Consider the following 72,089-nt stretch of genomic DNA (forward strand, 5'->3'; position numbering starts at 1 on the left):
ATTAGGGTTAGGGTTGGGATTAGGGTTAGGGGTGTGTTGGATTTAGGGTTTTGATTAGGGTTATGGTTAGGGTTGAGATTAGGGCTGTTTTGGGGTTAGGGTTGTGATTATCGTTAGGGTTGTGATTAGGATTATGGATCGGGTTGAGATTAGGGTTAGGGCTGTGTTGGGGTTAGGGTTGGAGTTAGAATTGGGGGGTTTCCACTGTTTAGGTACATCAGGGGGTCTCCAAACACGACAGCCAATTTTGCGCTAAAAAAGTCAAATGGTACTCCCTCCCTTCTGAGCTCTGCCGTGCGCCCAAACAGTGGTTTACCCCCACATATGGGGCATCAGCGTACTCGGGATAAATTGGACAACAACTTTTGGGGTCCAATTTCTCCTGTTACCCTTGTGAAAATAAAAACTTGGGGGCTAAAAATCTTTTTTGTTGGAAAAAAATATATTTTTTTATTTTCACTACTCTGCATTATAAATTTCTGTGAAGCACTTGAGCTTTCAAAGTTCTCACCACATATCTAGATAAGTTCCTTAGGGGGTCTAGTTTCCAAAATTTGGTCACTTGTGGGGGTTTCTACTGTTTAGGTACATTAGGGGTCTGCAAACGCAACATAACGCCCGCAGACAATTCTATCAAAGTCTGCATTCCAAAATGGCGCTCCTTCCCTTCCGAGCTCTGCCGTGCGCCCAAACAGTGGTTTACCCCCACATATGGGGTACCAGCATACTCAGGACAAATTGGACAACAACTTTTGGGGTCCAATTTCTCTTGTTACCCTTGTGAAAATAAAAATTTGGGGGCTAAAAAAATCTTTTTTGTGGGGAAAAAAATATTTTTTATTTTCACTACTCTGCATTATAAACTTCTGTGAAGCACTTGGGCATTCAAAGTTCTCACCACATATCTAGATAAGTTCCTTGGGGGGTCTGTTTTCCAAAATGGGGTCACTTGTTGGGGGTTTCTACTGTTTAGGTACATTAGGGGTCTGCAAACGCAACATAACGCCCGCAGACAATTCTATCAAAGTCTGCATTCCAAAATGGCACTCCTTCCCTTCCGAGCTCTGCCGTGCGCCCAAACAGTGGTTTACCCCCACATATGGGGTACCAGCATACTCAGGACAAATTGGACAACAACTTTTGGGGTCCAATTTCTCTTGTTACCCTTGTGAAAATAAAAATTTGGGGGCTAAAAAAATCTTTTTTGTGGGAAAAAAAATATTTTTTATTTTCACTACTCTGCATTATAAACTTCTGTGAAGCACTTGGGCATTCAAAGTTCTCACCACATATCTAGATAAGTTCCTTGGGGGGTCTATTTTCCAAAATGGGGTCACTTGTGGGGGTTTCTACTGTTTAGGTACATTAGGGGTCTGCAAACGCAACATAACGCCCGCAGACAATTCTATCAAAGTCTGCATTCCAAAATGGCACTCCTTCCCTTCCGAGCTCTGCCGTGCGCCCAAACAGTGGTTTACCCCCACATATGGGGTACCAGCATACTCAGGACAAATTGGACAACAACTTTTGGGGTCCAATTTCTCTTGTTACCCTTGTGAAAATAAAAACTTGGGGGCTAAAAAATCTTTATTGTTAAAAAATATATATTTTTTATTTTCACGACTCTGCATTATAAACTTCTGTGATGCACTTGGGCATTCAAAGTTCTCACTACACATCTAGATAAGTTCCATGGGGGGTCTAGTTTCCAAAATGGGGTCACTTTTGGGGGGTTTCTGCTGTTTAGGCACATCAGGGGCTCTCCAAACGCGACATGGCGTCCGATCTCAATTCCAGTCAATTTTGCATTGAAAAGTCAAATGGCGCTCCTTTGCTTCCGAGCTCAGCCATGCGCCCAAACAGTGGTTTACCCCCACATATAGGGTGTCGGCGTACTCAAGACAAATTGTACAACAGCTTCTGGGGTCCATTTTCTCCTGTTACCCTTGGTAAAATAAAAATTTGGAGGCAAAAAGATCATTTTTGTAGAAAAAATGCGATTTTTTTATTTTCACGGCTCTACGTTATAAACTTCTGTGAAGCACCTGGGGGTTTAAAGTGCTCACCACACATCTAGATAAGTTCCTTAAGGGGTCTAGTTTCCAAAATGGTGTCATATGTGGGGGGTCTCTACTGTTTAGGCACATCAGCGGCTCTCCAAACGTGACATGGCGTCCGATCTCAATTCCAGCCAATTCTACATTGAAAAAGTAAAACGACACTCCTTCTCTTCCAAGCTCTGCGGTGCGCCCAAACAGTGGTTTACCCCCATATATGGGGTATCGACGTACTCAGGAGAAATTGCACAACAACTTTTGTGGTCTAATTTCTCCTGTTACCCTTGTGAAAATAAAAATTTGGGGGCAAAAAGATCATTTTTGTAGAAAAAATGAGATTTTTTATTTTCACGGCTCTACGTTATAAACTTCTGTGAAGCACTTGGGGGTTCAAAGTGCTCACCACACATCTAGATAAGTTCCTTAAGGGGTCTAGTTTCCAAAATGGTATCACTTGTGGGGGGTTTCCACTGTTTAGGCACATCAGGGACTCTCCAAACGCGACATGGCATCCGATCTCAATTCCAGCCAATTCTGCATTGAAAAAGTCAAACGGTGCTCCTTCAATTCCAAGCTCTGCGGTGCGCCCAAACAGTGGTTTACCTCCACATATGGGGTATCGACGTACTCAGGAGAAATTGCACAACAACTTTTGTGGTCTAATTTCTCCTGTTACCCTTGTGAAAATAAGAATTTGTGGGCGAAAAAATCATTTTTGTGAAAACAAATGCGATTTTTTATTTTCACGGCTCTACGTTATAAACTTCTGTGAAGCACTTGGGGGTTCAAAGTGCTCACCACACATCTAGATAAGTTCCTTGGGGGGTCTAGTTTCCAAAATGGTGTCACTTGTGGGCGGTTTCCACTGTTTAGGCACATTAGGGGCTCTCCAAACGCGACATGGCGCCCGATCTCAATTCCAGCCAATTCTGCATTGAAACAGTCAAACGGTGCTCCTTCACTTCCAAGCTCTGCGGTGCGCCCAAACAGTGGTTTACCTCCACATATGGGGTATCGGTGTACTCAGGAAAAATTGCACAACAAAATTTGTGGTTAAATTTCTGTTTTTACACTTGTGAAAATTAAAAAAAATGGTTCTGAAGTAAAATGTTTGCAAAAAAAAGTAAAATGTTCATTTTTTTCTTCCACATTGTTTTAGTTCCTGTGAAGTACGTAAAGGGTTAATAAACTTCTTGAATGTGGTTTTGAGCAGCTTGAGGGGTGCAGTTTTTAGAATGGTGTCACACTTGGTTATTTTCTATCATATAGACCCCTCAAAATCACTTCAAAGGTGATGTGGTCCCTAAAAAAAACATGGTGTTGTAAAAATGAGAAATTGCTGGTCAACTTTTAACCCTTATAACTCCCTAACAAAAAAAAAAATTGTTTCCAAAATTGTGCTGATGTAAAGTAGACATGTGAGAAATGTTATTTATTAACTATTTTTTGTGACATATCTCTCTGATTTAAGGGCATAAAAATACAAAGTTTGAAAATTGCAAAATTTTAAAAATTTTCGCCATATTTCCATTTTTTTCATAAATAATCGCAAGTAATATCGAAGAAATGTTACCACTAACTTGAAGTACAACATGTCACGAAAAAACAATCTCAGAATCAGCGGGATCCGATAAAGCGTTCCAGAGTTATAACCTCATAAAGTGACACTGGTCAGAATTGTAAAAATTGGCTCGGTCATTAAGTACCAAATTGGCTCTGTCACTAAGGGGTTAATATAGTAGAAATGTATATATCTGGGTTGGAAAAGATTGAAAAATCAGTTTTCTCCTTGTTTGTAAATAGTGGATTTTATAAACAGATTATGTCCTCTGCTGTAAATTATAAGAATGTAATGTTTTTCTTTATCATTTATTGTTGTGGGTGATACATTATTGCTAAACAATACACAACTCAGCAGCTGCCTACCGGACTGTCAGGGAAATGATTACCATAGGTTATAAATAAGTGAAAATAAAATAAATAATAGAGGCTAAAGCATACAAATAATTATAATAAAAAATTTTAAAAAAGACTTCCGTTTTTTTAGTTTTCTGTACCACCGTGGCCATATTACATGACATACATGTGTCCATGTCACTCAGTTATCTCACATCCACAAAAGTACAGTATGTATTACAACAGGACCAGGCAGGTTTCTTCCTATCTGGCAAATTCCCTGTGGACACCTCGGGTGGGCTGGTCAGTGGGACACATGCCTGATGCAGAGTTACAGAGGGAGATGGTGAAATTACCCTCCCAAAGATCTGAACTGATTTATCTTCTTAAAACCTCATTCAGACATCCGTGATTTTTCTCATGTATAAAACCATAGAGATTGAGGTTTTAGCAGAAGAAATGTTTAAATATTTATTTCTGCCATGATTTCCATTACTTACATTTTTCTTTTTTGCATTTTCAGTTTTCCCTTCCTTCCTAAAATCCACAACTTTTTATTTTTCAACAACTTTTTTAATTTTCCATCCACCTTCCATTTTACATAGCAACAAAGTAACAAGGCCGAAAAAAGACATTTGTCCATCCAGTTCAGCCTATATTCGGTCAGAATAAATCCCCAGATCTACGTCCTTCTAAAGAACCAAATAACTGTAAGATACAATATTGTTAACACTCTAGGAAGACATCCAGGCCTCTCTTGAACCACTCGATTGAGTTCACCATCACCACGTCCTCAGGCAAGGAATTCCAGATTCTCACTGCCCTAACAGTAAAGGATCCTCTATGTTGGTGGAAAAACCTTCTCTCCTCCAGACGCCGAGAATGCCCCCTTGTGACCGTCACATTCCTTGGTATAAACAGATCCTCGGAGAGATATTTGTATTGTCCCCTTATATACTTATACATGGTTATTAGATCGCCCCTCAGTCGTCTTTTTTCCAGACTAAATAACACAGGTCTGAGACAAAAAGCTGTTTGATTATTTTGATCTAATTTCCATGTATTTTGGTGTGCTGAAAACGAAAAAAATATTGCAAAAAATCCTGGACGTCATGATTTGCCACAAAATGCAAAATTCACTTCAAATTTAGTATATTTTTCTCAATTTTTGGTATTTATTTATCTTAGGGTTTTGAGAGTCAAAATTACGATTAATTAATTCACATCAATGCATTGAAGATAAACAATGCCAAAAAAAATATAACTTTCAAAGAAAAGAACTTTCAGAGTGAGCTATTGAAACCAGCATCAACATGTTGCTGAACGAACAGGCTCTGACATGCTCGGTCTTGATTCGATTGTTTTATCTTGGTTCTCGCCTGTTTACACTTTTTCATCTCAGTTCATGTTAGCTCGTCATATTCAACCATGTTTCCCAAAATTAGCATTATGGCTCAGTGAAAGTGTATTAATTCGCCTGACAGTTTCTGTTACATTTGTGGTGAATATACAGTGTTGAAGCAACAGCTGAATATTACAAACTTTGTGAAAAAAGTATACTTCGCTTATTTCGGACTAAAGCTTGGAGATCAAGATAAAGCTTGGGCGCCTCATAAAGTGTGCAAACGGTGTGTTGAGGACCTCCGAAATTGGTTCAAGGGTAAGAAAAAAGCTTTCCGTTATGGGATTCCTATGGTATGACGAGAGCAAAAGAACCATAGTGACGATTGTTACTTTTGTTCATGCGATGCGAAAAAGTATAATTCAAAATGGAAGCATTCCATTTCATACCCCAATATTCACTCAGCAATTCATCCCATCCCCCATGGCACAGATATACCAGGATGCAAGGCCCCTGCTACCTTGGAAGAGATAACTAGCTCCGATGAAGGTGGAGTCATACCTGAACCAGATGATGAATCAAGTTCTGACTTTGAAGATGATACAAGACCAAAATTGTTTTCCCAGGAGGAGATGAATGATTTGGTAAGAGACTTGAATCTTCTCAAAGATGCCGCTGAGTTATTTGGATCAAGGCTCAAAAGCAAGAATTTATTGTTGCCAGGAGTGCCTTTTTCATGGTTCAGACATCGTGAAAACGAGTTTGTTCCGTACTTTGCCCAGGAAGATAAGTTGGTTCGTTGCATCGATGTCGAAGGTTTGATGGTTCAATTCAAAATCCAATATGATTCAGCGCAATGGCGTCTTTTTATAGATTCTTCAAAAAGAAGTCTCAAATCAGTTTTACTCCACAACGGCGGTTTCAATGCTTCCATCCCTGTAGGTCATTCTGTACACCTCAATGAAACCTACGAGAACTTGGAATTGGCTCTTCGTAAACTTAAATATGAACACCACGGTTGGCAAGTGTGTGGGGATTTGAAAGTCTGTTGCATGCTGCTCGGGCAACAAGCTGGATATACCAAATACCCTTGTTTTCTGTGTCTATTGGACAGTCGAGACCGGCAAAATCACTGTATCAAGAAGAATTGGCAGCCGAGGGTGCTCACAGTTGGTGAAAAAAATGTCCTCCGAGAAACTTTGGTTCCTCCCCATAAAGTTCTTCTACCACCTCTCCACATAAAATTGGGATTGATGAAGCAATTCGTAAAATGACTTCCAAAAGATGGAGAATGCTTCAAATACTTGGTCACCAAGTTTCCAGACCTCTCGGAGGCAAAATTGAAGGAAGGTGTGTTCGTCGGACCAGACATTAGATAGAAGGCTTATAGCTGATCAAGAGTTTATCAATACCATGACGCATCCTCAAAAAGAAGGGTGGTTTGCATTTAAAGGGGTCGTAGAGAAATTTTTAGGCAATAACAAAGACCCTGACTACAAAACAATCGTCGAACGAATGCTGAAAGCATTTCAAGCTTTAGGTTGCCTGATGAGTTTGAAAGTGCATTTTCTCCATTCCCACCTTGACAGCTTTCCTGAAAATTTGGGAGCTGTGAGTGAAGAGCAAGGTGAACGATTCCACCAGGACATTAAAGAGATGGAAAGAAGATACCAGGGAAGATGGAGCATTATAATGATGGCAGACTAGTGTCGGACGCTTCAGAGAGACATTCCAGATGCTACTCACAAGCGTAAATGTACCAAGAGAAGCCTCACAGGGAAGAAGAATCGATTTTAGTGTGTGTTAGTGAGCTCATTGCAGTTAAAAAATGATTTTCATGAAACATTTGTAATAAAAAAATAATTTTATGAGTCTATTTTCATTTATTTTGAGGTATTGTTGTCTCATTTAACATAGTTACTTAAATTGTCAGAAAACGTGATGTCCTATGACAAAACGGAGGTCATTTTCAGATTCAGCACACTTAAAAACATGAAGATTACATGGAATAACCAAAACAGCTCTTGAAAAAAAATTTTTTGCAGACTAAAGCTCATGACCTTGTTGAAAATTGCCATATTTTGGAATCCTTTATTTCTTTGCTTGGCCAGTCAAACTATTTAAACCCATGAAGACATTTTTGATAAATATAGCATAAATGTATAACTCCTTTACAAGACTTTACAACATACCGTACTTTAAAAGAGTCATTTCTCTCTCGTTATCTCTGAGTATGACAGCACAGCGCTAAAGAATAAAGACCTGGTATCATCTGACCCAGAAGTCGTGTTTCGCACCAAGAAAGGTGTTTGCACAGGATACAGCGCACTCTTTGAGCACATGTGCAGGTGATGTTCATCATGGCCTTATATTAATCCTCTTTTAACCAAATCAATATCTATATATATCACAGGTTGCATGCAGGCAGCAGATTTTATAGGTTAAAGATTTTATCTTTATGAGAAAAAAGTCTAAATGCACAGCTTCTATGCAAATCTACATGTCTCAGCTTTCTTGGTACACAGCTCAACAACTGAGCTCTGCTAGATCTGCAGCAGAGAAACCTCATCCACACCACTGCTTTCAGTGTACAATGTGTAGCGACAGGGAGCCGCTAATTAGTGATGGGGGTGTAGTTGGACTAAGATGCACAAAGCCCATTTTCCTGTAGTGATGATCTCCTGCTGGTGAAACACTGTGTTACACAAAGTGAGCTCGCTATGGGAGGTGCATCCTCTACACCCAAGGTCTGGTTGAGCGCACGGTCCAATGGTGTTGGAAACAGCTAGTGGATTTACTGGAAGCCACAGGTGGACACTTAGAGATAAAATGAAAGTCTTGAAGGGGTCCTGGAAGCTGCAAGCAGACAAAAGATGTCCTCAAAGCGGCAGGCGGACACATTGAAGCAAATTGAAGGTTTTAAAGGGGTCCTTGAAGCTTCAAGCAGCGAGGAGACATCCTGAAAGCTGCAGGTGGACACATAGAGGCAAACTGAAAGTATTAAAGGGGTCCTGAAAGTCACAAAGAAGTAGGTGAAGTCCTGCACCCACAGGTAGCAAGGTTACTGGAAAGTGCAGACAAGCAGGTGAAGTCCTGAAGACCACTGGCAGATAGCAGGGTTACTGGAAACTACAGACAAATAACTCAGGGATGGGAAATCACAGACAGCCAGGAGACATCATGATGACTGTTGGCTGGAACTGTGCAAGACAACTATGAAAGTTACTAGCAAGTCTTAATACAATACCTTATACCAGTGGTCCCCAAACTTTCTGACCTTGAGAGCCACATTCAGCTCTGTAAGAGGGTCACGAGCCACATCAAGCTACTGCCCCCCTCACAGTAGTAGCAATCAAAGCCCCCATTATGGGTATAATGATAACCAAAGCTTTTCCACACAAATCACCCCGAAGCAGTATACCAAGATCCAGGGGTTCCCACTACACCCCATCACATTCAGTATTCTCCCATCACGCACTCCCAACACAGTCACATCCCTCTTCAAGCACCTCCTCTGACCAGTAGTATCATCCTCTCTCCAGCGTACCATACTTCAATTATCTCTAATCCTCCAAGACCAGTAGAAGTGTACCCAAATCTGCTCTTCTCTGCAGGTCCTCTCACAAAGTTCACCATTTTGTGATGTGCTCTTCATACCAATTTGCTAAATCTGGAGCTAATGCACCAAGCTGGCAGACAGCCACGAGCTACAAATCATGGGACCGCAAGCTACATGTGGCTCCCGAGCTGCAGGTTGGAGACCCCTGCCTTAGAGCAATAGCCCTTATATAAGCCTAGAAGTTACAACACATGGGACAGGTGCGTAACCTATTGATTGTATTGAATCCACAAAACAAGGCCCAGTAAGTGACACATCACTGTTATAAGGGTCTCTTCTCCTACCTCTTGCTCCTCTCCAATTATATAGCAAGAACCTGCTGATAGATTCCCCTTAATGGTAACACCACATGGAGGAGGAACTAAATCTTAATGGTTCAGACAGAAAAAGTGGCACTGTTGCCTAGAGATGCAGAACTTCACTAAAGAACTGGGACCCTGAAAAATAGTGTAACCCTCAACCCTCTCAGGTCCCCGTTCACTTTACACAAGCCAATTTGCAGGACTTTGTTATTTTACACAAACTTCAACAAACAGAATTTGAGATAGTCATTCCTTCTTGCCCAGGTCCTATTCTACCAACCAAGCTTCCCTTCTTGTCTACTTCTAACTGAGTCTAATGGAAGAACCGGGCAACTTCCTAAAGGATTAACCATAGTTCATGTATTGTGAATGGAGGGTGTAAAATCATCCCCTTACAAGTGCATCAATGCTTCTTCCACTCTCCTATACATAACCATCGAGAAGAAACCCCTTATAAAGTATAACTTTTAATAAATATATTCTGAAAGCTGTTACATGAAATTCTGGAACCTTACAATACCACAGGACAGCTAAGTATAGTGTTTGCAGAGCACTGCTTAACTTGACATTGTGTCTGGGTGTTTACTGAATATTAATATATATTGTTTATTCCTGTGTATATTGGCATACTGCAATGTGTTTGTTACTGTTAGCACTTATTGTGTAGTAGGGGTGCAGATTAGCAGATCTAGGGCCATTCGACGTTAAGCGGGAGCGCCACGGCGTATCATTCAGGTTGCCAACCTCCGTGGCTAGATAGGGTTAACGTAGGATTGTACTAGGGACCTCTAAATATATCGTTTTTTCATCAATTATGCATGGCCCTATCATTTATAAGCCCCTTCATTATTTTAATATATGAGTGACCTTGTAAGTTTTTAGAGTATATTTATTAAAAGTTATATTTTATAAGGGGTTTCTGGAGGTTATATGTTATATGGTCCCAATTGATACAATTTTCAGTTGTTTGTTTTGTCCTTCCATTCTACTACGCTTGTGTATTTCGTTTGTAAGTTGTAAGTCTAAAACTTTACTTGTGAACTGTTTTTGAATTGCAAGAATTAAACATTCATTATCAGCATCGTCTTTTGGAATGCCAAGTTCTTTCCTACAAGTTGCATTACAGAGCACAACCCTATTTGAGCAGCCTAAAAAGTATGAGTGATGTGTATTTTACTTATTATTACTTATTTTAACTGGACATTTCCTATAGTGTGCTTCTACTCTACCTCTTACCAGATAGCTACATGTAGAATATTTATGTAAAATATTACTAAAGAAATAACCTTATCCTCCAATAGACTTGCTGGTGTTCAGTGCCGCTCCGTTAGCGGCTACTGTAAAGGAACATCGTTCAAGCCGGGGCAGACAATATCTGGGGACTCAGATCACACTTGGAACATGGTATTTTTGGAGGGACATTGGCACCTGCTGGACTGCACATGGGGAGCTGGACAAGTCGATGAGCATATAAGCAAGTTTGTTTTCCAGTAAGTAGTCTGTTCTTTATATTTTCCAAGTTACAGTACTTAGTAAGTGTAAGTGTTGGTAAAAAGAAAGTAGAGCTCATGAGAGGAAAAAGTAAGTTCTCCTCGGGCATCCTCACTTCTAGATCTCCTGCACAGAGCAGAAATATAGAGATATACAAATGTAACACCCCAGGGTCCTAGTTGTTACAGTGGCATTGCTTTCCTCACGGGATGTCACGCTTGGAAGCGAGGGAAGATCTTCTTTATCAGGTAACCACAATATACATGTTCACACTCCAGGCCAGAAGGGGTTAGCTCTGATCCAGCTTGTGGGTGGCTCCCCTATATATACACCTATATACTGTATATATTCTGGTCTGGAGGGAAAGTAGTTAGTTCCTGACAGGGAGTGCCAGACAGCAGACTGGAGCAGTCTGAGGCACAGAGGAAAGCAGAGGGACCGTGGGACAAAAGGGGGTTCCACAGCTCCTGGACAGAGATAACACAGAAGGAAGAATGGCTTGTTGTGAGCATGCAGGAGAGCGAAGCACAGGAGAGTGACAATTGGGGAGGACAGCTCCAACTGGGCTACCTCCCTGCAGAGCGCAGACACCGGTAGCGGGAAGACGAGATTGTGAGGGATTCCAAGACTTACAGCAGAAGCCGGCAGGACAGCTGGACTACACGTCATCTGTCCACCCTAATACCCAGGAGACACAGTGGTGCATAAAGCCCGGGTCATGATAGAGACCCTGTAAAAAGGTTCGAGCCACCTGTCATACGGCTTAGTGTCCCACCTTTAAGGAGGACAGAGAGAACAGAAAGGACCTTGACGGAAGCCACAGGCAGCAAAGGACTACACCACAGCGCTAGTAGGAAGGTTTCTAACTCCACCTGGTAAAGAGGACTTTGAACTCGCTTCCAAGCTGGCCGGACCCTGCCTGTACCTGTGATCTGGTGCCCTGGACTGTGGCTGCCTGAAGTCTTTAGTAAACCAGGTAAAGAGACTGCAAACCTGTGTCCTCATTTTCTTTCTGCACTACCCACCATCTCCATCTACACACCGGTAGCCCTGGGGACCCAGCTTCACCTGTGGTAAGTTATACCATCTTAGGCTGCTTTCACACTAGCGTCAGTATGGGGCCGTCGCGCTGCGTCGGCCCGACGTACCGACGCATACTGTGAAGAAAATGCTCGACGTGGGCAGCGGAAGAAGTCTTAAGATGCTTCCGCTGCCCCATTGCAAGGTCCCGGGAGGAGGGGGCGGAGTTTCGGCCGCGCATGCGCTGTCGAAAATGGCGGACTAGATGCACAAAAAAAGTTACATGTAACTTTTTTTGTGCCGGCGGTGCGCCAAAACATGATGCAACCGTCGCACGACGGTTGCAACGTGTGGCACTGCATCGCAATGCGTCGCTAATAAAAGTCTATGGAGAAAAACGCATCCTGCAGACAACTTTGCAGGATGCGTTTTTTCTCCACAACGACGCATTGCGATGTGCAGTGCACGACGCTAGTGTGAAAGTAGCCTTAGCTGCCATAACATCACCCCAGTGGAGCCCTTTAAGCAGTGTCTATCACCTCTGACCGAGAACCACAGGTGGCGTCACGAAAACAAACTTTATTCAAAACCCCTTTATATACTTTTCCCTTAACATGGGTGCCCAGGGCCATGGACCGGGTCGCCGCCGCCGTGACACATCCCCTTAAATATCAGACCCGGTGCCAAGTACCCCATGGCCCTGGTGGGCGTTCCACAAACGTTTTATAGAGAAGCAGAAAGTCCTTTTTCTGTACTATGAAGCTGTAGGAACCAGGTATGCCTCTATGGCAGGGCTAAACATTTACCGTAGTTTTCCAAATGAGAAACCGTGACTGTTGAGGATGGTTGAACTAACAGGACAAAATTATTTTTTATTATTAGTATTATAATTATTTTATCACTTAATATTGAGCAGAACTAAATATCTTAACTAGCGGCTACTTTAAATAAATGTTTGATAGGGCTTATTGTAACATGTATTCATACCTGTAGCAGCTAATTGAAACCACATAATTTACTGCTTTTTACAAAGTTTAAACATTATATCACTACTGTTAAGTATAGATAATATTAATCTCTATTTTTATATAGCGCTAACATATTCGCAGCGCTTTACAATTTGCACACATTATCAGATGTACCATGATCAACATATCCCCCCAAACAGTATGATACCACCAGGGCCAGCGTTTGGCACAGGCAGACCAGGCAGACGCCTGGGGCCCCCACCTACAAAGGGGGCCCCCTGCATCTGCAACCCCTGTATGAAGTGCCCAGAGGGTGTACAGCAGTGAAGCAGCAGTCCCAAAGCGTCTCTCCCAAACCCCCCTTGAGACCCCCTTAGTGCAGTGATTTACTCATGTGGTCCCTGAGCTCTGTGCTGTAGGATCAGGTTTCACAGTCACATACAGCAGGGATCAGCATAGGCTCTGACCACAGTCACTGCTTGTAGTCTGACAGGGCGACCTCCTGTCACTACTGTCTGGATGACACAAGGCAGGAATTTTGTCTGCTGTATCAGGGTATTTATTATATAGAAATAAATAAATTCCCATGTGAAACAAGAAGGGTAAATCATACACATATATAGTACTGGTGTGCATAGGAATCAGCGTTTTTGGTGCATTTTTTTGCAGCCAAAGCCTGCTCTCTTGGCAGTAAAAACACTGCTTTCAAAGCACCCATTTGTTTAGGGTATGTGCAGACAATCCGGAAATGGCAGCCCTTTGGACACAGTAGACATGTGCTGCGTCCAAAGTGCTGCCATGTTTTGAACACAGGTGATTCCGCATGTGTTCATTGAACCGCATGGAATCACCGCGTTCTATACATTGCATGGGTGAGATTTCTCTGGTGGAGACTCGCGTCTACGCCACATAAATTGGCATGCTGGGGTCTGGAGAGTCGCGCCACATGTCCGTCTCCACAGGTGAGGTGCGGGTGTCAGTGCACGCATAGTAGAGATGGATTTTCTTTAAGTCCCATCCACTATACTGTAACATCTGCCCGCTGCGGGTTGGACGCTGTACAAGTGCACAGCAGCCGACCCGCAGCATTTACTGATTGTGGACACACGCCCTTAGAGCTTTTGCTGTTTGTTTTTTTACAGTATGCATTTTGTCTACAGTACATGTTTAATAAAGTTAGTGTTATTCACAAAAAAACACAGCGAAAAACAACATTGCAACATCTGCAGCATTTTTTAAACTTTTTCATTGCTTTCTACTGGTGAAAAAAATTGCTGAAAGCGACATGCTGCAGATTTAAAAAACGCTGCAGTTGTGAAATTCAGTCAGGGGAAAATAAAAGGGTGTGCAGGAGATTTCTGAAAATCTCAGTTTTTGCTTGTGCTGTAAAATGCTGCAAAACTTCTTATTTGCAGAAGAAAAAGCTGCAAAAATTCTGCATATGAACATGGCGAAAAGCTGCTTTTCAAAGTGTCAGCAAAACATAGGAGATATCCGAAATCTCCTGCAGGCGCTTGTTTGTTTTCTGACTGGATTTCAGAACTGTAGCGCTTTTTAAATCTGTAGCGTGTCACTTCTTTCAGTGTGTTTTCACCCGTAGAAAGCAATGAAAGAATAAAAAAGCTGCAGATATTGCAACGGCATTTTTTGAGTTGTTTTGGTGAATTAAACTATTAGGTCTCGTTCGCATGTTCAGTATTTGGTTAGTATTTGTAATGCAGAAACAGCAGTGGAACAATGAGGCTATGTGCACACGTTGCGGAATCTGCCGTGGATTTTTCCACCCAGATTCCTAAAAATCTGCAGGTAAAACACAGGGCGGATTTACGGCGGAATTACCGCTTTTTTTGTGCGGTTTTCAACAGCGTTTTTACACCTGCGGATTCCTATTATGGAGCAGGTGTAAAACGCTGCGGAATCTGCACAAAGAATTGACATGCTGCGGAAAATACAACACAGCGTTTCTACGTGGTATTTTCCGCACCATGTGTACTGCGGCTTTTGTTTTCCATAGGTTTACATGGTACTGTACAACGCATGGAAAACTGCTGCAGATCCACAGCAAAATCCGCAGCGTGTGCACATACCCTGAGAAACACGTCACCACTTCTGTATTTATCACCCACTCCTGGTTTTGGCTTACACATACTGATGTGTAATACTGACCAAATACTGATCGTATGAATGTGGTCTTAAACATACTGTAGACAAAGCAAACATCCTCACTCCAAAAAAAAGCTGAAAAAAGTGTGAAGAACACCACAAAACAAGCTGAAAAATAGGTGTTTTGAACGCAACATTTTCACTGCTAAGGCCGGCCTCACACTTGGCGTAAGACAATACGCCACGTATTATACGTCCGTACTACGGCCGTAATACGGAGAAATGTTCCCAAAATATTGATCCGTAGTCAGGGTGTGTCAGCGTATTTTGCGCATGGCATCCTCCGTATGTAATCCGTATGGCATCCGTACTGCGAGATTTTCGCGCAGGCTTGCAAAACCGACATCTAATGGATTTATGTGCTCAAATGTTCGGGAAAACATATATACAGTATGTATATATATATATATATATATATATATATATATATGTCATTGAGACACATATATATATATTCTGTATTTAGATTTCATTCAGCGCGATATCTGTGAACAGCCGGTAATTCAATTGCCGGCTTTTCATTTCTCCTGCACAAACCCGACAGGATATGAGACATGGTTTACATACAGTAAACCATCTCATATCCCCTTTTTTTTTGCATATTCCACACTACTGTTAGTAGTGTGTATGTGCAAAATTTCAACGCTGTAGCTGCTGAAATAAAGGGTTAAATGGCGGAAAAAATTGGCGTGGGCTCCTGCGCAATTTTCTCCGCCAGAATGGTAAAGCCAGTGACTGAGGGCAGATATTAATAGCCAGGAGAGGGTCCATGGTTATTGGCCCCCCCGTGGCTACAAACATCTGCCCCCAGCCACCCCAGAAAAGGCACATCTGGAAGATGTGCCTATTCTGGCACTTGGCCACTCTCTTCCCACTCCCTGTAGTGGTGGGATATGGGGTAATGAAGGGATAATGCCACCTTGCTATTGTAAGGTGACATTAAGCCAGATTAATAATGGAGAGGCGTCAATTATGACACCTATCCATTATTAATCCAATTGTTGGAAAGGGTTAAAAAACACACACACACATGATTTAAAAGTAGTTTAATGAAATAAACACAGCGGTTGTTGTAATAATTTATTGTTCTCTCAATCCATCAGGAACACCCTCGCTTGGAAAAATAATAAACGCACAAGATACATACCTTCTGGTGAACCGTCTCGTCCCACGAAGTAATCCATCTGAAGGGGTTAACTAATATTACAGGCAGGAGCCCTGCTAAATGCAGCAGTGTGCTCCTGCTTGTAATTCCCCGGCGAATGAATGAAATGTAGGTCATTGACCTACATTTCCTTCAGTCGCGGTGATGCGCCCCCTGGTGGATGTCCTCATATGACCTGGAGCGTGGGAAAAAGTTCCCAGGCTGCAGTTCATGAGAACATTCACCAGAGGGCGCCTCACCGCGACTCAATGTAAGTACAGATCCAGCTTTCCTTTCAGCACCCGGGGATTACAGGTACGAGCGAGTGGTTTATCGCAGCTCGTGCCTGTAATATTAGTTAACCCCTTCAGATGGATTACTTCGTGGGACGAGACGGTTCACCAGAAGGTATGTATCTTGTGCGTTTATTATTTTTCCAAGCGAGGGTGTTCCTGATGGATTGAGAGAACAATAAATTATTACAACAACCGCTGTGTTTATATCATTAAACTACTTTTAAATCATGTGTGTGTGTGTTTTTTAACCCTTTCCAACAATTGGATTAATAATGGATAGGTGTGACGCCTCTCCATTATTAATCTGGCTTAATGTCACCTTACAATAGCAAGGTGGCATTAACCCTTCATTACCCCATATCCCACCGCTACACGGGAGTGGGAAGAGAGAGGCCAAGTGCCAGAATAGGCGCATCTTCCAGATGTGCCTTTTCTGGGGTGGCTGGGGGCAGATGTTTTTAGCCACGGGGGGGCCAATAACCATGGACCCTCTCCTGGCTATTAATATCTGCCCTCAGTCACTGGCTTTACCATTCTGGCGGACAAAATTGCGCGGGAGCCCACGCCAATTTTTTCCGCCATTTAACCCTTTATTTCAGCAGCTACAGCGCTGAAATTTTGCACATACACACTACTAACATTAGTAGTGTGGAATATGCAAAAAAAAGGGGATATGAGATGGTTTACTGTATGAAAACCATGTCTCATATCCTGTCGGGTTTGTGCAGGAGAAATGAAAAGCTGGCAATTGAATTACCGACTTTTCACTAACAGCGCTGCGAATTTCTCGCAAGTCACACTGCAGGTCCGTGTGGAATCCGTATTTTTCTCGCCCCCATAGACTTTCATTGGCGATTTTTTTGTGCAATACGCTGACAAACGCAGCATGCTGCGATTTTGTACGGCCGTAGAAAGCCGTATAATACTGAACCGTAATATACGGCTAATAGGAGCAGCCCCATTGAGAATAATTGTGCCGTTTATTTTGCGAGTTTTACGGACGTAATTTCTGCGCTCTTACGTCCGTAAAACTCGCTAGTGTGAGGCCGGCCTAAGAGAAAAGGTTTAGGCTACTGAAACAAATGCCGCATGTGAACGTAGTCTTACTCTGAAATGCTATGTCTATCTGTGGTGTTACATAGGACTGCAGGTGACATCTACTAAATTATCTGTACTCAGAGAGTTATCACTGTGTTATCTGTGGTGTTAAAAAAAAATTAAGAGGGGGTTGGAGGCAACTCTTTGTCTTGGGGCTTGGGCCCCCAATCCTTTCTGACCCTAGAAACACCCCTGCATACAGCTAATAGTGGCAGACCTGTTGGCCGAGATAAGGCCCCTAAATATGGGGGCCACGGTGTGAGCACTGGCTCCAGGCGCCTCCACCAACTGTATCCGCATCCTGCTTATGTAATGTAACCTAAATGTTTGTGTGATTTTACAATGATAGCATTTGGAGCCCCACTTTAAATTTTTGCCTAGGGCCCCACTTTGTCTAAAACCGGCCCTGGATACTACCATAGCAATTCACAGTTTGTTCTCCCAAAGTTCCCCGACACAGTGTGATGACCACACAACGCCTCCACATACACAGTATGATGAGCCACAGCCCTCAACACACATATGATGGCCCCACAACCCCTCCACACATACACACAGTATGAAGTTCCATAGTTCCCCCCAAACAGTATGGAGTCTTATATTTTCCCCTACACAGGATAAAGTCACACAGTTTCCCCTACACAGTCTACTATCTCCATTGCTCCCCACACACGATATGATGGTTTTCAGAGGCCCAGACACAGTATAATGCCCCCAGAACTCCTCCCACACATTCTATGATATCCCCCATTGTCTTCCCACAAAGTATGAAGGCCCCACAGTCCTCACACACAGAATGATGCTCCTACAGATAGACATTTGTTAAATTCTAAAAAGTTCATTTGTTTTCTCATTAATGTACACTCTGCACCCCATCTTGACTGAAAAAAACTGAAATTTAGCCATTTTCAGGTCTTTCCAGAGATGCGCAATTGGGTTTAGGTCAGAGCTCTGGCTGGGCCAGTCAAGCATGGTCACAGAGTTGTTCTGAAGCCACTCCTTTGTTATTTTATTAGGGTCATTATCTTGTTGGAAGGTGAACCTTTGGCCAAGTCTGGGATCCAGAGCACTCTGGAAGAGGTTTTCATCCAGGATATCTCTGTACTTGGCCGCATTTATGTTTCCTTCAATGGCAACCATTTGTCCTGTCCCTGCAGCTAAAAAACACCCCCATAGCATGATGCTGCCACCACCATGCTTCACTGTTGGGATTGTATTGGGCAAGTGATGAGCAGTGCCTGGTTTTCTCCACACATACCGCTTAGAATTATCTCCAAAAAAGGTCTATCTTCATCTCATCAGACCAAAGGATCTTATTTCTGATAGTCTGTGAGTCCTTCATGTGTTTTTTAGCAAACACTGTGCAGGCTTTCATATGTCTTGCACTGATGAGAGGCTTCCATTGGGCCACTCTGCCATAAAGGCCCGACTGGTGGAGGGCTGCAGTGATAGTTGTCTTTCTGGAACTTTCTCCCATCACCTTACTATACTACATCTCTGGAGCTCAGCCACAGTGATTTTTGGGTTCTTCTTTACCTCTCTCACCAAGGTTCTTCTCTCACGATTGCTCAGTTTGGCTGGAAGGCCAAGTCTCTCCGCTCTGCTCGCACGCCTGGGGTTTCTTTTTGATCCCCGCGCGTGCGCAGTGGTGCGTGACGCTCCGGCGCACTGTCAGGACCTGGGTGTCGCGGTGCGCATGCGCCGTCACATAACCGCGTGGATTGGCCGAAATCCAACATGTGATGTACCCTCTGACCTCATAAGGTCCTGCTTGCTAGGTATCCGGTACTCCCTTGAGAAAGCGGACAATAAGGGACGCGAAACGCGCGTCGGGAGGTTTTTCTTGGACACCCGGTCTCGTTTTCCTCCATACCCCTGCCTGTGGTAAGTGCCTGCTAGCCCCCCATGGTCTCACTATCACCCTACTTTAGGATTACGTCTGTGTCAGGGTCCAGGGTGGCGATAGGCATGCCCACCTGTGCCATGTTAATATGCACGTGCACTTTAGACTAATGAACTGATTGGCAGTGAGAGGGTGGGGATTCTTTGGAGGGTTTCTACACCTTGCTGGGTTGCCCTCTGCACATGTATCACTTTATTTTCTGTGTGTAAATTGTTTTGGTTATACATTATTGTTAATAAACTTTGTACTACTTTTACCATATATATACCTGGCAAAACTCGTTTTTCTCTTCGTATTATCATGATAGTTTGAGTGGGTATACTCTTGTATTTATAGGCTGACCACAGCCTGGCTTCTGACAAAAAGGATGTCAGAGAGGTTTTTGTGGCTAATGATTTAAAAGTAGTTTAATGAAATAAACACAGCGGTTGTTGTAATAATTTATTGTTCTCTCAATCCATCAGGAACACCCTCGCTTGGAAAAATAATAAACGCACAAGATACATACCTTCTGGTGAACCGTCTCGTCCCACGAAGTAATCCATCTGAAGGGGTTAACTAATATTACAGGCAGGAGCCCTGCTAAATGCAGCGGTGTGCTCCTGCTTGTAATTCCCCGGCGAATGAATGAAATGTAGGTCATTGACCTACATTTCCTTCAGTCGCGGTGATGCGCCCCCTGGTGGATGTCCTCATATGACCTGGAGCGTGGGAAAAAGTTCCCAGGCTGCAGTTCATGAGAACATTCACCAGAGGGCACCTCACCGCGACTCAATGTAAGTACAGATCCAGCTTTCCTTTCAGCACCCGGGGATTACAGGTACGAGCGAGTGGTTTATCGCAGCTCGTGCCTGTAATATTAGTTAACCCCTTCAGATGGATTACTTCGTGGGACGAGACGGTTCACCAGAAGGTATGTATCTTGTGCGTTTATTATTTTTCCAAGCGAGGGTGTTCCTGATGGATTGAGAGAACAATAAATTATTACAACAACCGCTGTGTTTATATCATTAAACTACTTTTAAATCATGTGTGTGTGTGTTTTTTAACCCTTTCCAACAATTGGATTAATAATGGATAGGTGTCATAATTGACGCCTCTCCATTATTAATCTGGCTTAATGTCACCTTACAATAGCAAGGTGGCATTAACCCTTCATTACCCCATATCCCACCGCTACACGGGAGTGGGAAGAGAGAGGCCAAGTGCCAGAATAGGCGCATCTTCCAGATGTGCCTTTTCTGGGGTGGCTGGGGGCAGATGTTTTTAGCCACGGGGGGGCCAATAACCATGGACCCTCTCCTGGCTATTAATATCTGCCCTCAGTCACTGGCTTTACCATTCTGGCGGACAAAATTGCGCGGGAGCCCACGCCAATTTTTTCCGCCATTTAACCCTTTATTTCAGCAGCTACAGCGCTGAAATTTTGCACATGCACACTACTAACATTAGTAGTGTGGAATATGCAAAAAAAAGGGGATATGAGATGGTTTACTGTATGAAAACCATGTCTCATATCCTGTCGGGTTTGTGCAGGAGAAATGAAAAGCCGGCAATTGAATTACCGACTTTTCACTAACAGCGCTGCGAATTTCTCGCAAGTCACACTGCAGGTCCGTGTGGAATCCGTATTTTTCTCGCCCCCATAGACTTTCATTGGCGATTTTTTTGTGCAATACGCTGACAAACGCAGCATGCTGCGATTTTGTACGGCCGTAGAAAGCCGTATAATACTGAACCGTAATATACGGCTAATAGGAGCAGCCCCATTGAGAATAATTGTGCCGTTTATTTTGCGAGTTTTACGGACGTAATTTCTGCGCTCTTACGTCCGTAAAACTCGCTAGTGTGAGGCCGGCCTAAGAGAAAAGGTTTAGGCTACTGAAACAAATGCCGCATGTGAACGTAGTCTTACTCTGAAATGCTATGTCTATCTGTGGTGTTACATAGGACTGCAGGTGACATCTACTAAATTATCTGTACTCAGAGAGTTATCACTGTGTTATCTGTGGTGTTAAAAAAAAATTAAGAGGGGGTTGGAGGCAACTCTTTGTCTTGGGGCTTGGGCCCCCAATCCTTTCTGACCCTAGAAACACCCCTGCATACAGCTAATAGTGGCAGACCTGTTGGCCGAGATAAGGCCCCTAAATATGGGGGCCACGGTGTGAGCACTGGCTCCAGGCCCCTCCACCAACTGTATCCGCATCCTGCTTATGTAATGTAACCTAAATGTTTGTGTGATTTTACAATGATAGCATTTGGAGCCCCACTTTAAATTTTTGCCTAGGGCCCCACTTTGTCTAAAACCGGCCCTGGATACTACCATAGCAATTCACAGTTTGTTCTCCCAAAGTTCCCCCACACAGTGTGATGACCACACAACGCCTCCACATACACAGTATGATGAGCCACAGCCCTCAACACACATATGATGGCCCCACAACCCCTCCACACATACACACAGTATGAAGTTCCATAGTTCCCCCCAAACAGTATGGAGTCTTATATTTTCCCCTACACAGGATAAAGTCACACAGTTTCCCCTACACAGTCTACTATCTCCATTGCTCCCCACACACGATATGATGGTTTTCAGAGGCCCAGACACAGTATAATGCCCCCAGAACTCCTCCCACACATTCTATGATATCCCCCATTGTCTTCCCACAAAGTATGAAGGCCCCACAGTCCTCACACACAGAATGATGCTCCTACAGATAGACATTTGTTAAATTCTAAAAAGTTCATTTGTTTTCTCATTAATGTACACTCTGCACCCCATCTTGACTGAAAAAAACTGAAATTTAGCCATTTTCAGGTCTTTCCAGAGATGCGCAATTGGGTTTAGGTCAGAGCTCTGGCTGGGCCAGTCAAGCATGGTCACAGAGTTGTTCTGAAGCCACTCCTTTGTTATTTTATTAGGGTCATTATCTTGTTGGAAGGTGAACCTTTGGCCAAGTCTGGGATCCAGAGCACTCTGGAAGAGGTTTTCATCCAGGATATCTCTGTACTTGGCCGCATTTATGTTTCCTTCAATGGCAACCATTTGTCCTGTCCCTGCAGCTAAAAAACACCCCCATAGCATGATGCTGCCACCACCATGCTTCACTGTTGGGATTGTATTGGGCAAGTGATGAGCAGTGCCTGGTTTTCTCCACACATACCGCTTAGAATTATCTCCAAAAAAGGTCTATCTTCATCTCATCAGACCAAAGGATCTTATTTCTGATAGTCTGTGAGTCCTTCATGTGTTTTTTAGCAAACACTGTGCAGGCTTTCATATGTCTTGCACTGATGAGAGGCTTCCATTGGGCCACTCTGCCATAAAGGCCCGACTGGTGGAGGGCTGCAGTGATAGTTGTCTTTCTGGAACTTTCTCCCATCACCTTACTATACTACATCTCTGGAGCTCAGCCACAGTGATTTTTGGGTTCTTCTTTACCTCTCTCACCAAGGTTCTTCTCTCACGATTGCTCAGTTTGGCTGGAAGGCCAAGTCTAGGAAGACTTTTGGTTGTTCCAAATGTCTTCATTTTAAGGATCGTAGAGGCCACTTGAGTACTGCAGAAATTCTGTTATAACCTTGGCCAGATCTGTGCCTTGCCAAAATTCTGTCTCTGAGCTCCTTGGACTGTTCCTTTGCCCTCATGATTCTCATTTGTTCTGACATGCACTGTGAGCTGTGAGGTCTTAAATAGACAGGTGTGAGCATTTCCAAGTCAAGCCCTATCAGTTTAACCCCTTCATGACCCAGCCTATTTTGACCTTAATGACCTGGCCGTTTTTTGCAATTCTGACCAGTGTCCCTTTATGAGGTAACAACTCAGGAACGCTTCAACGGATCCTAGCGGTTCTGAGATTGTTTTTTCGAGACATATTGGGCTTCATGTTAGTGGTAAATTTAGGTCGATAATTTCTGAGTATATTTGTGAAAAAAAACGGAAATTTGGCGAAAATTGTGAAAATTTCGCAATTTTCACATTTTGAATTTTTATTCTGTTAAACTAGAGAGTTATGTGACACAAAATAGTTAATAAATAACATTTCCCACATGTCTACTTTACATCAGCACAATTTGGGAAACAACATTTTTTTTTTTGCTAGGAAGTTATAAGGGTTAAAATTTGACCAGTGATTTCTCATTTTTACAACAAAATTTACAAAACCATTTTTTTTTTAGGGACCACCTCACATTTGAAGTCAGTTTGAGGGGTCTATATGGCTGAAAATACCCAAAAGTGACACCATTCTAAAAACTGCACCCCTCAAGGTGCTCAAAACCACATTCAAGAAGTTTATTAACCCTTCAGGTGTTTCACAGCAGCAGAAGCAACATGGAAGGAAAAAATGAGCATTTAACTGTTTAGTCACAAAAATGATCTTTTAGCAACAATTTTTTTATTTCCCAAGGGTAAAAGGAGAAACTGGACCACGAACGTTGTTGTCCAATTTGTCCTGAGTACGCTGATACCTCATATGTGGGGGTAAACCACTGTTTGGGCACACGGCACGGCTCGGAAGGGAAGGAGTGCCATTTGACTTTTTGAATGAAAAATTGGCTCCAATCTTTAGCGGAAACCATGTCGCGTTTGGAGAGCCCCCGTGTGCCTAAACATTGGAGCTCCCCCACAAGTGACCCCATTTTGAAAACTAGACCCCCCAAGGAACTTATCTAGAAGCATAGTGAGCACTTTGAACCTCCAGGTGCTTCACAAATTGTTCCGTAAAAATGAAAATGTACTCTTTTTCACACAAAAAATTATTTTAGCCTCAATTTTTTCATTTTCACATGGGCAACAGGATAAAATGGATCCTAATATTTGTTGGGCAATTTTTCCTGAGTATACCGATACCTCACATGTGGGGGTAAACCACTGTTTGGGCACATGGTAAGGCTTGGAAAGGAAGGAGCGCCATTTGACTTTTTGAATGAAAAATTATCTCCATCGTTAGCGGACACCGTGTCGCGTTTGGAAAGCCCCTGTGTGCCTAAACATTGGAGCTCCCCCACAATTGACCCCATTTTGGAAGCTAGACCCCCCAAGGAATTTATCTAGAAGCATAGAGAGCACTTTAAACCCTCAGGTGCTTCACAAATTGATCCGTAAAAATGAAAAAGTACCTTTTTTTCACACAAAAATTTTTTTTCGCCTCAATTTTTTCATTTTCACATGGGCAACAAGATAAAATGGATCCTAAAATTTGTTGGGCAATTTCTCCTGAGTATGCAGATACCTCATATGTGGGGGTAAACCACTGTTTGGGTACACGGCAAAGCTCGGAAGGGAAGGCGCGCCATTTGACTTTAAGAATGGAAAATTAGCTCCAATCGTTAGCAGACACCATGTCACGTTTGGAGAGCCCCTTTGTGCCTAAACATTGGAGCTCCCCTATAAATGACCCCATTTTGGAAACTAGACCCCCCAAGGAACTTATCTAGAAGAAGAAGTTTATAACGCAGAGCCGTGAAAATAAAAAATAATTTTTCTTTCCTCAAAAATGATTTTTAGCCCGACATTTTTTATTTTCCCAAGGGTAACAGGAGAAATTGGACCGCAAATGTTGTTGTCCAGTTTGTCATGAGTACGATGATACCCCATATGTGGGGGTAAACCACTGTTTGGGCGCACGGCAGGGCTCGGAAGGGAAGGCACGCCATTTGGCTTTTTGAATGGAAAATTAGCTCCAATCATTAGCGGACACCATGTCGCGTTTGGAGAGGCCCTGTGTGCCTGAACATTGGAGCTCCCCCGCAAGTGACCCCATTTTAGAAACTAGACCTCCCAAGGAACTAACCTAGATGTGTGGTGAGCACTTTAAACCCCCAAGTGCTTCACAGAAGTTTATAACGCAGAGCCATGAAAATAAAAAATAATTTTTCTTTTCTCAAAAATGATTTTTTTAGCCCACAATTTTTTATTTTCCCAAGGGTAACAGGAGAAATTGGACGCCAAAAGTTGTTGTCCAGTTTCTGCTGAGTATGCTGATACCCCATTTGTGGGGGCAAACCACTGTATGAGCACACGTCGGGGTTCGGAAGGGAAGTAGTGACGTTTTGAAATGCAGACTTTGATGGAATGCTCTGCGGGTGTCACGTTGCGTTTGCAGAGCCCCTGATGTGCCTAGACAGTAGAAACTCCTCACAAGTGACCCCATTTTGGAAACTAGACCCCCAAGGGAACTTATCTAGATGTGTGGTGAGCACTTTGAACCCCAAAGTGCTTCGCAGAAGTTTATAACGCAGAGCCGTGAAAATAATAAATGTGTTTTCTTTCCTCAAAAATATTTTTTAGCCCAGAATTTTTTAATTTTCCCAAGGGTAACAAGAGAAATTTGACCCCAAGAGTTGTTGTTCAGTTTCTCCTGAGTATGTTGATACCCCATATGTGGGGGTAAACCACTGTTTGGGCACATGCCGGGGCTTGGAAGGGAAGTAGTGACGTTTTGGAATGCAGACTTTGATGGAATGGTCTGCGGGCATCATGTTACGTTTGCAGAGCCCCTGATGTGCCTAAACAGTAGAACCCCCACATGTGACCCCAATTTTGGAAACTAGACCCCCCAAGGAACTTATCAAGATATGTGGTGAGCACTTTGAACCCCCAAGTGCTTCACAGAAGTTTACAACGCAGAGCCGTGAAAATAAAAAATCATTTTTCTTTCCTCAAAAAGTATGTTTTAGCAAGCAATTTTCTATTTTCACAAGGGTAGCAGGAGAAATTGGACCCCAATAGTTGTTTTCCAGTTTGTCCTGAGTACACTGATACCCTATATGTGGGGGTAAACCACTGTTTGGACACAAGTCGGGGCTCGGAAGGGAAGTAGTGATGTTTTGAAATGCAGACTTTGATGGAGTGGTCTGCGGGCGTCACATTCCATTTGCAGAGCCCCTGATGTGCCTAAACAGTAGAAACCCCCACAAGTGACCCCATTTTGAAAACTAGACCCCCCAAGGAACTTATCTAGATGTGTAGTGAGCACTTAGAACCTCCAAGTGCTTCATAGAAGTTTACAACGCAGAGCCGTGAAAATAAAAAATAATTTTTCATTCCTCAAAAATTATGTTTTAGCAAGCAATTTTTTATTTTCGCAAGTGTAACAGGAGAAATTGGACCGCAATAGTTGTTGTCCAGTTTCTCCTGAGTAGGTTGTTACCCCATATGTGGGGGTAAACCACTGTTTGGGCACACGTCGGGGCTCGGAAGGGAAGCAGTGACATTTTGAAATGCAGATTTTGATGGCATGGTCTGCGGGTGTCACATTGCATTTGCAGAGCCCCTGATGTGTCTAAAGAGAAGAAACCCCCCACAAGTGACCCCATTTTGGAAACTAGACCCCCCCAAGGAACTTATCTAGATGTGTGGTGAGCACTTTAAACCCCCAAGTGCTTCACAGAAGTTTATAACGCAGAGCCGTGAAAATAAAAAATAATTTTTCATTCCTCTAAAATTATGTTTTAGCAAGCAATTTTTTATTTTCGCAAGGGTAACAGGAGAAATTAGATCCCAATAATTGTTGCCCAGTTTGTCCTTAGTATGCTGGTACCCAATATGTGGGGGTAAACCACTGTTTGGGCGCACGGCGGGGCTCGGAAGGGAGGGAGCACCATTTGACTTTTTGAATGCAAGATTGGCTGGAATCAATGGTGGCGCCATGTTGCGTTTGGAGACCCCTGATGTGCCTAAACAGTGGAAACCCCTCAATTCTAACTCCAAAACTAACCCCAACACACCCCAAACCCTAATCCCAACTCTAGATATAACCTTAACCCCAAAACACCCCTAACCACAACCCTAACCCAACACACCCCTAACCCTAATCCCAACCCTAACCTCAACCCTAACCCCAACACACCCCTAACCCTAACCACAAGCCTAATCTTAACCCTATTTCCAACCCTAGCCCTAATTCCAACCCTAACTCTAATTCCAACCTAACCCTAAGGCTATGTGCCCACATTGCGGATTCGCGTGAGATTTTTCCACACCATTTTTGAAAAATCCGCAGGTAAAAGGCACTGCGTTTTACCTGCACATTTACCGCGGATTTCCAGTGTTTTTTGTGCCGATTTCACCTGCGAATTCCTATTGAGGAGCAGGTGTAAAACGGAATCCGCACAAAGAATTGACATGCTGCAGAAAATACAACACAGCGTTTCCGCGTAGTATTTTCCGCACCATGGGCACAGCGGATTTGGTTTTCAGTAGGTTTACATGGTACTGTAAACCTGATGGAAAACTGCTACGAATCCACAGCAGCCAATCCGCTGTGGATCCACAGCCAAATCTGCACCATGTGTGCACATAGTCTAATCTAACCCTAACTCTAGTTCTAACCCTAATTCTAACCCTAACCCTAGCCCTAACCCTAACCCTAGTGGGGTAAGAAAAAAAATATATATATTTTCTTTATTTTTATTATTGTCGCTACCTATGGGGGTGATAAAGGGGGGGTTCATTTACTATTTTTTTATTTTGATCACTGTGATAAAACCTATCGCAGTGATCAAAATATACCTGGAACTAATCTGCCGGCCGGCAGATTCGACATTTTGGAAGATGGCGACGCCCATGAAGAAGACGGACGGACACCGCGAGGCTCGTTCAGTATGAGGGGGGGGAGATCGGAGCACGGGGGGGATCGGAGCACGGGGGAGCGGACAGGAGGACGGGGGAATGGACAGGAGGACGGAGGGGAGCGGACCACAGTACGGGGCAGAAAGGAGGACTGGGGAGGCGATCGGTGGTGATGGGGGGGGGGCAGATTAGGTTTTCCAGCCATGGCCGATGATATTGCAGCATCGGCCATGGCTGGATTGTAATATTTCACCATTTTCATAGGTGAAATATTATAAATTGCTCTGACTGGCTGTTTCACTTTCAACAGCCAATCAGAGCGATCGTAGCCACGGGGGGTGAAGCCACCCCCACTGGGCTGAAGTACCACTCCCCCTGTCCCTGCAGATCGGGTAAAATTGGAGTTAACCCTTTCACCCGATCTGCAGGGACGCGATCATTCCATGACGCCACATAGGCATCACAGGTCGGATTGGCACCGACTTTCATGACGCCTACATGGCGTCAAAGGTCGGGAAGGGGTTAATTAAACAGCTGAACTCCAATGAAGGAGTAGAATTATTTCAATAAGGATCACAAGGAAATGGACAGCATGTGACTTAAATATGAGTGTCTGAGCAAAGGGTCTGAATTCTTATGACCATGTGATATTTTGTTTTTTCTTTTTCAATAAATTTGCAAAAATTTCTACATTTCTGCTTTTTTTTTCAGTCAAGATGGGGTGCAGAGTGTATATTAATGAGAAAACAAATGAACTTTTTAGAATGTACCAAATGGCTGTAAAACAAAGAGTGAAAAATGTAAAGGGGTCTGAATACTTTCCGTACCCACTGTATGCAATAATACAGACATATATACAAACGCTCTGCAACAGGTCAAAAGACACGAAAAAGTAAACCAGCTCACCAGTATAATCTTGTACACAGACCATAGCATTCAAGTGAAAGTCCAAAAATGCATCATGCCATGATTAAGAGCAGGTAAACCGCTTGAAACATGTAGGATCTGTATCTCATGTTACTCTGTCAAAACATGTTTCTATTAAATATTCAGTAAAGAAGATTTTGCCCTCTATCCCTGTAGTTGGACTAAAGGTGCATTTGTGGACTCTGCAACAACCCTCTGCAATAAATGAATGCATACATTCCACTATTGTGACACAAGTAAAAACTTGAGTTAAAATTTTTGATCAAAAGTCTACAAGTCATCTAGCTGTGATATTTATAGTAGACATTTTATATATTGAACATGGACAATATATGTAATCGCACACATTTATTCTAATTCAGTACAATACACTGCTCACAAGTGACTTGGGGCTGCTATCTCAAATCATTCCCGTCACATTTGATAATGATACTTTTCCACCATTTCTTATTTTTCTCTATTCTTCTTTCTTCCAAGGTACAATGAGTTTTATTTCCTGACTCATCCTGCCCTCTTTATTGGCGATCACTTCCCGGAGAAAACAGAGTTTCAATTACTGGAGCCAGAAGTGTCCCAGAAGCAGTTTGTGCTAAGTGTTCACCGCAGAAGCCACTTCTACAGCTTAGGACTGCTTTCTTCTCAGCCAGAAGCAGCTGTTATCGAAACAGGTAAAATATTCTCACTAGATTATTGATGGCGTCCAGCTTGGTTTCACATGGAAGCGTTTTACACCATTAATTCTATGGTGCAGAACAATGGGGAAAGAAGTTTCCCTTCCTTGCTTGTGTAACACACAGGTGCTTGGATGCAGCAACACAGACGTGCGGAGCAGGGGTTAACTATTAATTAATTGTTTAACAACAATAAACTCCTTGCAGGGAGTTAACAGGGAAAAGGGGATGCAACGGTTGTTTAACTAAACAGTCTTTAGTTATCAGATTCACTTATCGTGGCTCCGCTGTCTGTCACTCTCGGGAAGTCTAGTGGGTAATGGGATGCCGGCGGAGGTCGGTGCGGATTCTTCAAATATATAGTCAAATCTTCAAATCTTCTTCAGGCGTCCTCACCCCACACACGGTCCCTTCTGGCGGGAGCGGGTGGTCTGTTATGACCTGATGGTTACGAAGCAGTCCTGAGATGACCTGGTGGGTAAAACCAATCATGTACAAGCTCTGAGGAGGTGGTAACTTTACTGACCGCAAGCCCTACACCTAACACCAACACTAGAAATAGCCGTGGAGCGTTCCTATCTCTGCCTAGACGCCTCTTCACAGCCTAAGAGCTAACTACCCCTGAAGATGGAAACGGAAAACTATCTCGCCTCAGAGAAACCCCCAAAGGAAAGATAGCCCCCCACAAATATTAACGGTGAGTGGAGAGGGAAATGACAAACTCAGAAATGAAACTAGATTTTAGCAAAGGAGGCCAAAACTATCTAAATAGACAGAGATAGAAAAAGGCTACTGTGCGGTCAGTATTAAAAAACTAAATATCCACGCAGAGTTTACAAAAAATAACCTCCACACCGACTCACGGTGTGGAGGGGCAAATCTGCTACCCCAGAGCTTCCAACTAGCCGAAATAATTCATACTGGCAAGCTGGACAAAAAGACATAACATTAACTTGAACTGAAGGTCATAAGCAGGGAAATACCCCAAAAACTAGCAGACTTATCTTAAACTGAAATGAACTGGCCAACAGAGCACTTCCAGGAAAGGACTGAGTCCACAGGAGGAACATTGACAGCTGGCATTGACTACAGACTAGAGCCCAGTTAAATAACAAGACCAGGGATCCGATTAGTGAATGCAGCTGCTAAGTTTCACTAGAAACCACCAGAGGGAGCCCAAGAACGGAATTCACAACAGTAACCCCCCCTTGATGAGGGGTCACCGAACCCTCACCAGAGCCCCCAGGCCGATCAGGACGAGCCAAATGAAAAGCACGTACCAAATCGGCAGCATGGACATCAGAGGCAAAAACCCAAGAATTATCCTCCTGGCCATAACCCTTCCACTTGACCAGATACTGAAGTTTCCGCCTCGAAAGACGAGAATCCAAAATCTTCTCCACCACATATTCCAATTCCCCCTCAACCAACACCGGAGCAGGAGGGTCAACAGAGGGGACCATGGGCACCACATATCTCCGCAACAAAGATCTATGGAACACATTATGAATGGCAAAAGAAGCTGGAAGGGCCAAACGAAAAGACACCGGATTGATAATTTCCGAAATCCTATAAGGACCAATTAAACGAGGCTTGAACTTAGGAGAAGAGACCTTCATAGGAACATGACGAGACGACAACCAGACCAAATCCCCAACCGAAAGCCGGGGACCAACGCACTGACAGCGGTTAGCAAAACGTTGAGCCTTTTCCTGAGACAATGTTAAATTGTCCACCACATGAGTCCAAATCCGCTGCAACCTGTCCACCACAGAATCTACCCCAGGACAGTCCGAAGGCTCAACCTGCCCTGAGGAAAAACGAGGATGAAAACCGAAGTTACAAAAAAAAGGCGAAACCAAAGTAGCCGAACTAGCCCGATTATTAAGGGCAAACTCGGCCAACGGCAAAAAAGTAACCCAATCATCCTGATCAGCAGACACAAAGCATCTCAAATAGGTTTCCAAGGTCTGATTGGTTCGCTCAGTCTGTCCATTTGTCTGAGGGTGAAATGCAGAAGAAAAAGACAAATTAATGCCCATTCTAGCACAAAAGGACCGCCAAAACCTAGAAACAAATTGGGTACCTCTGTCAGACACAATATTCTCCGGAATACCATGCAAATGAACCACATGCTGAAAAAATAAAGGAACCAAATCAGAGGAGGAAGGCAACTTAGGCAAAGGTACCAAGTGGACCATTTTAGAAAACCGGTCACAAACCACCCAGATGACAGACATCTTCTGAGAGACAGGAAGATCAGAAATAAAATCCATGGAAATATGCGTCCAGGGCCTCTCAGGGATAGGCAAAGGCAAAAGCAACCCACTGGCATGAGAACAGCAGGGCTTAGCCCGAGCACAAATCCCACAGGACTGCACGAAGGAACGCACATCCCGTGACAAAGAAGGCCACCAAAAGGACCTGGCAACCAAATCTCTGGTACCAAAGATCCCAGGATGACCAGCCAATACAGAACAATGAATCTCAGAAATCACCTTACCAGTCCATCCATCAGGAACAAACAATTTCCCTGCAGGACAGCGGTCGGGTCTATCAGCCTGAAACTCCTGAAGCACCCGCTGCAAATCAGGGGAGATGGCAGAAAGAATCACCCCCTCCTTGAGAATACCAGCCGGCTCAAGGACTCCCGGAGAATCAGGCAAAAAGCTCCTAGACAGGGCATCAGCCTTCACATTCTTAGATCCCGGAAGATACGAGACCACAAAATCGAAACGGGAGAAAAACAAAGACCACCGAGCCTGTCTAGGATTCAACCGCTTGGCAGACTCAAGGTAAATCAGATTCTTGTGATCGGTCAAGACCACAACACGATGCTTAGCTCCCTCAAGCCAATGTCGCCACTCCTCAAATGCCCACTTCATAGCCAACAACTCCCGATTGCCGACATCATAATTACGCTCAGCAGGCAAAAACTTTCTAGAGAAGAAAGCACACGGTTTCAATACAGAGCCATCAGAACTTCTCTGAGACAAAACAGCTCCTGCCCCAATCTCAGAAGCGTCAACCTCAACCTGAAAAGGGAGAGAGACATCTGGCTGACACAAGACAGGGGCAGAAGTAAAACGACGCTTAAGCTCCTGAAAGGCCTCCACAGCCGCAGAGGACCAATTCACCACATCAGCACCCTTCTTGGTCAAATCGGTCAGGGGTTTAACCACAGTAGAAAAATTAGCAATGAAGCGGCGATAAAAATTAGCAAAGCCCAAAAATTTCTAAAGGCTCTTCACAGATGTGGGCTGAGTCCAATCATAAATAGCCTGGACCTTAACAGGGTCCATTTCAATAGCCGAAGGGGAAAAAATGAACCCCAGAAAAGAAACCTTCTGAACTCCAAAAAGGCACTTAGACCCCTTAACAAACAGTGCATTAGCACGAAGAATCTGAAAAACCATCCTGACCTGCTTCACACGAGACTCCCAATCATCGGAAAAAAACAAAATATCATCCAAATATACAATCATGAATTTATCCAGATACTCCCGGAAAATATCATTCATAAAGGACTGAAACACAGATGGAGCATTAGAGAGCCTGAAAGGCATCACAAGATATTCAAAATGGCCTTCGGGCGTATTAAATGCTGTTTTCCATTCATCACCATGTTTGATGCGGACAAGATTATATGCCCCTCGAAGGTCAATCTTGGTAAACCAGCTAGCCCCTTTAATCCGAGCAAACAAATCAGAGAGCAAAGGCAAAGGGTACTGGAATTTGACCGTGATCTTATTGAGAAGGCGATAATCTATACAGGGCCTCAAGGAGCCATCCTTCTTGGCAACAAAAAAGAACCCCGCTCCCAACGGTGACGAAGACGGGCGAATATGCCCCTTCTCCAAGGACTCTTTCACATAACTCCACATAGCGGCATGCTCTGGCACAGACAGATTGAAGAGTCGGCCCTTAGGGAACTTACAGCCAGGAATCAAATTAATAGCGCAATCACAGTCCCTATGAGGAGGCAGGGGACTGGATTTGGGCTCCTCAAATATATCCTGGAAATCCGACAAAAACTCAGGAACTTCAGAAGGAGGGGACGAAGAAATTGACATCAGAGGAATATCACTATGTATCCCTTGGCAACCCCAACTAGTCACAGACATAGATTTCCAATCCAGCACAGGATTATGTACCTGTAACCATGGAAACCCCAGCACAACCACATCATGCAAATTATGCAACACCAAAAAGTGAATGTTTTCCTGATGTGCCGGAGCCATGTACATGGCTAACTGTGTCCAGTACTGAGGTTTATTCTTGGCCAATGGCGTAGCATCAATCCCCCTCAAGGGAATAGGGCTCTGCAAAGGCTCCAAGGAAAAACCACAGCGCCTGGCAAATTCCAGGTCCATTAAGTTCAGGGCAGCGCCAGAATCCACAAATGCCATTACAGAAAAGGACGACAATGAGCAAATCAGGGTAATAGACAAGAGAAATTTAGGCTGTACAGTACTGATGGTAACCGACCTAGCAGCCCTCTTAGTACGCTTCGGGCAGACAGAGACAGCATGAGTAGCGTCACCACAGTAAAAACACAGTCCCTTCTGATGTCTGAACTCCTGCTGTTCTGCTCTCGTCAAAGTCCTATCACATTGCATAGGCTCAGGACTCTGCTCAGCGGACACCACCATATGGTGCACCACCTTACGTTCACGTAGGCGCCGATCAATCTGAATGGCCAGAGACATTGATTCGTTCAAACCAGCAGGCGTGGGGAACCCCACCATAACATCTTTAAGGGCTTCAGAAAGACCCTTTCTGAAAATAGCCGCCAGAGCATCCTCATTCCATTTTGTAAGCACAGACCACTTTCTAAATTTCTGACAATATATCTCTACTGCTTCCTGCCCCTGACACAGGGCCAGCAAGATTTTTTCTGCCTGATCCACAGAATTAGGTTCATCATAAAGCAGTCCGAGTGCTTGAAAAAATGCATCTACATTGAGCAATGCAGGATTCCCTGGCTCAAGGGAGAATGCCCAGTCTTGCGGGTCTCCCCGGAGCAGAGAAATAACAATCTTCACCTGCTGAATGAAGTCACCAGAGGAACGGGGTCTCAGAGCAAAAAACAATCTACAATTATTTTTGAAGTTCAAAAATTTAGATCTATCCCCAGAAAACAAATCAGGAATAGGAATTCTAGGCTCAGAAACCGGAGTCTGGACAACATAATCTTGGATACTCTGTACCCTAGCAGCGAGATGATCAACACGCGCAGACAGACCCTGAACCTCCATCTCAGCACCCAAATTCTAAACCATCCAAAGATCAAGGGGAAAAAAAAAGGACAAAACAAGCAACACAAAAAAAAAAAAAAACACTGACTCAGAACCTTTTTTTTTTTTTTCCCTCTTTTGAGAAGCATTTAACACATTGTGGGCCAGCTGTACTGTTATGACCTGATGGTTACGAAGCAGTCCTGAGATGACCTGGTGGGTAAAACCAATCATGTACAAGCTCTGAGGAGGTGGTAACTTTACTGACCGCAAGCCCTACACCTAACACCAACACTAGAAATAGCCGTGGAGCGTTCCTATCTCTGCCTAGACGCCTCTTCACAGCCTAAGAGCTAACTACCCCTGAAGATGGAAACGGAAAACTATCTCGCCTCAGAGAAACCCCCAAAGGAAAGATAGCCCCCCACAAATATTAACGGTGAGTGGAGAGGGAAATGACAAACTCAGAAATGAAACTAGATTTTAGCAAAGGAGGCCAAAACTATCTAAATAGACAGAGATAGAAAAAGGCTACTGTGCGGTCAGTATTAAAAAACTAAATATCCACGCAGAGTTTACAAAAAATAACCTCCACACCGACTCACGGTGTGGAGGGGCAAATCTGCTACCCCAGAGCTTCCAACTAGCCGAAATAATTCATACTGGCAAGCTGGACAAAAAGACATAACATTAACTTGAACTGAAGGTCATAAGCAGGGAAATACCCCAAAAACTAGCAGGCATCTTAAACTGAAATGAACTGGCCAACAGAGCACTTCCAGGAAAGGACTGAGTCCACAGGAGGAACATTGACAGCTGGCATTGACTACAGACTAGAGCCCAGTTAAATAACAAGACCAGGGAACCGATTAGTGAATGCAGCTGCTAAGTTCCACTAGAAACCACCAGAGGGAGCCCAAGAACGGAATTCACAACAGTGGTCACTGATTTTGCCCGCTGAGCCCCTAGTCCATTCAACTGCAGAATAGAGCAGAATAGTAGAGATCTCTGCAAGATTCTCCTCGGCATGTGTCTCTCTGAGCAGCCGCCGTCACCTCAATGGCTGCTCTGCAATGCTCTGTCCGGTGTGCGCTCCTCTGTGTGCCGGCCAATACCTGAACATCCGTGCTGTGATGCTCTGCCCGGCACACATCTCCCTGCGTACCCGCCGATATGGGTAGGTCTCTCAGGCGGCCGCCCTGTCTCTGCATGCTGCGGCCTATCATCTCCTCACTGCAGACACGGTCCGCACCCATTCAGCGCTCTGGCGGAAAGCCCTCTTCAGTTCCTGTGCAAACCCCTTTTAACCTACTTCCCCTGGTTACTCCCCCTTCACCCAGGTTACCGACTTGCTGCGTCCCCAGCAGTTCCGGACCCGGCGCTTTTGCAGCACGTGTAGCCCGGTCCTCTCTTCTACACCTGTGTAGGCAGAAAAAAGGCTGCTGACAAAAATAGTACAGTTTGAATTTAATTTTCTAATTGTGTTTAATGCAAATGCAGGTAAAGTAAATTTAGGGAGGGGAAAAATAAAAAAACAGACAATATTAACAAGTAACCAGAACACTTTTTTTTACCCAAGTTGCAAAATTATCTGTTGCATCTGAATTACACACACATGCTCTAAAAAGGTAGCCAACACTATATCTATATGTTGAATCATTTCCTGGTATTCGGAAAATACATTTAGTTAAGACATGATGGAGATCAGTATTATTATAGTAACTAGGAATGTTTTTCTTTTCCAGAAAACGGGAAAGTATCCATCACTGTAGACAGCCAGTACGACCTGCTCTTCCTCTTCACTCTACAAGAAACAGAAGATCCTGGTCTACTAAGACTCATTGATCATGAAGCCAAGTTTGATATTTATCCCCAAAAGACTGGTCATCACATTTTACAAATTTATGCAAGGAAACAAAATACAAAAGAGGTCTACCAGATGGTTTTGGATTACAGAATTGATTGCAAAGTTATTGACAACCAAATGAAGATTCCCAAATGCCTCATTAACCCTGTTGGTCCAAGCTTGTTTTCAGAGCAAACTGGGCTCTACTGCCCTTCACACAAAGATCCAGTCATTTATACAAATGATGGGTGCTGCTCTGTAAGTTTTGCCATGAAGAAAAAGCTAAAAATTACAGCCTGTCTCAAATCTAGTGAAGGAAAAAACATTCTTAATCATATTATACAAGCAGTAAAAGAAGAAAAAGTGGAGTTTAGTGTTCATCTGCCACAATCTGGTCATTATGTTCTCCAAATATTTGATGCTGGTATTGGGTATGTCTGCAACTATCTCATAATATGCTCAAATCCCAATGTCACATGTCAGCCTTTCCCAACATTGATATGCAGCGCCCCAGAGTCCTGGTCGTTGCAGTACTGTGGCTCTGCCGCTAAGGGGGGCTATGGTACGTCTGATGGCACTGAAGGAGTTCATCTGACCAGGTATCACATACACCAATACATTTCACAGTCGGGCCTCCAGGGGGAGCTAAGGGTGCTATTTATTAGGCCACTCCTCACCACTGTGGGTAAAACTGGGGGTCAGGCAGGAAGTTAGGCAGAAAGCTGACGGGGTTGGACCAGACAACAACTGGTGGCAGAGGGTGTTGTGGGGGAAGATTCGGTAGGGTCCCTGTCAGGTTTGGGACCCTGACAGAGGCCTGGCTACAAGAAGGAACGTCACGGGACTGTGCCTGCTCAGCATAGCGGCGGTGCCCTAAGAAAGGATTAGAAGCGAGATATATTGTGCTGAGTGAGAAACGAGATCAAAGCAAGAGGAGAAATACCAGTAGGAGTCGTGCTGTAAGACCGAGGCAACATCCTACTGAGGCGCACAACCGGCGGCCGGAATGCCGAGGAAGTATTACTATATTCAGCTTCAGGCAATACTTCAAACCAACGGCAGGACAGTCAGTCAAAGGCGGGCTGTCTCACCTAAATCACCTATGCAGTCTTGGGGGGGCAACTTGTGGAGAGGGGCGACTCTAGGGTCCCGGAAGAGCTCCGAGCCTACCCGTCATACGGGTGCCGTCCTAACCGTAACATCAGGGAGGGACGGAGGATTAGCAGAACATCATCTAATCGAGTTGTGAGGGAACTTAAGAAACGGACACAACAGTTGTGGGGACTTTCCGTAAGCACAGCAGGGGAGGACCACAACACATAGCGCTAGTAGGAAGGCACAGATTTCCACCTGTGAAGAGAACTCTGGAGGTGCCATTGGACCGGCCGGACTTGCGCAGCCTGGGGATTCATATTCCGGACTGAGGACCCAGAGACCTTCAGTAAAGAGGTAAAGAGACTGCAACCTGGTGTCCTCGTTATTTACTGCACCGCACTACCACCACCATCCACATCTACCATTCACTGTACGCCCCTCGGCAGGGTCACGGACCGGGGCCTAGCCGCCGTGACAACCCCAGAGCAGAGACTCAGAGGCCCGGTACCGGGTACCCCTCGGCCCTGCAGCAGTGGGGGCGCTGCAAACTTGGCGTCACAAACAGGATCTACTTAAGCCTGAAGAATCAGGTCATGTGTGCCTTGGAACTGTGATTTACTGTGCTTGGACTGTACTTTATTGCAAAGACTGTGGATTGTCACTTGCCACCAAAAGTTCGCGCCAAAACCGCCGCCATTACAGCACTAGGGAGAGCGCAGGAGAAGAAGAAGGGCGTGGAAGTGGGCGTGAACAAGCTGAAGAGCGCGAAAGACAATGGCCGCCCAGTCTAAATATCTCGGCCCCTTGAGGACGTGTCCGTCAGCAGCCGAGATCCGCCTCCTGATCCTCAATGGTGGGCAGAGACAGAGAAAACGAAACCGCCCACGAAGGAGAGAGCGGGAAAAGGACCAGGAAGAAGGAGCGAGCGACATGGAGGACGCCATGGCGAGCCGCCCGGAGCCGGAGCGTGGGGTCGGAGCAGAGGACTCCCCCAGCCACCCGGAGGGGCACCGCAACCAGGCCTCCAACGCTGATGCTGAATTCCTGCAGGCCGGAGTGGACGAGCTCAGCGACCGACCCCGGCGGACGCAGCTGAGCACTGAGGCCGGGTGGAAGAAGGCCATCATCAGGAGTCTCACCAGACGTCTGTCGGCAGCCTCATCTGATCCGGAACAGGAAAGAAGTCCCAGCGCTCCGAAGCTGGAAAGCAAGGCCCTGCCGGAAAGGGGTATGCTGCGAGCAGAGATGACAACGTCGCAGCACAAGGCCCCGCAACCAGCGTTCCAGACCCCAGCGGAGACGGAGCAGATCGGCACCGGAGGGACCGCATCTGAAGCAGGTATGAAGGACGACCCTGCCCTGACAACCGACACCACTCCAGTGACTGCTAGTGCCGCAACTGCTGACTCCATTCCAGTGACTGATCTTGCAGCAGCCGCTACCTCTGCTGCAGCGAATGCCCCTACTCAAGCTGCGCAGACCTCCATCGCTGCACCCGATTTAACAGTACATGCAAGACGGATTAACAGCGTTTGTCCAGCACTGGGTGTAACCCTGGACCTCACTCTTCCCAGGCCAAGAAGGGTTAAGTGCCAGGTGCAGCCCTGGAAGCCGTTCAACTAAACCTCGGAAACCTGAAACTGTAAATAGTTAACTGTTTGTTTCCCTGCTTTTTGCTGCTTTAAACCCGACTAGGGTTATTCTTAAAGGGATCCCTTTGTTGACCCGGGATCCCTATTGCTTTTTGGTTTGTTTTCTAATTTTTGCACAAGTTCTCAAAAACTGCTGGCATCATGAACAGTGCATGATACAAACTGCTTGTAAATAGTTTGCACCTTCTTAAAGGTGCTTCCTACTGGTTTTACTTAAAGGACTCTTTGCGAAGATACCGCACCGGAGCCTTTGCTGAGTATGGACTGGTAGCTTGAGAAGATGTGCTACCTCATAAAGACTTGGTCCCCTCTTAAAGGGGATGTTCACTTGTTGCACTTAAAGAATGGTATTGCTTTAAGACTGATAGATAGCAATAATGTCTTGACAAAAAGGAAAGTGATGATGATGCTTACATGTAAAAGTTATATGTATTCAGCTAGTTGATTGTAAGAAATGTTTGATACTGTTGATAGAAGAATGAGGGCAGAAAAGTGAACCCGTATGGGGTTAGTCAGTGAGTCCTCTTGGGAGCTATGTAAGGATGGCTCAGTGATTTCAAACTGAAAGTAAATGTTATGTTCTATACTGTGTATAGTAGTTGAAAAGGCAGTAGGCCCGGGCTGAAAGGGGCGGTCCTGTAAAGAAAGGAGAGGCAGTAGGTCTGGAGCCGTTAGGACAGGCGGTCCTGCAGATGTAAAGTAGGAGAATGTAGCACAGTTGCTCAAGCCTTATAATGTGTATAAGAAGGTCTTTAGTGGATTTAGAGTGTACATCCTTAAAGGCAATGTTGAACTAATGTTTAAAATTTTGCACTTAGTAGAATACCCGGTTGGGTAAGAAGAGTTATTTATAGAAAAGTTATTTAAAAGTATTTAACCATGTTTGTAACGTTCAAGTGTTCTCACCTCCCATAAAGGGAAGCTCTGTTCAAGTATGCTTATTGTTATTGCACTCACAAAAATTGTATGTCTTTTTGCTGACATGTATTGTTGTTTTCTTCCCAGTCCCGGAGTACTGGATAGGCCACTCCTCACCACTGTGGGTAAAACTGGGGGTCAGGCAGGAAGTTAGGCAGAAAGCTGACGGGGTTGGACCAGACAACACCTGGTGGCAGAGGGTGTTGTGGGGGAAGATTCGGTAGGGTCCCTGTCAGGTTTGGGACCCTGACAGAGGCCTGGCTACAAGAAGGAACGTCACGGGACCGTGCCTGCTCAGCATAGCGGCGGTGCCCTAAGAAAGGATTAGAAGCGAGATATATTGTGCTGAGTGAGAAACGAGATCAAAGCAAGAGGAGAAATACCAGTAGGAGTCGTGCTGTAAGACCGAGGCAACATCCTACTGAGGCGCACAACCGGCGGCCGGAACGCCGAGGAAGTATTACTATATTCAGCTTCAGGCAATACTTCAAACCAACGGCAGGACAGTCAGTCAAAAGCGGGCTGTCTCACCTAAATCACCTATGCAGTCTTGGGGGGTAACTTGTGGAGAGGGGCGACTCTAGGGTCCCGGAAGAGCTCCGAGCCTACCCGTCATACGGGTGCCGTCCTAACCGTAACATCAGGGAGGGACGGAGGATTAGCAGAACATCATCTAATCGAGTTGTGAGGGAACTTAAGAAACGGACACAACAGTTGTGGGGACTTTCCGTAAGCACAGCAGGGGAGGACCACAACACATAGCGCTAGTAGGAAGGCACAGATTTCCACCTGTGAAGAGAACTCTGGAGGTGCCATTGGACCGGCCGGACTTGCGCAGCCTGGGGATTCATATTCCGGACTGAGGACCCAGAGACCTTCAGTAAAGAGGTAAACAGACTGCAACCTGGTGTCCTCGTTATTTACTGCACCGCACTACCACCACCATCCACATCTACCATTCACTGTGCGCCCCTCGGCAGGGTCACGGACCGGGGCTTAGCCGCCGTGACAACCCCAGAGCAGAGACTCAGAGGCCCGGTACCGGGTACCCCTCGGCCCTGCGGCAGTGGGGGCGCTGCAGATACGTAACCCAGCTGGCCCCAATCCGGACACAGAGAAGGCGGGTCTTCTCCAACCTTCACATCTGGACCCAATAATTCATACAGATGATGGATGTTGTACTATCAGTTTCAAGCTCAACAACTATGTAAAACTAAGCAGCAGCTTAAAGTCTGATAAAATACAGACTATACTATACCATGTTATACAGAGGGCAGAAAAGCATAAAGTTGAGTTTAATATCCGTCTTCCCAACTTTGGTTTTTATGTTTTCCAGATATTTGACAGCAATAATGGTTTTATCTGCAACTATTTATTGCATTGTTCAAATCCTAAAGTGAAATGGCCGCCCTTTCCAAGTATTCTCCATAATCCAGTAGGCCCCAATCCAGACACAGAAATGGCTGGACTGCTCCAGCCTTCACATCCTGACCCAATTGTGCACACGGAAGATGGATGTTTCACCCTCAGCTTTTCTACTAACCAAATATTAAATATCACAGTTAGTCTGAAATCTGAAGAAGTCCAGATCGCATCGAAGGCTATGCATGTTTTACAGAGCACACAGAAACATAAGTTAGAGCTTAATGTTCGCCTCCCACGCTTTGGCTCTTACGTTCTTCAGATATTTGATGGCTCTGCCGGCTACATCTGTAATTATTTAGTAACATGCTCAAACCCCAAGGTGAAATGGCCATCTTTCCCTTCTAGTCTCCATAATCCTGTGGGACCAGGTCCAGATATAGAGAAGGCTGGCCTCATTCAGCCTTCACACCCTGATCCTATAATATATTCAGAAGATGGTCGCTTTACTATCAGTTTTGCATTTTTGCGTGAATGAAGCATTTTTCCTACTTTACACTCTGATGAAATACAAATGACTCCAGAGATGACTCAAAGACACATCTTCCAAACTCTAAGGGTACCGTCACACAGTGCCATTTTCATCGCTACGACGGCACGATTCGTGACGTTCTAGCGATATCGTTACGATATCGTTGTGTCTGACACGCTACTGCGATCAGACATCACGCTGAGAATCGTACGTCGTAGCAGATCGTTTGGAACTTTCTTTCGTCGCTGGATCTCCCGCTGACATCGCTGGATCGTTGTGTGTGACACCGATCCAGCGATGTGTTCGCTTGTAACCAGGGTAAACATCGGGTAACTAAGCGCAGGGCCGCGCTTAGTAACCCGATGTTTACCCTGGTTACCAGCGTAAACGTAAAAAAAACAAACAGTACATACTTACATTCTGGTGTCTGTCCTCCGGCGTCTCAGCTTCTCTGCACTGTGAGCGCCTGCCGGCCGGAAAGCGAGCACAGCGGTGACGTCACCGCTCTGCTTTCCGGCTATGGTGCTTACACAGTGCAGAGAAGCAGAACGCCGGGGACAGACACCGGAATGTAAGTATGTACTGTTTGGTTTTTTTACGTTTACGCTGGTAACCAGGGTAAACATCGGGTTACTAAGCGCGGCCCTGCGCTTAGTAACCCGATGTTTACCCTGGTTACCCGGGGACTTCGACATCGCTCCAGCGTCGTGATTGCAAAGTGTGACCGCAGTCTACGACGCTGGAGCGATAATCATACGACGCTGCGACGTCACGGATCGTGCCGTCGTAGCGATGAAAATGGCACTGTGTGACGGTACCCTAACAGAGGGCAACGTGCAGATAAGGGTCCACCTTCCACAGCCAGGAACATATGTACTGCATGTGAATGTGAAACCTAAAATCAGTAATGTGTATAGACACCAGTGTAACTACCTCATTATATGCAAAAACCCCACAGTGAAATGGCCACTATTCCCATTAGCATACACAGGCTGGGCAGAACAATTTGATCTTGTTACACCACTGGAAGGTGTTCTGCCTGAAAATAGCAATGTTTCCTTCAAACTTCGGATTCCTGATGTTGCTGAAGTGAGCATAAAAGGAAACAACTTTTTTCCTTTGTTACTCACAAAGGATGGTTACTGGGAAGGTACTTGCAGTACAGAGAATTGCAAATACATGTATTAGTCCATGAGCCAAGAACCAAATTTGACGATATCGGTACCAAGCGGAGTGACTAATTCTCTTTGGTATTTTTAGGTAGATGCATGTCTGTAGTTTATTTTTTGATATGATAGCCCTTACATATACGTAGCTTATTAACCCCTTCAGCCCTAGGCCTATTTGTACCCAAGTGCCTAAGCCAATCTGACCTGTGCCACTTCATGGGCTAATAACTTTGGAACGCTTTCACCTATCCAAGCCATTCTGAGATTGTTTTCTCGTGACATATTGTACTTCACGTCAGTGCTAAATGGGAGTCAATATATTTTACCTTTCTATATAAAAAAATGCTAAATATTCGGAAATTTTGGAAAAATCGGCAATTTTTTAACTTTGAAATTCTCTGCTTTTTACAAAAATACTGATACCCCCCATAATAGTTATTAATTTACACTCCCCACATGTTTACTTCATATTGGCATCATTTTGAAAATGAAACCTTATTGTTTTACGACGTAATAGGGCTTATAGTTTTATGCGCAATTTTTCACATTTACAGCAAAACCCACTTTTCAAAGGACCAAGTCACTTCTGAAGTCACTTTAAGGGGCTTACATAACAGAAACCACCCATAAATTACCCCATTTTGCAAACTACACCCCTCAAGCTGTTCAAAACTCATTTTTAAAAACTGTTAACCCTTTAGGTGTTCCACAGGAATTTTAGCATGAGCCAAGAACCAAATATGACGATATCGGTACCACCCGGAGTGACTAGATGTAGTATTTGTAACAAAATTTAATCCAAGTTATGTAAATACACACTGAACATGTCATGTGCATATATATATATATATATATATATATATATATATATATATATATATATATATATATATATATATGTTACTCCATAATATCTTCAACATCGGACTCTGAATCTGACTGTTGTTCTACTGGCTCGTCTTCAGTACCCTTGTTCTGGCATGTCTGTAATCTGCACATGTCTGTGCACTTCAGGCCATTGCTGAGGCAAGTACACTGAGGAAGTTCACATGACCGCACACACTTGCAGGACAGTAGCTGTATAATAGCTTCTGGTGCTGGTGCCCCTTGCATCCACTTGACAACAAGCTTTCCGTCGTTATCTATCATCCAACCGCAGTCTGTTGGGTTTGCAACCCATGGCTGGCTCTGCAGACTTCTCCTCCAGATCGCAGCCTGGTAGTTTGCACGCAGTGCATGCATGAAAAGGCAGTCCTGGCAAGGAGGGAGTTGACTTGACTCTACCACTCCACGTCTGGCACAGAACAGCTGATAACGGAGCCTGTTTACCTCAGTTGTTTGGGTAGTTGGCAGGTACATGTGGCAGGTGATTTCCTGTAACTTCTCAAAAAGTTCGGTAGACACTTCCCATGAACGACCAACTTCCTGAAAGGCATCCTGGTATGTCTTGTTCATCTTCAACTGCTTGAGTGTCGTCATCTTCCCACGGCCAGCGAATGCACTGACGGTGTCACAGCCTGTAAATGCATGCATACCAATCAATGAATCACATACGCTGCCTCCCAATGTTCGGCTCAGAGTGGTGATATCCAGGAATCTTGTCCGGTTCTGTGTACCGCATTTCTGGAACAGGTGGGATGGGATTTTGTGGCACATGCCCAGACACAGGACCATGACATCAGTATCCTCCGAAGTGATGATGACCGACTTGTAACCAGATTCTGCTGCATGAAGAGCATGGAGAAGGAGGCGTGTGTCTGCTTCTTCTTGATTTGACTTAAGGTCAGCAGCCTCTTCCCACTGTTCTTTGGTGATCTTAAAGCAGAGCTGCTCACATGTGACATACAGCTCCTTCTCCTCAAGCTTCTCCCTGTGGTGTTTCGCCTTCCATTCTTCTACCAGAAACTTTATGAGACTTGCCTTGTTGGAGGAACTACTTAGAAGCTTTTTCCACTGCTGGATGTTGTGCCCATGTTGAATGTTCTTGAAATGGATCCCTGTGCCTTCATATCTGTTGACTCTTTCTGTATCTTTGATGGATGTCTCCTTGTAGACGTCAAAGACAATATCAATGCGCTTGCTCTTAGCACCCTCATGGATAGCGCGACTCATTGCTGTGCCTGCTAGCTGGCCAAATGTTGCATTGTTTCCCTTCAGTTTCTGAACCAGGCTCATCCCATCAATGATGGTTGCAGAGGGCTCGGGGATCACTTCTGCAGGACGAGCATTCCTCTCCAACTCCCTTGCGAGGGCAGCCTTGTTGGTCTTGCGGATAGACCCATCACCATTGGCAAGTGCCCATGGCAATGGACCCAGGGGATGAGTCAAGACATCACTCATTTGTAGCTTTCTGTTCTCAGCTACAAGTATCATCTGGCCAAATAGGTTTCTGTCAGCCTTCAAAATTACCTCCTTGCCAAGACCTTGTCTGCGTGTCTTCATTTGGATGTTAGAGAACGTTTTAAGTTTGTTCTTCGTCATCTTGTCATGAAACAATGTAGTTGGCTTATCGGTACCCAAACGCTCATCCTTGAATGTTTGATATGCATCCTCTCCTATACTGTATGCCCCTTGAAGGTCTTTGGCTACATCTGGTGGTGCTACAGTCGCTGTTGACAAACTGATAAGTTCACCATTATGCTCTTTGTTGAAGGGGTTCACCCAACCTGTCTCCAGCAGTTGAACGAAAGATTGGACATCGGCTTCATCTCTTCTAATCCTAGACACCTGTAGGTCTGAATGGCTGAAGTCAGTATATTGTTGGCCTACCAGGGCCCTCAGCTGCCTCAAGTACATACTGCGGTACTCTGATGTCAGGTAGAACCTGGAAACAGCTCCAACTTTGAGGCTGAAGCCTTTTGTGCCCCCTGGTGTCTGGGTGTCTTTGTTGATTGTCTCTTCAATGGTCTGGTCCACAGGAATTCGTCCAAAAGGATTCTTGCTACCGATCTGGACCGAAAAGCCACCTTGCATGAAGTATTCATGGACCTCTGGGTGTTCTATGGGCAGCCGAGACATTGTGGCATAGTAATAGGTTAGGTATCGGGCATAGTTGACCTTGTCATAGGCAAAACACCATGGTATCATCTGTCGGATTGCTCCTAGGTGAAGCATCCAGTTGCCTTCTCTTGAAGCTCGAACCAGGGCCAGCATGGTCTCGACCATGTCCAAGTATGACATCCAGAATGCTGAGAGTTGTTCATTTGCACTCCAAAAGTCATTTGGCGCTCCTTCCCTTCCGAGGCCTGCCGTTCCCCAATACTGCAGTGTACGACAACATATCGGGTGTTGTTGTGTTCGGGAGAGATTGGTGAACAAATAGTGGGGTGCATTTTTTGCTGGTACACCTCTTAAAAATAAAAAAATGAGCCTAAAATGACACCTTCATGTAAAAAATGCACTTTTTCCATTTTCTCAACCAAGTGTTTCCAACTACTGTGAAACACTGGTTGGGTCAAAGTGGTCACTATACCCCCTAAAAGATTCCTTGGGGGTGTAGTTTCCAAAATAGGGTCACTTTTTGGGGTTTCCACTGTGGGGGTACCTCAGGCAGCCTTCAAATGTGACATGGCCCCCTAGATTTCTTCCAGTGAATCCGCCACCCAAAAACCACATAGCGCTCCTTCCGTGTTGAGCTGTGCTGTGTGCCCATACTTTAGTTTACGAGTACATGTGGGGTGTTTCTATAAACTGCAGAATTAGGGTAACCAAGTTTGGGTTTGCCGTTAACCCTTGCTAGGTTGCAGGTAAAATTGGATTACAATGTAATATCTGGAAAAAAAATGAAATTTTGAAATTTCGCCTTCATTCTGCTAAAATTCCTGTGGAACACCTAAAGGGTTAACAGTTTTTAAAAATGAGTTTTGAACAGCTTGAGGGGTGTAGTTTGCAAAATGGGGTAATTTATGGGTGGTTTCTGTTATGTAAGCCCCTTAAAGTGACTTCAGAAGTGACTTGGTCCTTTGAAAAGTGGGTTTTGCTGTAAATGTGAAAAATTGCGCATAAAACTATAAGCCCTATTACGTCGTAAAACAATAAGGTTTCATTTTCAAAATGATGCCAATATGAAGTAAACATGTGGGGAGTGTAAATTAATAACTATTATGGGGGGTATCAGTATTTTTGTAAAAAGCAGAGAATTTCAAAGTTAAAAAATTGCCGATTTTTCCAAAATTTCCGAATATTTAGCATTTTTTTATATAGAAAGGTAAAATATATTGACTCCCATTTAGCACTGACGTGAAGTACAATATGTCACGAGAAAACAATCTCAGAATGGCTTGGATAGGTGAAAGCGTTCCAAAGTTATTAGCCCATGAAGTGGCACAGGTCAGATTGGCTTAGGCACTTGGGTACAAATAGGCCTAGGGCTGAAGGGGTTAATAAGCTACGTATATGTAAGGGCTATCATATCAAAAAATAAACTACAGACATGCATCTACCTAAAAATACCAAAGAAAATTAGTCACTCCGGGTGGTACCGATATCTGGCCCGGCTCATGGACTATATGTCGTGATCTGTTCTAAGGACGACCCAACAACTAGGAAGTTTGTTTTACAGTACCAAGTGGGGAAGAAGAACCTACACAGTGGATGGAACGAAAGGGTGTCCTTCAAATGAATCTGTTTGTACTATTTATTCTTTTTTGTTTTACTGTGTAGTGTTACTCGAAATTTTGATGTAAAAAAATAATCTTAATTTATTGAGAGCGATGAACAAATTCATTCCTAAGACCAAGTGCAACATACACATATTTTTTGTGTAAGATAATATGTTTACAAAGGTAGTGTTGAGCATTCCGATACCGCTAGTATCTGGTATCGGCCGATACTTGCGGTATCGGAATTCCGATACCGAGATCCGATACTTTTGTGGTATCGGGAATCGGTATCGGAACCACATTAATGTGTAAAATAAAGAATTAAAATAAAAAATATTGATATACTCACCTGTCCGGAGGCCCCTGCACCTTACCGCTGTTAACCAGCAGCTTCCGTTGCTTAAAATGAGCGCGTTTAGGGCCTTCCATGACGTCACGGCTTCTGATTGGTCGCGTGCCGCTCATGTGACCGCCACGCGACCAATCACAAGCCGTGACGTCATTCTCAGGTCCTAAATTACTAGAATTCGGAATTTAGGACCTGAGAATGACGGCACGGCTTGTGATTGGTCGCGTGGCGGTCACATGAGCGGCACGCAACCAATCAAAAGCCGTGACGTCATGGAAGGCCCTAAACGCGCTCATTTTAAGCAACGGAAGCTGCCGGTTAACAGCGGTAAGGTGCAGGGGCCTCCGGAGAGGTGAGTATATCAATATTTTTTATTTTAATTCTTTATTTTACACATTCATATGGATCCCAGGGCCTGAAGGAGAGTTTCCTCTCCTTCCGACCCTGGGAACCATCAGGATACCTTCCGATACTTGGTGTCCCATTGACTTGTATTGGTATCGGGTATCGGTATCGGCGATATCCGATACTTTTCGTGTATCGGCCGATACTATTCGACACCGATACTTTCAAGTATCGGACGGTATCGCTCAACACTAATTGTAAGTTTTCCTGGCCTGTTATTATACCAGTCATACAAATGTTTGCTTTTTATTATTATTTTTTTAATCTAAGAATAAATGGTATTGGTATGCCAATACGTCATGTCATTGCGTCAGCTGTGTACCGCCGGAGAGTCAGCGCACTGGAGACAGCAGCAGAAACAGAAGCAGGGTGCCTGGGTGCTGGACCGAGGTGAGTATGCGGTGTTTTTTTTTTCATGTGTATGAACATGGGGATTCTATGGGGTGAACATGGGGATTCTATGGGAGTGAACATGGAGATTCTATGGGGGTGAACATAGAGATTCAATAGGGTGAACATGGGGATTCTATGAGGTGAAAATGGGGATTCTATGGGGTGAACATGGGGATTCTATAAGGTGAATGTAACAACTTTGCTGGCATCACGGCATGGCCTCTTATCTTTCAAACACCATCTTACCCACTGCTCCATGTCATGTTGTGTTCTCTCTGTTGCCAGCTCCATATTCTGTGCTTCTGCTCTCTGCATGCTTCCTGGCTGTGTGCATAGGGGGGCGGTGCCAGAACTCTCTGGTTCTTATAGAATCAGGGTGCACCTGTCTAATGTGTTCCTGACCAATTACCAAGAGGCCTCCAGTATTTAGGGCAGCTCCACCCTGTGGACTGGGCCTGTGCAATGTGTTAACTCAGTTAGTGTTTTGGTTCTGAGCTGCCAGGCCTTGCTCTGTGTTTCTCCTTCTGGAGGTTCTACTCCTAGCTTTGCCTTGATCTTGTCTGTCTGCCCTCCGGGAGGCTGTATATCCTGGTCTCAGGGTTTCTATTCTAGCTTTGCCTTGATCTTGTTGTCCGCCCTCCAGGAGGCAGAATATCCTGTGTCTTTGTTCTTGTACCTTGTCTTGTTCCATTACCTTGTCTGAACTTTGTTCTACCTCTGTCTCCTTGTCTGTGGCTTCTTTCCCTGCTGTGTCTTTCCTTGTGTCCTCTGTTTGCTTATGCTGCGCACTCTTGCGGCTCTTGTGGCTTTGCCTGTGCTCCGCTCTCTTGCAGCTTTACCTCTGCTCTGCACTCCTGTGGTTCTGCTCCGTTCTACTCTGCTCTGCTCCTGCTGCTGCAGATATGTCTTGCTACAGCTCCTCTCCGCATTCCTTGCGGTTCCGCTCTGCTTAGCTTCTGCAGAAATCTCTTGCTGCAGCTCCTCTTCGCATTCATTGTGGTTCCGCTCTGCTTAGCTTCTGCTGCTGCAGAAACCTCTTGCTACAGCTTCTCTCTGCATTCCTTGTGGTTACGCTCTGCTTAGCTTCTGCTGCTGCAGTAATCTCTTGCCCTGTGACTCAGCCGTGCCAGCCTACTCATCTGAATTTCATCCGTGCTCATTTGCTAGTCCTGCCTGATGCCCGCACCTGTCCTAGTGTTCCTGTTCTTCAAGTGGGATCAGCAGTCACAGCCAGACATCACCCTGGAGTAACACCTGGAACCCTGCCACACAAGCCTGACCTCACCATCAGAGGCTCCAGAGGCTCTATGGGGTGATCATGGGGATTCTATGGCGTGATCATGGGGATTCTATGGGGGTGAACATGGTTATTCTATGGGGTGAACATAGGGATTCTATGGGGGCGAACACGGGGATTCTACGGGGGTGAACACGGGGATTCTATGGGGTGGACATGTGGATTCTATGGGATGAACATGAGGATTCTATGGGGTGAACATGTGGATTCTATGGGGTGAACATGGGGATTCTATGGGGTGGACATGTGGATTCTATGGGATGAACATGAGGATTCTATAGGGGTGACATGCAGCACATGGGAAGGCTATGGGGGTGACATGCTACACATGGCGAGGCTGTGTCCTGTCATGCAATATATGGGGAGGCTGTGTGGGGCTCAATCAGTATATGGGGAGGCTGTGGGGGCCTCATGCAGTATATGGGAGGCTGTGTGGGGCCTCATTCGGTATGTGTAGAGACTGTGGGGCTCATGCTGTATATAAGAAGGTTGTGTGGGGCTCAAGCTGGTGTTATATAAAGTATTCTAATTTACTGAGATAATAGCTTTTGGGTTTTCATTGTCTGTATGCCATAATAATTAACATTAGCAGAAATATACACTTGAAATAGATCACTCTGTTTGTAGTGACTCTATGTAATATATGAATTTCACTTTTTGTATTGAAGAACTGAAATAAACTAACTTTTTGATGATATTATAATTTTGCGAGAAGCAACTGTATATATTTATGGATTAATATTTTTCTTTTTTTGCTCTTTATTTTTTGAGTATTTTTAGTATTTTAACAATTTTTTTAAAAACTTTTTCTTTCACTTTTTTGTAATTTATCCCACTATTTGACACCAACTTTCCCTGTCTTGATCACTGATCTTATATTCTGCAATGCTTTTGCATTGCAAAGCATTAGACCAGGCAATCACAGACTGGGAGGAGGAATGTCAGGTCATGCACTCAGTTCTCAGCAGGGACTTGTAGGCCACCAAACCTGAATGACCCCATGGCCATCTTTCGGCCTGGGGTCACCAGGGAGATCACACGGACAGCGCGATCACAATTGTGTTGTGCCTGTCGGATCAGAGAGGGAGCTTCCTCCTGCTGCAAACTGATCAATGTCACTGCCTCTATGGACAGTGGCATCAGAGAGGTTAAATGCCAGTGATCAGCACTGGCACACATTGCATGCTGCATCATGGTGTCTAATGCAATAAGTGTCAAGGTAAAAATGTTATATATTTATGGAATTAGAGTTTATGTATATTTGCCTCCGAAACAAGATGTGTCTAAATTAACCTATGTATAAAAATTAGAGATGGCCGAACCCGAACAGTAAATATCGGGGTCCGTGCTGAACACCAAATGTTCAGGCACAGAGCTCAAACACGGACTTCTCTAGGAAGGCACCTTGGACCTTTCCCACGCTGTCATCTGTATGACAGCACAAAAAACACCGGCAGCTCATTACCGCCGGTCAGAGAGCTGCAGTTCCAGCGCTGTCAGATGAGTGTGAGCCAGCAGTTGAGATTAGCAGTAAAAAGATTTCCTCCAGTCAAAGTCGTCGACTGATGAAAAAGAACTACTCCTATCCGCCTAGGCCTGCTTTTGCTGAAAACAGAGAGAGCAGGTGCCGTTGATGGGAGTATTAAAGTATAAAAAAAAATGACTTGGGGTTTCTTTCATTTTTATAGCCAGGACAGGCAAAACTGACAGCTGCGGGCTGCAACCCTCTGCTGTCAGCTTTATGATGGCTGGTTATTAAGAATAGAGGGGTCCCCATGACATTTATTTTATTATTTAAATAAATAATTACAAAAATGGGGTAGGGTCACCCATTGGACAACCAGCCAAGCTAAAGCAAACAGCTGGATGCTGGTATTTTTAGGCTGGTAAGGGGCTATGGGTATTGCCCCCATCCCAAAAATAGCAGTCGCAGCTGCACCAGAAAAGGTGCATTAATTAAATACGCCAATTCTGGAACTTTGCCCTGCTCTTCCCACTTGCCCTGTTGCTGTGGCAAGTGGGGAAATAGTTGTGGGCTTAATGTCAGCTGTTTTATGGCCGCTGACATCAAGCCCACAGGTTAGTAATGGAGAGTAGTCTATTAGACTCTTCTCCGTTACTAACCTCATAGTTAGATTGTAAAAAGACACAGCCAGAATAAAATCCTTTATTTGAAAGGAAGACCTAGAATATTTGAAGTGGAAATAAAAAAGCGCAGTTATACTCATACTCAGCTCTCCTGCTGTCTGTCTGTGAAGTGCACATAGTACATCACCCAGCTTTGCGCATAGACTTTCCTCTGCTCCTAGCATTGTGATGGTATGTTCACCCACCCAGTCCACCCAGCTCTCCTGCTGTCTGTCTGTGAAGTGCACATAGTACATCACCCAGCTTTGCGCATAGACTTTCCTCTGCTCCTAGCATTGTCATGTTATGCCTTTCAGCTAACCCCCAACTTACCCTGTGATATTTATGACCTTGTTTACTTAGTCTTGATTGTATGCATCTGGTCCACCCTTAATTCTCTGACCAAGATGAGCAGAGACCACTCCTCTCTGCTTCACACCTGAACGCACTTAGTTTTCCATATATTGCATAGCACAAGTCTGCATGACTTCAGTCTGCAGTGTGATTTCTAGAAGTGTGTTCTAAAAGTGTGGATTACATTAGAATTAAAACCTGAATTGAACCCGAAGAGAACTAAAGGTAACTGGCCAGTCACTGTAAACAATGTTTCTGTTTGTCACTTTTACCCCCTATAATCTTTCACTTTCTGCTACCTCCCCCAATCCCCACACCAAGTAAGGAACTGTTCATCTCCTCTTCAATCCTCCCCATCCATCTCACCTCCTCCTCAGAACTGTTCCTTAACATACAATCCTCTGTCTCAAAACACAGGCAGCCCCCTCATGCCCTCTCCTGCTCCCACCTGCTAACACTATCTCTGCTCTTTCTCACTGCTGGTGATATCTCTCCAAATCCTGGTCCTCTCCACCACATTCCCACAGTCATTTGTACCTCCCATCCACGCTCCATCACAAACTTCCGTAACCTCTCTAACCTTATACCCATTCACCCAGCCCCCGCTTCCCCAGTCCCACTAACAGGAGCTCTGTGGAACGCTCGCTCTGTCTGTAACAAGCTTTCCTACATCCATGATCTTTTTGTTACTACCAAACTTTCCTTCCTCGCCATCACCGAAACCTGGCTCACCCCTTCTGACACAGCCTCTCCTGCTGCACTCTCTTATGGTGGCTTCCATCTTTCTCACACACCCCGCCCCAGCAGCAAGCATGGTGGAGGAGTTGGTTTTCTCCTGTCAGATAACTGCTCCTTCACCCCAATCCCACTGCCACCCTCTGTTACCCTCCCTTCCTTTGAGGTGCACTCTGTGCGCATCTACTCCCCCTCCAACCTCCAACTGGCTGTCATTTACCACCCACCAGGGCCAGCCACCATCTTCTTTGACCACTTCACCACCTGGCTACTTCATTTCCTTTCTGCAGACATCCCCACTATCATCATGGGCGATTTCAACATCCCCATTGACACTTACCTCTCAGCTGCCACTAAACTTCTATCTCTCTCTTCCTCCTTCGGCCTCACTCAATGGTCTTCTGCAGCCACTCACAAAGATGGTCACACACTGGACCTCATCTTCACCCGCCTCTGCTCCCTATCTAACCTCTCTAACTTACCTCTTCCTCTCTCTGACCACAACCTTCTCACATTCTCATCTCTCTCCACTCCATGTCTAGAGTCCCCACCCCACAAACTTTCACACCCTCGCAGAAATCTTAAACATCTTGACCTACATTCATTCTCTGAATCCCTCCTCCCTCTCACAGACATAAGTTCCATACACAATGCGGATGACGCTGCCGCTCTATATAACACCACAATAGCTGTAGCTTTGGAATCTGCTGCCCCACTTACACATACCAAAGCTCGCAAAATCAACAGACAGCCCTGGCACACCAGCCTGACCAAAGAACTGAGGCGAGCTTCCAGGGCTGCTGAGCGCAGATGGAAAAGATCCCACTCCAACGACCACTTAATCGCATTCAAACAGTCCCTCACTACTTTCAAGACCGCACTCGCCACAGCTAAACAAACCTACTTCTCATCTCTCATATCCTCCCTGTCTCACAACCCTAAACAGTTATTCAACACCTTCAATTCTCTCCTCCGTCCCCCAGCACCTCCTCCCTCCCCACTTATCTCTGCTGAAGACTTTGCCTCATTCTTCAAGCAGAAGATTGATAACATCAGAGACAGTTTTGGTCAACAAGCCCCAGAGCCCTTCCTCCCAACTTCCCTACCCTCCACCTCCAAAACCAACTACTCCACCATTACAGAAGATCAACTCGCCACTCTACTCTCAAGATCGCATCTCACCACCTGTGCACTTGACCCGCTCTCATCCCACCTCATCCCAAACCTCACCACAATCTTCATCCCAACCCTAACCCATCTCTTCAACCTATCACTAACAACTGGTGTTTTCCCCTCAAGCTTTAAACATGCCTCCATCACACCTATCCTCAAAAAGCCCTCTCTTGACCCATCCTCTGTATCTAGCTATCGCCCTATATCACTTCTCCCCTATGCCTCAAAACTACTGGAACAACACGTCTACCTTGAACTGTCCTCCCATCTCTCTTCTTGCTCCCTCTTTGACCGCTTACAATCTGGCTTCCGGTCACACCATTCCACTGAAACTGCCCTAACTAAGGTCACCAATGACCTCTTAACCGCCAAGAGCAAGTGACACTACTCTGTTCTCCTCCTCCTCGACCTGTCGGCTGCCTTTGACACAGTGGACCATTCCCTATTATTACAGACCCTCTCATCCCTTGGCATCACAGACTTGGCCCTATCCTGGATCTCATCATACCTAACAGACCGGACATTCAGCGTCTCCCACTCACACACCACCTCCTCACCTCGCCCCCTATCTGTCGGAGTCCCACAAGGTTCAGTCCTTGGGCCCCTGCTCTTCTCCATTTACACCTTTGGCCTGGGACAGCTCATAGAATCTCATGGCTTTCAGTATCACCTCTATGCTGATGACACACAGATCTACATCTCTGGACCAGATATCACCTCCCTACTAACCAGAATCCCTCAATGTCTGTCCACTATTTCATCCTTCTTCTCCGCTAGATTTCTGAAACTTAACATGGACAAAACAGAATTCATCATCTTTCCCCCCTGTGACCTCATCTCCCGGTACTTTCCTACACGCAACCTCCGATCCTCACAAGATCTCCTTCTCTACTCCCCTCTTATCTCCTCTTCCCACAATCGTATACAAGATTTCTCTCGCGTATCACCCCTACTCTGGAACCCTCTACCACAACACATCAGACTCTCGCCCACCATCGAAACCTTCAAAAAGAACCTGAAGACCCACCTCTTCCGACAAGCCTACAACCTGCAGTAACCACCGATCGACCAAACCGCTGCATGACCAGCTCTACCCTCACCTACTGTATTCTCATTCATCCCTTGTAGATTGTGAGCCTTCGCGGGCAGGGTCCTCTCTCCTACTGTACCAGTTATGACTTGTATTGTTCAAGATTATTGTACTTGTTTTTATTATGTATACCCCTCCTCACTTGTAAAGCGCCATGGAATAAATGGCGCTATAACAATAAATAATAATAATAATAATAATAATAATAATAATAATCTTACGCCTTTTCCATTAAAGCACATGTCACCTGTAAAAAAGAGAAAAGAATAAACAACAAAAATACTCACCTTGTGCTCAATCCACCGATGCCCATGCCCCCTATACAAAATGAAAAATAGTAAACAACAATATCCCTCACCTGTCCGATGTAAACATGATCCATGCTGTCCCATTACGATTCAGATGTTTTGGATAGCAGTCACATCAGTGATATGACCACTATCCCGCGCCAGCCGGAACACAGTGACCGAAGCATGATCAGTGCTGCAATGTTTAGTGCTGAGCTCCCTTGAGAAAGTTCACAAGAGCTCATAGCTGACCTGCAGTAAACTCACTTTTAGCACTGCTGCATGAGAACTTGCATGAGAACTGCTGCATGAGAACTGCTGCATGAGAACTTGCATGAGAACTGCTGCATGAGAACTGCTGCATGAGAACTTGCATGAGAACTGCTGCATGAGAACAGAGAACAAAGAAACTTGTGACAAACCTGCCAGTGAATACACACGTATTGCCTCCTGTATATCAGTGTTTTTACTCTTTATAAAGGAAGGAAAAGCTCTTACGAGAACAAGGAAGAAATCAAGCGAAAGAAAAGTAATCACAGTTCTGGTGAGTAATCACAAAGTAAATAGCTTGGGGTTATTGCCTGCACACCCACAGAGGACGGAATAAAGGTACCGTCACACTAAACGATATCGCTAGCGATCCGTGACGTTGCAGCGTCCTGGCTAGCGATATCGTTTAGTTTGACAGGCAGCAGCGATCAGGATCCTGCTGTGATATCGCTGGTCGTTGAAGAAAGTTCAGAACTTTATTTGGTCGTCAGACCGGCGTGTATCGTCATGTTTGACACCAAAAGCAACGATACCAGCGATGTTTTACACTGGTAACCAGGGTAAACATCGGGTTGCTAAGCGCAGGGCCGCGCTTAGTAACCCGATGTTTACCCTGGTTACCAGTGTAAAATGTAAAAAAAACAAACAGTACATACTCACCTTCGCGTCCCCCGGCGTCCGCTTCCCACACTGACTGAGCGCCGGCCGTAAAGTGAAAGCACAGCACAGCGGTGACGTCACCGCTCTGCTGTTAGGGCCGGCGCTCAGTCAGTGCAGGAAGCGGACGCCGGGGGACGCGAATGTAAGTATGTACTGTTTGTTTTTTTTACATTTTACACTGGTAACCAGGGTAAACATCGGGTTACTAAGCGCGGCCCTGCGCTTAGCAACCCGATGTTTACCCTGGTTACCCGGGGACCTCGGCATCGTTGGTCGCTGGAGAGCGGTCTGTGTGACAGCTCTCCAGCGACCAAACAGCGACGCTGCAGCGATCGGCATCGTTGTCTGTATCGCTGCAGCGTCGCTCAGTGTGAAGCTACCTTAAGATGTAAAGAACAACTAGATTAAAAAACACTTTCTCCTCTTATCAATTGACTATAGTGAGCGCTCATGAGCTGACCATGGAGAACGCAGGGTCTCTGTAAAGACAGTAAATAGATTTGTTTTATGGAAGCGGGACTAAATAGAAGTCAATGGACAAAAAAAATATACTAGGTAATTACAGTCTTCGTCTTCAGGAAGTATTGGAAATAAGGAAGAATAGGAGACGGGTTTATGATCAATTTCCTCACAAACACTATGGGGCCAGAAGTATATGGCCAACTGACCAATATACTTGTGAGCTTTGTTGGACATCTCATTCCAAAACCATATTGCTTCCACTACGGTGTAATGGCTATAACATGTCCATTTTTCCTGGAGGAATTTCTACAACATTTTGGAATGTGAGGATGATTGAAAAGGTCTCTCTCTCAATTGGCATTCTAATTCATCGCAAAGGTGTTTCATTGGGTTGAGCTCATGGTTTTGTACAGGCTAATGGAGTTGCTCCAGAAAAAAACCAAGCCTTGTTTGCACAGACTTCACTTTGCACAAAGGGACAAAATCATAGTAAGGGCTCATTTCCACTGGCGAGGAAAACGGACGAGTGCAATCCGATAAAAAATCGGATTGCACTCGGACCAATGTTATTCAATAGGTGTCTTTTCATTTGCGATTTTTTTCTCAGCCAAAATCGGACTGAGAAAAAAATCGCAGCATGCTGCGATTTGCTGCAAGTCTCGGACGAGACTCGCCAATGCAAATCAACGGGTGCGAGAAAAAAATCGCACAGCACTCGCACCATGCGAGTTCTGTCCGATTTTTACGCACCGTGTCCTTTGAAAAGCCGGTAATTCAGCGCGGTGTACAGTAAAATCACACTGACAGGTTAGAATAGAGTAGATATATACACATAGAATAGGTATATATACATATATATATATATGTCAGTGAGACACCTATATATGTATATTTATATTTAATGCTGCGCAAGATAGCATTAAAGCCGCTAATTCAATTACCGGCTTTTCATTTCTCCTTCCCAAACCCGACAGGATATGAGACATGGTTTACATACAGTAAACCATGTCATATCCCCCTTTTTTTTGCATATTCCACACTACTAATGTTAGTAGTGTGTATGTGCAAAATTTCGGCGCTGTAGCTATTAAATTTAAGGGTTAAATCGCGGAAAAAATTGGCGTGGGCTCCCGCGCAATTTTCTCCGCCAGAGTAGTAAAGCCAGTGACTGAGGGCAGATATTAATAGCCAGGAGAGGGTCCATGGTTATTGGCCCCCCCGTGGCTAAAAACATCTGCCCCCAGCCACCCCAGAAAAGGCACATCTGGAAGATGCGCCTATTCTGGCACTTGGCCACTCTCTTCCCACTCCCGTGTAGCGGTGAGATATGGGGTAATGAAGGGTTAATGCCACCTTGCTATTGTATGGTGACATTAAGCCAGATTAATAATGGAGAGGCGTCAATTATGACACCTATCCATTATTAATCCAATTGTATGAAAGGGTTAAAAAAACACACACACATGATTAAAAAGTATTTTAATGAAATAAACACACAGGTTGTTTTAATATTTTATTGCTCTCTCAATCCATGTGATGACCCTCGCTTGGAAAAATAATAAACCAACAACATACATACCTTCAGATGACCTGTCACGTCCCACGAGGTAATCCATCTGAAGGGGTTAAAATATTTTACAAGCAGGAGCCCTAATGCAGCTGTGCTCGTGCTTGTAAGCCCCGGGGAATGAAGGAAATGTAGGTCAATGACCTATAGTTACCTTCAGTCGCGGTGAAGCGCCCCCTGCTGGTTGTCCTCATATGACCTCGAGCGTGGGAAAAAGTTCCCAGGCTGCTGTTCATGAGGACATCCACCAGGGGGCGCATCACCGCGACTGAAGGTAACTATAGGTCATTGAGCTACATTTCGTTCATTCCCCGGGGAAATGAAATTTCTGGAGCAACTCCATTAGCCTGTACAAAACCATGAGCTCAACCCAATGAAACACCTTTGCGATGAATTAGAATGCCAATTGAGAGAGAGACCTTTTCAATCATCCTCACATTCCAAAATGTTGTAGAAATTCCTCCAGGAAAAATGTGGAATATGCAAAAAAAAGGGGGATATGACATGGTTTACTGTATGTAAACCATGTCTCATATCCTGTCGGGTTTGGGAAGGAGAAATGAAAAGCCGGTAATTGAATTAGCGGCTTTAATGCTATCTTGCGCTGCATTAAATATAAATATACATATATAGGTGTCTCACTGACATATATATATGTATATATACCTATTCTATGTGTATATATCTACTCTATTCTAACCTGTCAGTGTGATTTTACTGTACACAGCACTGATTTGCCGGCTTTTCAAAGGACACCGGTGCGTACAAATCGGACAGTAATACGGATGTCATACGGATGATGCGATTAAAAATCGCATTGCACTCGCATGACACTCGCATGACAATCGCATACGTTACATCCGTTTTTTCGGTCCAGATTACGGACCGATTTGTCTCTCGCCAGTGGAAATGAGCCCTAAAGCAAAGAAAGGCCTTCCTCAAGCTCTTGCTTGAAAGTTGGAAGTATACAATTACCAAAAAATTTATTTGTATGCCATAGTAATACCATTATCATTCATTGGAAATAAGCGATTACCAATCAGGGGTTGTTTAAATGCCTGTTTACACAGGCAGACCAAAGGAAACAATGTGCACTGAGCAATCTATACTAGATCATTCAGCGTGCATAGCCTGCCAGTTCTCAGCAGCGTGAGTACTGTATACGCAGGATGATGCACCTCTGAGAACGATGAACAAGCATTTACAGTGGGGAAAGAAAGTATTTAGTCAGCCACCAATTGTGCAAGTTCTCCCACTTAAAAAGATGAGAGAGCCCTGTAATTGACATCATAGGTAGACCTCAACTATGAGTCAAAATGCGAAAACAAATCCAGAAAATCAACTTGTCTGATTTGGCAATATTTATTTTGCAAATTATGGTGGAAAGTAAGTATTTGGTCACCTAAAAACATGCAAGATTTCTGGCTCTCACAGACCTTTAAATTCTTCTTTAAGAGGCTCCTCTGTCCTCCACTCATTACCTGTAGTAATGGCACTTGTTTGAACTTGTTATCAGTATAACAGACACCTGTCCACAACCTCAAACAGTCTGACTCCAAACTCCACTATGGTGAAGACCAAAGACCTGTCGAAGGACATCAGAAACAAAATTGTAGCCCTGTACCAGGCTGGGATGACTGAGTCTGCAATAGGCAAGCAGCTTGGTGTGATGAAATCAACTGTGGGAACAATAATAAGAAAATGGAAGACATACAAGACCACTGATAATCTCCCTCAATCTGGGGCACCATGCAAGATCTCATCCCGTGGGGTCAAAATGATCACAAGAACAGTGAGTAAAAATCCCAGAGCTACACGGTGGACCTAGTGAATGACCTGCATAGAGCTGGGACCACCGTAACAAAGGCTACCATCAGTAACACACTACGCTGCCAGGGACTCAGATCCTGCAGTGCCAGATGTGTCCCCCTGCTTAACCCCTTCCCGACATCGGACGTACTATCCCGTCCGATGTCGGGTCCCCTGCTTTGATGTGCGCTCCGGCGGTGAGCGCACATCAAAGTCGCGACATGTCAGCTGTTTTTTACAGCTGACATGTGCGCGCAATAGCGGCGGGTGAAATCGCGATCACCCGCCGCTATTAACTAGTTAAATGCCGCTGTCAAACGCAGACAGCGGCATTTAACTACCGCATCCGGCCGGGCGGCCGGAAATGAGCGCATCGCCGACCCCCGTCACATGATCGGGGGTCGGCGATGCTTGTATATTGTAACCATAGAGGTCCTTGAGACCTCTATGGTTACTGATCGCCGGTGGCTGTGAGCGCCACCCTGTGGTCGGCGCTCACAGCACACCTGCATTTTAGCTACATAACAGCGATCTGATGATCGCTGTTATGTAGCAGAGCCGATTGGGCTGTGCCTGCTTCTAGCCTCCCATGGAGGCTATAGAAGCATGGTAAAAGTTAAAAAAAAAAGTTAAAAAAAATGTGAAAAAAATAAAAAAAATATAAAAGTTTAAATTACCCCCCTTTCGCCCCAATCAAAATAAATCAATAAAAAAATAATCAAACCTACACATATTTGGTATCGCCGCATTCAGAATCGCCCGATCTATCAATAAAAAAAAGCATTAACCTGATCGCAAAACGGCGTAACGAGAAAAAAATCGAAACGCCAGAATTACGTTTTTTTGGTCGCCGCGATTTGCATTAAAATGCAATAACGGGTGATCAAAAGAACGCATCTGCACCGAATTGGTATAATTAAAATCGCAGTCTCGGCACGCAAAAAATAAGCCCTCAACCGACCCCAGATCATGAAAAATGGAGACGCTACGAGTATCGGAAAATGGCGCAATTTTATTTATTTTTTTTTTTGCAAAGTTTGGAATTTTTTTTCACCACTTAGGTGAAAAATAACCTAGTCATGTTAGGTGTCTATGAACTCGTACTGACCTGGAGAATCATAATGGCAGGTCAGTTTTAGCATTTAGTGAACCTAGCAAAAAAAACAAACAAAAAACAAGTGTGGGATTGCACTTTTTTTGCAATTTCACCGCACTTGGAATTTTTTTCCCGTTTTCTAGTACATGCCATGGTAAAACCAATGGTGTCATTCAAAAGTACAACTCGTTCCGCAAAAAATAAGCCCTCACATGGCCAAATTGACGGAAAAATAAAAAAGTTATGGCTCTGGGAAGGAGGGGAGTGAAAAACGAAAACGGAAAAACGAAAAATCCCACGGTCATGAAGGGGTTAAGCCAGTACTTGTCTGGGCCCGTCTGAAGTTTGATAGAGAGCATTTGGATTATCCTGAAGAGTTTTGGGAGAATGTCATGTGGTCTGATGAAACCAAAGTAGAACTGTTTGGTAGAAACAAAACTCGTCGTGTTTGGAGGAGACAGAATTCTGATTTGCATCCAAAGAACACCATACCTACTGTGAAGCATGGGGGTGGCAACATCATGCTTTGGGGCTGTTTCTCTGCAAAGGGATCAGGACAACTGATCCGTGTACATGAAAGAATGAATGGGGCCATGTATCTGAGATTTTGAGTGCAAACCTCCTTCCATCAGCAGGGGCATTAAATATGAAATGTGGATCGGTCTTTCAGCATGATAATGATCCCAAGCACACCGCCAGGGCAACAAGGAGTGGCTTTGTAAGAAGCATATGAAGGTCCTGGAGTAGCCTAGCCAGTCTCCAGAAATCAACTCCATAGAAAATCTTTGGAGGGAGTAGAAAGTCCGTGTAGCCCAGCGACAGACCCAAAACATCACTGCTCTAGAGGAGATCTGCATGGAGGAATGGGCCAACATTCCACCAACAGTGTGTGCCAACCTTGTGAAGACTTACAGTAAACATTTGACCTCTTCATTGCGAACAAAGGATATAAAACAAAATATTGAGATTAATTTTTGTTAATGACCAAATGCTTTTTTCCACCATAATTTTCAAAATATATCTTGTCAAATCAGACAAGTTGATTTTCTGGATTTGTTTTCTCATTTTGACTCTCATAGTTGTGGTCTACCCATGATGTCAATTACAGGCCTCGCTCACCTTTTTAAGTGGGAGAGCTTGTACAATTGGTGGCTGAGTAAATACTTTTTCACCCACTGTAGCTTGTTTTCCTGAACAAATTAGGCAAGTAGTATAAGCAGTATAACAAAAGCATGACTTTCCACAGCATTTAGCCCAAATAACAGATAGGCTTTAATGAAATATGTATCATCTCAATATCTGCATAACAGTAGAATAATTCTCCTATAATTATAAGAAGCAACAATGTCTCTCCTGATTGTATCTCTGTGTCTCTGTTACAGATCACATACAGAACAGAGAAAGCAACCCGACATCAGCAAATAGTAAGATAATCATTATATGTCCGATTTGGAGTGCATCTTCATATCTCCTTATAGTTTAACACAGAAATATAATTTCAAAGATATGAACAATTTATTAATTGCACACGACGTCCTATTCTTCGAAAAAGAAACAACAAATTCAGAGACCAAGAGTGAAGGAGTAGATACATAACTAAATACTGCCCTGGAAAATGTGCAAAAGTGGAAAGTTTTTAACCCACATTTACCCATGGAGAGTTCAATTCCTGTATCTGCCAGAGACTTGTGTAAGGCTAGCAATAACCTCAAACCCAATGAATATCTACGAAAACTACAATGTTCTCCTCTGTCACACTGATTTTTACTGGAGTGTTGTCCAGGATTAGATAAACATGGCTGCTTTTTTTTTTTTTTTTTTTAAGAAACAGCACCTGCCCTGACCAAGGGTTGTACTTTGTAATGCAATTCAGGCCCGCAAGTGCTCATAGCAATGTAAAGGAGAGAAAGATTCATTTTTCACTGCACTAAAAATATGGATAATTCCATTATTGGCCAACTATTAGGGTTCATGCAGACATCCACGGATCTCGGTCCAATCAAGGACCGCAATGCATGGACTGGCTGCGGGTCTCCTGACTGGAGCATGACAGTTTCATATGTTTTTAGGAGGCTGTCATGTTCTGGTCGGGAGAACCACGGCAAGTCCATCCATTATGGTTTGTGATCGGACCGAGATCCATGGACGTCTGCATGAGCCCTTATAAGTTAATAAGACACCTTTGAATACTGTAACCATCATACAATCAGGGGCGTAACTACCGCGGTCGCAGGGGTCGCAATTGCGAAAGAATTCTGAGCTACAAAATGGGCCGCCGGCCCTTTAAATAAATATTCTTTACAGGCCCTGGTGCGCGTGCACTCTCTCAGTGCATGCGCGATCACGGGTGGGACTGCACTTGTCCCGCAGCAGAGCCCCTCCACCGCAGAGAGCCGCACACCACAACTATGGCTGCAGCTGCTCTGTGCGCACAGGACCTGTGATGAGGTCACAGGAGGGGAGGAGTCGGAGTCACATGATTAAGGGCTTCCGTGTAGTGCAGTAGTGCAGTGCTGGTTGTCATCGTGCTGGAGGAGGGTAAGCTTTTGTGTGAGGTCAGGAGGGGGTTTGTGTGGATGTAGCAGAGCAGTGTGTGTATAAGGTGTACAGAGCGGAGCCGTGTGTGTATGATGTGTACGGAGCGGAGCCGGGTGTGTACGAGGTGTACAGAGCGGAGCCGGGTGTGTACGAGGTGTACGGAGCGGAGCCGGGTGTGTACGAGGTGTACGGAGCGGAGCCGGGTGTGTACGAGGTGTACGGAGCGGAGCCGGGTGTGTACGAGGTGTACGGAGCGGAGCCGGGTGTGTACGAGGTGTACAGAGCGGAGCTGGGTGTGTATGCGGTGTATGGAGCGAAGCCGTGTGTGTATGAGGTGTGTGGTGCGGAGCCGTGTGTGTATGAGGTGTACAAGGCGGAGCCGTGTGTGTACGAGGTGTACGGAGCAGAGCCGGGTGTGTACGAGGTGTACGGAGCGGAGCCGGGTGTGTACGAGGTGTACGGAGCGGAGCCGCGTGTGTACGAGGTGTACGGAGCGGAGCCGGGTGTGTACGAGGTGTACGGAGCGGAGCCGGGTGTGTACGAGGTGTACGGAGCGGAGCCGGGTGTGTACGAGGTGTACGGAGCGGAGCCGCGTGTGTGCGAGGTGTACGGAGCGGAGCCGCGTGTGTACGAGGTGTACGGAGCGGAGCCGGGTGTGTATGAGGTGTACGGAGCGGAGCCGGGTGTGTACGAGGTGTACAGAGGGGAGCCGCATGTGCAATGTGTACGGAGCTCAGCCGCGTGTGTAGGAGTAACTATGTGTGGCCATTATACAGTAGGCAATATCATGTGTGGCCATTGTACAGTATGGAGCATCATGTGGGGCCATTATACAGTATAGAGCACTATGTGTGGCCATTGTACAGTGTGGACAGGGGCGTAACTACCGCGGTTGCAGCGGTCGCCATTGCGACCGGGCCCGGCAGGTCAGGGGCCCGGGGCCGGCAGGTCAGAGCAGGGCCGGACTGGCCATCGGGCACTTCTGGCAAATGCCAGAAGAGCCGGTGCCAGTCATGGGCCGCTCGATCCGCCTCCCCCCGCCGCCGCCGACTCACCCCCCCTGCCGTCGCATTCAACTATACCGGCGTCTATGACGCCGGTACAGTTGAATGCAATGACGGAGGAGAGAGCGTCTACAGACGCTCCCTCTCCCATCATTCCCCGCTCTGCCTCTGACACTGCGGGTGCGCGATGACGTCATATCATCGCGCACCTGTTGTGTCCCGGGCAGACTGCAGCCCAGCCGAGCCTGAGACCGGAGCAGGAAGCAACGCTGGCAAGAGGAAAGGTAAGGAGAGTGGGTTTTTTTTTGTTTTTTTTTACTGGACTGTGGTGGCATTCTCGGGGGGGGGGGGGGGGGGGGGCGAGAGATGCGGGCTGTGCTGTATATACCACTGTGCGGGCTGTGCTGTATATACCACTGTGCAGGCTGTGCCGGATATGCCACTGTGCGGGCTGTGGTGGATAGACCACTGTGCGGGCTGTGGTGGATAGACCACTGTGCGGGCTGTTCTATACATCACCAGACATTATTACAGACCCATGTAGGCACAGCAACTCATAAATTCATCATTTATCAGGAGGAGAATGAGTAAGTGATATGCCAGGACAATAATTTCAGTTTAATAATTATTTTTATTGAATACCATAAACTTGTTTTAAATCAATACATAGGTCTTTTTTAATACAAAAATTAAGTGAATCCCACTACAGTGTTAAGTTAGATGCAGGGTGGAGTAAATAAGACTAGGAGTACTCAACTGAGAAAAAGGGGGATCATTAAGGTGCTTTAGTGCTAATTTAATCACGCAATGAATACATCACAGCTTGCAGGCACATCCCTCCCACTCATGTAACCGTACTCGTGATACATGGTGTGGACACTCAAAGGTGAATCATCACATAGACTTGTATGCCTTCCTATCCGTAACATAATACCCACACCTTGTATCATAAACAACTAATCCTACGTTAGTACATAGAAGAAATTGGTTCTATTTACTCATAATAAGGTTAAGCGTCCACCTCCAACCTGCACCAAGTTCCCCAACGCGCGTTTCGCGTACGAATTGTGCTGCTTCCTCAGGGGGCGCCCCCTGAGGAAGCAGCACATTCGTACGCGAAACGCGCATTGGGGAACTTGGTGCAGGTTGGAGGTGGACGCTTAACCTTATTATGAGTAAATAGAACCAATTTCTTCTATGTACTAACGTAGGATTAGTTGTTTATGATACAAGGTGTGGGTATTATGTTACGGATAGGAAGGCATACAAGTCTATGTGATGATTCACCTTTGAGTGTCCACACCATGTATCACGAGTACGGTTACATGAGTGGGAGGGATGTGCCTGCAAGCTGTGATGTATTCATTGCGTGATTAAATTAGCACTAAAGCACCTTAATGATCCCCCTTTTTCTCAGTTGAGTACTCCTAGTCTTATTTACTCCACCCTGCATCTAACTTAACACTGTAGTGGGATTCACTTAATTTTTGTATTAAAAAAGACCTATGTATTGATTTAAAACAAGTTTATGGTATTCAATAAAAATAATTATTAAACTGAAATTATTGTCCTGGCATATCACTTACTCATTCTCCTCCCGATAAACACTGTGCGGGCTGTGCTGGATAGACCACTGTTCGGGCTGTGCTGGATAGACCACTGTGCGGGCTGTGCTGGATAGACCACTGTGCGGGCTGTGGTGGATAGACCACTGTGCGGGCTGTGGTGGATAGACCACTGTGCGGGCTGTGGTGGATAGACCACTGTGCGGGTTGTGGTGGATAGACCACTGTGCGGGCTGTGGTGGATAGACCACTGTGCGGGCTGTGGGGGATAGACCACTGTGCGGGCTGTGCTGGATAGACCACTGTGCGGGCTGTGCTGGATAGACCACTGTGCGGGCTGTGCTGGATAGACCACTGTGCGGGCTGTGCTGGATAGACCACTGTGCGGGCTGTGCTGGCACCCAACACCATGTTGCAGTGCAGGAGATTCCTCCTGCACGGCAACAGTCCCGAGGCGTATCTAGGGGAAAGGGGCAGCCGGGGCACGTGAGAGACAAGAAGCAGCTCCAGTCATCACGATGAGACAGCTTCTCAGTCTGTATTTTTCCCCCCTCATACATCTCATGTACGTCTGAATGAGATCGTATTTAAGAGAAAGCCAAAATAACCCCGGGATAGAAGGCGAGAGCAGGGGGGAGGTGCGGGACAGAGCCGCTTTAGTCAGGAGAAGCTGAGGAGCTGCAGCCGGTTTACATCAGCCACCCCTGTACCAGAGAGTTGTGAGTTGTGTATATGAGCTGGTATCTCTGGTGTGTGTGTGTGTGTGTGTGTGTGATATCTGTAGTGTGTGTGTGTGTGTGTGTGTGTGTGTGTGATATCTGTAGTGTGTGTGTGTGTGATATCTGTAGTGTGTGTGTGTGTGTGATATCTGTAGTATGTGTGTGTGTGTGTGATATCTGTAGTATGTCTGTGTGTGTGATATCTGTAGTGTGTGTGTAATATGATGTGTGTGTGTGTGATATCTGTAGTGTGTGTGTGATATCTGTAGTATGTCTGTGTGTGTGATATCTGTAGTGTGTGTGTAATATGATGTGTGTGTGTGTGATATCTGTAGTATGTGTGTGTGATATCTGTAGTGTGTGTGTGTGTGTGTGACCTGTAGTGTGTGTGTGATAACTGATGTGTGTGTGATATCTGTAGTATGATGTGTGTGTGTGTGATATCTGTAGTGTGTGTGTGATATCTGTAGTATGTGTGTGTGTGTGAGGCAGCGGCGTAACTACCACGGTCGCAGCTGCAAGCGGCTCTGGCAAGTCAGGGGGCCGTGTGTCCCCTTGAGCCTGTCTCCCTTATGCTTGTGTCCCCATGTGCCAGTCTCCCTTGCCCATTAGTCCCTGTGTGTCCCCATGTGCCTGTCTCCTTTGTCCCCTTGTGCTTGTGTCAGTCTCCTTTGTCCCCTTGTGCTTGTGTCAGTCTCCTTTGCCCACTAATCCCTGTGTCAGTCTCCCTTTCCCACTTGTCCCTGTGTGTCCCCTTGTGTTTGTATCCCTTGTCCCCTTGTGTCAGTCTCTTGCCCACTAGTCCCTGTGTGTCCCCTTGTGCCTGTCTCCCTTGTGCTTGTCCCCGTGTGTCCCCTTGTGTCAGTCTCCATTGCCCACTAGTCCCCTTGTATCAGTCTCCTTTGCCCACTATTCCCCGTGTGTCAGTCTCCCTTGCCCACTAGTCCCTGTGTCCCCGTGTGCCAGTCTCCCTTGTCCACTAGTCCCTGTGTGCCCTTTGTATCAGTCTCCCTTGCCCACTTGTCCCCGTGTGCCCCTTGTGTCAGTCTCCATTGTCCCCTTGTGTCCGTCTCCCTTGCCCACTAGTCCCCTTGTAACCTTCTCCCCTGCCTCCTAGCCCCCATGTGTCCCCTTGTGCCTGTCTTCCTTGCCCCCTTGTGCCCTCTCCCCTGCCCCCTCATCACCATTTGCTCGTGTCTTTCTCACTGCCCCTGTATGGAGGGGCTGCATTATACTATGAGGGGGGCTGCATTGTATTCTATGGGGGTTACATTGAATTTTATGGCGGGGGGGGGGGGGCATTTGGAAGTTCGCACCGGGGCCCATAACTTTGTAGTTACGCCACTGCCATATACTTATATTTTTGGTCAACATGCGACTTACATTACCTTATTATGGGTTATTTGATATGGTTTTGTAGCCATGTGGCTTTTTAATTGTTTTTAAATGTGTTTTATCTTGTTGATATATTTAATAAAAATCAATTTTAGTTGGTGACCCCTGTATTTGCATACCTCTTTTCTTTGTTTGACTATGTGCATTTAATATTAATTGGTGGGCACCGTCAAATATAAATGGGAATCACATATCTCATAAATTTCTACCTGATATAGAAGTGGGCTGCAGTGACCTGGTATAGAATGGTCTGCAGTGACCTGGTATACAAGTGTTCTGCAGTGACCTGGTACAGAAGTGGGATGCAGTGACCTGGTATAGAAGTGGGCTGCAGTGACCTGATATAGAAATGGGCTGCAGTGACCGGATATAGAAGTGGGTGTCACGACTCTGTTGTCGGGTGTCCCGGAACCAGGGCTCCTTCCCTAATGCTAGGGGCGCCCTAGCTCACCCTGTTCCCCAGATTACTTCTGATGGTGAAGACACAGAATCGCGTACCTTGACTTATCTCCGGAATCCGCCCTCAGTCTGTACCCTCCGCCCACCCAGGGAAGAGGGGAGTAGTAGTGTACCGTAATACACCAACCAGATTAACAAGGTAATATGAACATGAATAAAGGAAAATACCATTCATATAAATATACTCGCACATATAACAGAGGGATGCATCGGGGAGTGGAGGATGGGGTAAAACCAAAGTAGGTGTTACGGCGCATGCAGATACTCACCTTGCTTCCCGAGTCCCTCACCGCGTCCTGCCTTCTCTTCCGGGTCCTCAGCCGCACCTGTGATCCCGTTCCCGGGGCATGCGCGCTAGGCCGCGCGCACTCCCGGCTTCTTTATGATGCCGTGTTGTACTGACCCGGGAGTGCTGTCCTGGTCCTGCCTGGGCAGCGGCCTCCGGCTATATCAGGTCGCTTCCTGCTAGAGGAAGCGCCTGATTGTTATTGTGCCTTTCCGTGCTCCCTCCAGGTCCACTTAGGTTTCTGTACGTCAGGTCCCTGTACGCTTCCAGTGTGTGCATGCTCTGCTCAGTCCCTATACGCTTCCAGTGCGTGCTCTGCTCAGTCCCTGTACGCTTCCAGTGTGTGCATGTTCTGATCAGTCCCTGTACTCTTCCAGTGCGTGCTCTGCTCCTGCATGCTTCCAGTGCGTGCATGCTCTGCTCAGTCCCTGTATGCTTCCAGTGCGTGCTGTGCTCTGCCCCGTCCCTATACTCCTCCAGTGCGAGCTCTGCTCCGTCCAGGATCCGCTATCCTCTGCGTGAACCCTGCCGTGTCCTGAGTTCCGGGTTTTCTCTGTGGCTGCTCTGTCTGTCTGGTCCTCGGTGATTACCCTGATTCTCCTCATTGTCCTCGAGCCGCCCCTCTGGCACAAGCTATCGCAGTGTATCTCTCTCCTAGGCTTGCCCCTAACGGTCCCTGTATAGGGGTCAGTTCCACCTGATCAGCTCGCCTGGGAACGGTCATCACCGCGATTCAGTGGGTCCACTCTAGGAATAATAACAGTAGGATAAAAAAGGGAATTATCACACACTCAAAACCTAGCAACAGTCACAGATAAATCCACCAAACGCCTTCTCCAATAACCACCAGCAACAACCTCCAGCCATGCTGATAGCCTAAGTGCTCCAGAAGCTCTCAACTGAGCAGATTAACCCCTGCACTGCCAAAAGAAATTTACATCATTTAATAAGAAGGTCAAGTGCTTCTCATCCATGAAGGAATAGGAGAAATCAGATGCTGCAGTCTTCTGGCTCCTCTCTGTTGCGGTAACCCATTGACAATACCCCCCTTCTATGAGGGACCTCCAGAACCTCAGAACTGGGTTGATCAGGGTGTTCCACGTGAAGAGATCGGATCACCCTGGCCGCATGGATGTCAGATGCTGGTATCCACATCCACTCTTCAGGACCATATCCCTTCCAGTGAACCAGGTACTGAAGCAACCGAGGAACTAAGAGAGAATCAACAATCTTGGCTATTTGAAATTCCAAATTTCCATCCACAATGACTGGAGATGGCGGTAGCGGTGATGGTACAGAGGACGCAACATATTTTTTGAGGAGAGATCGATGAAACACATGGATCCTAAAAGTGGGCGGCAAAGCAAGGCGGAATGTACGAGATTGACGACGGCTACAATCTTATAAGGACCGATGAACCTGGGACCCAGTTTCAAAAGGGAACCTTCAACTTAATGTTCCTAGAGGACAACCACACCAAGTCACCAACACACAGGTCCAGACACACCAAATGTCTCCGATCAACCATGCTCTTATATTTGAACCCCATCTTCCTCAAATTATCAAGAACCTCTTGCCACACAGACGTAATTGATGATGAAAATCGTGCGCATATTCCAGAACAATTCCTATTAAATTAGCTGATCTGAAGATGAAACGAGTATGCCCAAAAAAACGGGGACTTACTAGTAGACTCATGATAACAAGTATTCATGGCAAATTCAGCTAGAGGTAAGTAGGTAACCCAATCCTCCTGATTCTCAGACACAAAAATCCTAAAATAAGTCTCAAGATTTTGGTTAACACGTTCAGTTTGCCCAATAGACTGATGGTGAAATGCTGAAGACAACAACAGATGGATCCCCAAACGAGTGCAAAACGCCCTCCAAAATTTGGAAATAAACTGCAACCCCCAGTCAGACACAAAATCAGTAGGGATCCCATGTATCTTTACAATCTTTCTGATGAAAATTTTCTTGGCATTAGGTAAAGCAGGTAGCGTAATGAAATGTTACATTTTACTGAATCTGTCCACCATTACCAAAATTACAGTGTTACCTGCCGACACGGATAGATCAGTGATAGATCAATTGATCGAGAAATTAGTGCAAGGTCTACTGGGAATCGCCAATGGTTGGAAAGACCCAGGTGGATGAGTAAGAGAA

General features: G+C 45.2%; 1 protein-coding gene across 1 annotated transcript; it reads left to right on the plus strand.

Moving 5' to 3' along the window:
• The first annotated feature begins 7,530 nt into the window (after positions 1-7,530).
• Positions 7,531-42,120, plus strand: LOC143798511 (kyphoscoliosis peptidase-like). The gene is made up of 5 exons (XM_077281116.1): positions 7,531-7,643; positions 10,518-10,706; positions 29,279-29,469; positions 36,455-37,085; positions 41,409-42,120. Exons 1-5 carry the CDS (start codon positions 7,636-7,638, stop codon positions 42,118-42,120), a joined length of 1,731 nt encoding a protein of 576 aa, XP_077137231.1. The 5' UTR covers positions 7,531-7,635.
• Positions 42,121-72,089: the final 29,969 nt, after the last annotated feature.

This window comes from Ranitomeya variabilis, chromosome 1, assembly GCF_051348905.1.
Source record: "Ranitomeya variabilis isolate aRanVar5 chromosome 1, aRanVar5.hap1, whole genome shotgun sequence".
NCBI classification, from domain to species: Eukaryota; Metazoa; Chordata; class Amphibia; order Anura; family Dendrobatidae; genus Ranitomeya; species Ranitomeya variabilis.

Bases quoted from the DNA above. Each gene is read 5' to 3' on its own strand.
- LOC143798511 (XM_077281116.1), top strand. The intron at 10,707-29,278 runs GTAAGTAGTCTG...CTTTCTTCCAAG, and splicing joins ATAAGCAAGTTTGTTTTCCA to GTACAATGAGTTTTATTTCC. The intron at 37,086-41,408 runs GTACTGTGGCTC...TTGTACTATCAG, and splicing joins CCAGAGTCCTGGTCGTTGCA to TTTCAAGCTCAACAACTATG.